The sequence below is a fragment of the Phaenicophaeus curvirostris genome, chromosome 8, assembly GCF_032191515.1.
Source record: "Phaenicophaeus curvirostris isolate KB17595 chromosome 8, BPBGC_Pcur_1.0, whole genome shotgun sequence".
NCBI lineage: Eukaryota > Metazoa > Chordata > Aves > Cuculiformes > Cuculidae > Phaenicophaeus > Phaenicophaeus curvirostris.
The window spans coordinates 23,718,805-23,779,861 of NC_091399.1; the positions used below are offsets into that span (position 1 = coordinate 23,718,805).

Sequence of the window (61,057 nt, forward strand, 5' to 3'; positions counted from 1 at the left end):
TAATTGGAGAACATGAAGCTAAATTCATCTTGATGCCAGGTACAATATTGAGCACCGGCTTTGTATCTTAGGTTTGCTGGTGTTGTTTGAAGCAGTAGAACCTTCTAACGTGTGCAATTGGTGTGCAGCTCCAACAGATGCTGAAGTTGACAAAATTGAGCTGGAGATTCAAGCAGGATCCAAAGCAGCTTCCAAAATAATTCACGTGGTAAACTCAGAGTCTGAGGAGGAGGGTGAATCCTCTCCATATGAGGACATTCAAGCTAAACTGAAGAAGATCCTGGGCATTGAAAATGTGTTCAAGGTAAGAGACTTTGAGCGTGGGAGGGGGGAATATTTTCCAATAAAGGAAACCAAAAGTTTGAAGTTCAGGGTGGGAAGCTGGCACAGGGAATCAAGGATGGAGACAATTTGAAAGGTGCCAGTACCAGGCCTGTCAGCCAGTGCCACATCTGGAGGGACTGATCCTACTGGGTGCATCCAGCTAGAGCTGCTCCTCCATGCTGGAGGAGATTTGAGCTGGGCAGAGTGGATCTAAGGGAGTTCTGTAGTTCCTGCAGGGAAGTTTTTGTTCTTTGAAAAGGTACCATGAACCGCTTCTCTGACAGCCAGAGAAGTCTTACTTTCTAAATACAGAACCAGGTGCATCCCCTCTTTTGCGCTTCTCTCTGCAATGATTTTGCAGGTTGCAAATAAAACGCGACACCAAAAGAAGCAGCCTTCTAGGAAAGGAACCACTAAGCTAGCAGAGCTTGGCACAGACCCTGACGCAAAAAAACCCTCCAGCTCATCTTCTGCCTCCTCTGCTTCCTCATCGTCTGCTGCTTCTCCTGATCCTAAAAAGGCTGCGGATGAAGATGAGAATGGTCAAGAAAAGCAAGCGAGAAACAAAGATGAGAGCAGCAGCAAGGACAGCAGCAGCAGCAAGAGCAGCAGCAAGGACAGCAGCAGTAGGAGCAGCAGGAGCAGCAGCAGCAGCAAGGACAGGAGCAGCAGCAAGAGCAGCAGCAGTAGGAGCAGTAGCAGCAAGAGCAGCAGCAGTAGGAGCAGCAGCAGCAGCAGTAGGAGCAGTAGCAGCAGCAGTAGGAGCAGCAGTAGGAGCAGTAGGAGCAAGAGCAGCAGCAGCAGTAGCAGCAGCAGTAGGAGCAGTAGCAGCAGCAGTAGGAGCAGTAGCAGCAGCAGTAGGAGCAGTAGCAGCAGCAGTAGGAGCAGTAGCAGCAGCAGTAGGAGCAGTAGCAGCAGCAGTAGGAGCAGTAGCAGCAGCAGTAGGAGCAGCAGTAGGAGCAGTAGCAGCAGCAGTAGGAGCAGTAGCAGCAGTAGTAGGAGCAGTAGCAGCAGCAGTAAATCATCGCATCACCATAGCCATGGGCATCACTCAAGCCACCTGAACGACAGCAGCAGCAGCGAGTCATCGAGCCACCACCATAGCCATGGGCATCATGCAAGACATCAGGAAGGTGACAGCAGCAGCAGCAGCGAATATTCCAAAATATGGGTAACTTTGTCTGTAAACTTGCTAATGGTTGTAAATCACATTCCTGATGGCAGATGGTTTTGCATCATGAATCGGAAAATTATGAGTCGACACAGTCAATTTTAGCAACACAAATTTGTGGCATTTATTCTGCAAGCACACCTGCCGTCGTTGGCTGCAATGTCTGCTTCAAAGCATCTCAAAAGTTTTGACAAGTTTTTTAAAACTTTTGTTATAGGCAGAGAACAAATTTTTTTGCCGATTTACTACTTTCTATCAATATACGTTGCATGCTTCTGTCTTAATTTTGCAGTAGGAACATTAAGGCTTTATATAAACTACCTCAAGTCTTGTATTCTGTGATTGTGACCAAGCATACAGAACTATGCATGAATGATAATGAGTAAAATCCTCACTTAATTCCCAGTGCTTAGATCTCAATGCAACTGCAGCATATCTGTTCTTGTGAGGCTTTTAATCTTCTTGGTTTTATCGTTTTCAAAGGATGAACGTGAGGTTTATCGGTATCGCTTTAGATCAGCTCATAGACAAGAGGTGAGTTTTCCTTTTCTCAGTGAATTAAGTACGGAATCTGTCATGACCCAAATGGAAACCTTGAAGGCATCTTGTTATCTCTGTTGGGACAAACTACAGCCCCAGTAACATTTAGAGCACCAAGTCAACCATGGTCGTTCTGTAAAGACAGACATCTATGCTCTCCTTTGTGTTGTGTTCCTTATTTGCCTCTCCTGAGGGGTCATATTTATTTGGGTAAATAAGATGTTTTCAGAGCTAGGTCATGTGGGACAAGATGAAATGGCCCCAAGTTGCGCCAGGGGAGGTTTAGATTGGATATTAGGAAAAAAATTCTTTATGAAAAGAGTGGTGAAGCACTAGACCAGGCTTCCCAGAGAAATGGTGGAGTCTCCATCCCTGGAGGGATTTAAAAGATGTGTAGATGTGGCACTTTTGGACATGGTTTAGTAGGCAGGGTGGTGTTGGGCTGATGGTTGAACTGGATGATCTTAGAGGACTTTTCCAATCTTAATGATTCTATCATTCTATGTACTAAGTAGGACACGGTGTATTTCAAGTCCTTGAGCTGCTCAGGGTTGGAAGGCGAGGTTACCAACACCGAGTGCCATGACAGAGAGTATTCTGCAGCATTGCCTTGTGCAATTTCTTCAAGCCTGCTTTTAAGTTACTGTCCTGAGCATGATGTGTTTTCTTCTTGCAGTTCCCGAAAAGGAGACCACCAGCTGAACAACTTATTGGCGCACCCTTCTCTACCAGATCCAGTCATGCCTCCTCTCAAGCTGCTTCCCGGGTTAGTTGCATCATGATGTTGAAGACAACACCCTGGATTATATTTTGTGTTAGGATGGTGTGCAAACAGTAAACCTGCCCCTGCCACAGAGCTCATAGCTGAAGGCAGAAGTAAAAGCCAGCAGAGCAACCAGACACACAAACAGGAGGACACGAGCTGGGGGATGTTCTTGGTGTGAGGAGGAGTGATGAGTAGAACTGACAGCTGATGTCAAATTGAGCCACTTTCTTTCATTCACAGGCAAATCCATGGGTATTGGCAATGAAGCCCAACGCATAAAGTCACTATTGTCTCCTAATGATGTGAATATTTCCATGGTATCAGCCATAGCTCAGGAAATGGCACAATTTTTCACTTACATAAAATACAGTAATAAAATCCATCTGGGCACGCAGAGGTGCACATGTGGTGCATATGCTGGCATATATTTACAGTTCGGTTTCTTATTTTCCATTTATCCGTTAAGATCCTGCATCTAAAATGTTCCGTGGTAACTCTTTCATAACAATATTCTTTGCACACTTTCCCCCTTTCTTCTTAGCCTAAGTTTTTGGGAGATGTTAAACCACCAGTACTGGCTGCTTTCCTTCATGGCATTCGTAACGACAAGAAGATAGGAGGCCTCCAGCTGGTGGTATACGCTGATATTGACTCCATCAAGCCTCGGGTGCAAGTATTTGTATCAAACCTCACAGATTCAAGCAAGTGGAAGCTCTGTGCTGATGCTTCGGTCCTCAACGCTCACAAGGCAGCGGTAAGGCTCACAAATCATAGAACCATAGAATGGTTTGAGTTGGAAGGGACATTAAAGATCATCTAATTCCAACCTCCTGCCATGGGCAGGGACACCTCACATTGGATCGGGGCTCCAAGCCCCATCCAACCTGGCCTTGAACCCTCATTGTGAAGAAATTCCTCCTTATGTCTAATCTAAAGCTGCCCCTCTCCAGTAGTTAATGGTTAAATAGTTAAATCCAGCTGTACGCATCACAGCAAAACCACGCATGTTTAAAGATGCTCCGTTTCTCTCTCCCTTACAGGCTTACCTGAAATGGGGCCGCAATTGCCAGGACTACAAGATTTCGACTGAGCTGGTAACCGGGCGGTTTGCTGCCCACCCCGCTGCACAAGTGAAAGTGGAGTGGCCCAAAGTCCCTTCAAGCATCAGATCGACGGTGGACTGGTGAGGGTTTAGTCTTTAGGGATGCTCATTCATGATATCGATAAGCTGACTAAGATCAGCATCCACCCACGAGGTTGTGGTGGTTAAGTACCAGCTGTTATTGCACGCGCTGATCTGTTTGAGCGCTGCCTTTGGACACAAAAGCTAAGTGGGAGATCGTAGCCATCCTATCGTTATGTGCTATAGGTCTTTATACTGGACATGGAATTATAGAATCATAGAATAACCAGGTTGGAAGAGACCCACCGGATCATTGAGTCCAACCATTCCTATCAAACACTAAACCATGCCCCTTATTCACTGAATGCTTGATCAGCAAAGCAGAGAGTGGTCATGGAGACTTAACCAGAGACCCTGAGGACTCTGTATGCTACTTGCACACCGATGTGAAGAAGTGTGGTTGGTGCTGCTTTTTGCTTCCCTTCACTGTATCTTTCTGATTTGTATTTCTGAAGGTTTTACAAGTTTGTCCCTGGGGCCGCGTTTATGCTGGGCTTCTCTGAAAAACCAGACAAGAATCCTTCTCAACAAGCCAAGGTGATAGTGGCTCTAACGTCTCCAAGGACGTGTGATGTTGTTATCAAGCTTCCTGATGTAAGTATGAAATATTATCACTCTCCTATTTTTTTTGTAGTATAAAAGCGAGGTTATTTTAGTTACAGTGCATCGATTCTGAGAAAGAAAAATTAATTAAGCATCAATTTGGGTGCAAATGATGAAAAAAAAGTTCTGTCTCTTTTCAATCTTTTTATATTGCATCCAAGAATATTCACAGAATGATTTTTGTTCATGGAAGTAGAGTGTGATGTGAGTACTCAGAATGGTGTGAGTTTGATCTGTAGCAGCACCATAAGTGTTCACCTAACAACACGTGAAGGGGAGTAATTAGTTCTCCCAAGTAATATCTGAATGATGGCCCACACCAGGAAAGAAAGCTGTAAGAAGAAGCAAAAAGCTCGTGGACACTGAGTCAGATGAGTTGTGTTCGTATAAAGTCTTTATCAACCAGAGAAGAATAAATTGAAATCAAATTACAAACAGAAGAAAAAGCTAATCTTGGCTGTTTGCTTGGAATACCTGCCACAACGGCATTGTGATCGTGCTTTTGAATTCTTTTCAGATGATTCTCTATGAAAAAGCCATGAGGCTTCCCGTGTCCCTCCCTGTAGGTCCGAGGATACCGGCTTCCGAGCTGCAGCCTCCCATCTGGAACGTCTTTGCCGAAGCCCCCTCTGCTGTGCTTGAGAATCTGAAAGGTCAGAGTCTAATTGGGTTCAGCAGCACGACATCCTCAGGCTCCCAAATTACTGGAGCACCTTCTGAGTTTTTGTGGGATTATCTGTCTCCAGTTAATTAGGAAATGTGCTGTAATAATGTGAGGATGCTTCACTGGGACACATCACTGTGTGTAGTACAGAAATCATCCTCATTTCAGGGATCAAGATACCAATTATCTGAATTGATAATGTTAAAACATTCTGGCAAATATTTTTTGCTATAGAGGAGAATGTTTTCCATGCCTTTTTTAGAAATTATGGGTGCTTAGTAGCCCAAATCCCCCCCAATCCATAAAAAAATATCAAATAGAGGGGAAAAAAAAAAAGCTAAAATAGCATAACACTAAAAATAAAATATGCCATTTAATAATGTTCTTCTATGGAAAAGCAAATGCTCACTGGCTTCTTATTTAACCAGCTTCCTGCTCAGTTTCCCATGACAAGATCACAACCTTTAATGAAGTTAAGTTTAACTACACGATGCCGGCAAACTGCTACCACATCTTGGCTCAGGACTGCAGCTCTGACCTTAAGTTCCTGGTGATGATGCGCCGTGCTGATGATGCTACGGACGTGAAAGCAATCAACATCAAGCTTGGCAGTCAGTAAGTAACCCCTGATGGGATGCCCTCCCTGATCAAGAGCCCCTCCCCAGCTTTCCTGGAGCCCCTTTCAGTCCTGGAAGCTGCTTCAACATCACCCTAGAGTCTTCTCCAGGCTGAGCAACCCCAACTCTCTCAGCCTGCCCTCACAGCAGAGGTGCTCCAGCGCTTGGATCATCTCCATGGCCTCCTCTGGACTAACAGATCCACGTCCTTGCTGTGCTGAGGACTCCAGAACTGAACACAGTGCTCCATGAGGGCTCCATGAGTCCCCACTAGCATGAGAGTCTATATTATCCACATTTAAGGGGAGAGGAGCTTAGATCTGAGCTTCACCACAGTGCTCAGCAGCTCATGGGATATCAGCATTTCCCTTATTCCCATGCATATTGAACAGGATGCTGATGATGTTGTCCTGCATCTTAGGTGTAATTTAAGCAGTTGCAATGAGCTTATCCTGTGGCCAGTGATATTTAGTGAGCCAGAAAATACTTTTGTCACCGTCTGTGTGTGAATGTGATGTGAACAGGGTATGACCACTCTTCTCCTTAACAGTGAAATCGATATGTACCCTGCAAGCAGAGAGGTGAAACTGCTCGTGGATGGCGTTGAAAGCCCCACGAAGAACGTTTCGTACATGTCTGATGGTAAGTGATGCAGCATCTGTTGTTGCCTTTTCATGTCTGTTTTTGGAGAAAGAAAGAAAGAACAGACATACATGTATTTTATTCACTTGCACAGGAACATTTAGAAAGACTGATTGGAGCGTGAAGCTCTTGTGGTGGCCAGACTAAGCAAATATAATTAACATGAAGATCCCCCTGGCGTTCCAGATTTGAGCAATGCTTCAGTTCTACCATAAGAACCGGGCGGAAACACCCACCCCTTTGTTTATGGTTGGACTCGATGATCCAGTGGGTCTCTTCCAACCTGGTTATTCTATGAATTCTAGAAAAGATCTTGCTCGATGACAACTTTCTGAAGTAGAGCTTTCCTAAAACTCACCACACTTCCATATCGCTGTTTTACCCAATTTGATTTCTAGGTATAAATTTGGCTGGCATTCTGAAATCTTCTAGGTGACAGTCACGGTGTTCTTTGTATTTCCTTACTCCCTTATAGTGTAGTCAGGGGCTAGCAGAGCTGCACAATTATACAGGCATTATGGAAGGCTCTGTAATAATTTCTGGAGGTAAATACGAAAGTTAATAACCCAAAGAAAAATAACCCAGAGAAAAATAACTAAGTCCGTGATCGCTAAAATTGTTTTTGACCTTTTTACAAACAGCTATTTTCTCTCTATACACATTTCTATGTTGTTTTGCTGTATGTTTTGTTTCTCGCATAGAACAATTAATGAAATTCAAGTAAAAAGAGCATTTTAGAGATATGACAGTTGCTTTTTTCATTCTTTAAGAAGACAGATTGTGTGTTTTGCTTTTGCTTTGTTTTGTTTTGTTTTCTTCTAGGTGCTGCTCTGTGGATGCACAGTGAAAAGCAAGGGCTTGTACTTGCTGCCCCAGACTACGGCATCGACAAATTGTACTTTGATGGATACAAATTCAAGGTATCATTCTTCCTCTTCTTAGGCTTGGGAATAGAGACAATAGCAGGGTTGGGAACTGGACGTGGAGTGTGGGACGCTGAGCCAGCAGGGACACCTCCCACTGCATCAGGGGCTCCAAGCCCCATCCAGCCCGGCCTTGAACCCCTCCAGGGATGGGGCAGCCATGAGTTCTCTGGGCAACCATCCTTGCAGGAAAACATTTCTTTGTAAGATCTCATCTACATCTTCCCTCTTTCAGCTTTAAAACTTCCATCTGACAAAAGCTTCTACGTATTCATAGTGTAAACTATTAATAACCGAACATCCTTGACAGCCACAGTAGGTTTTAAAGGCTGTGAGAGTTAAAGATGCTGCAGTACTACAGGAGCTTGGAATCCTTGTAAATATTTGTGCATTAACTTACACTAGATGGGACTTGCATAGCAAAAATCTGTTCCACGTGTATCACTTTTTATAACTTGAAATGGTTTTGGCTTTTTTTTTCCCCTCAAAGATTAAAGTCGCTTTATGGATGGCAGGGAAAACGTGTGGAATATGTGGAAAATATGATGCAGAATGTGAACAGGAATATCGGATGCCCAATGGATACCTGGCTAAAGATTCAAGGAGCTTTGGGCATTCTTGGCTTTTGGAAGAAAAGCCTTGTAGAGGAGGTATGCAAACTCTAATAATCTAATATATTGTTGCTGCGGTTGTTTAGAAAATGTAGAAAGTGTTCAGGAAATTTTAAATCCATAAGCATTTTGGGGGGAAAAATAGCATTTAGAAAGGATTTATTAATAAAGAAATTACAAGTTAAACAAGCAAGCCAAAGCGAACAAGTCAATTGGAAGTAAATAGCCATGCTGAAACAAAATCTTTGTTTGAAGTGGTTTAGAAGATCAGAAAAAAGAAAGGGACTAAATTCACACAGATGCGCTGATTTAAGCACAACAAGACCTCAATTTCCATCAAAGAAGCAGATGGAGACTATATTTATTACCCTGGTTGACCACCTGGTTTCTGAACCAGTGCAACCTGTCAAGCAAAGCATTCGAGCCCACGTGAAGTTCCAGGGGCTTAATTATATGGTTGAAATACAAAACCTACATTGTGTTTTGGTAGATTAGGATCTTACAGCGTGCTCGGTGCTGTCAGCTGAGTTATGATGCAACAGCACGGTGCTGAGGGGAGAAGAGGAACATTGTCTTTGGAAAGGCTTGTCCCGGTGGGAAGGATTTCTTTGTTCCCTGGAGATGGGTTCTACATGTTTACCCACGTCTTAGTAAAAGATGTGGACATCAAACTTGCTGTAGGTGGTTATGGAGTCCACTTGCACATATACAATAATATTCGCATGGGTGGTAGTCATCACATATTGTGTTTTCATTTAACGTGGTGGAAATGGCTGTAATTTTAGTAAATAAAGCTTAGCTAGGAATAAATTGTGGTCCATTTAGCTTCACACACACTTACAACTGCTTGTCCTGGGAATTTAAAATGAGATTGATATTGCTGGCCGAAGCAATGACTTTTGGTCTCTCTCTGCAGCAATTTTGAGTCATATAACAGAGTAATAGTGTAATTTTTCAGTGCTTATTATTATTTGTTCAGAAATCTCCTTTTTCTCCCCCCTGCTGAATATTAAAGCTTCCAAATATGGGTTTTCAGCTCTTGTGTGAGCCAGTTTACTTTGCAAACATTTATTACAAAGTCTATCAGGCTATGTTTCTATGCTAATCTAGAAAGAAACAGGTTGGATTTGGAATTAATTTCCCATAGCTCCACACCTAACTAGCTGATTTGAGAAGTTTATCAGTCAAGGATGCTGGTTTCCTTATGATCAAGATATAGTTTTCCTAGAGGAAAGCTGTTTGCAGATTGGCAGATGAGTCAGTCTGGAGAGACCTGGAGGTTTTGTCCATGAGGACCTAAAGCATCACCGATGGTTGTTTTGCAGCTTGCAAACTGCGGCGCTCGTTCGTGAAGCTTGAGAAGACAGTGCAGCTTGCGGGTGTAGAGTCCAAGTGCTACTCTACAGAGCCCGTGCTGCGCTGCATGAAAGGATGCTCCCCCACCAAGACTACTCCAGTCACTGTTGGTTTCCACTGCCTCCCAGCTGGTAAGCAAACACAAATCCTACTGAACGGGAGCTGCACAAAAATCAAAATAGATTGCGCCCTGACTCAGTTATTCCACTTGTAATGGATGAATAATCCAACATTCAGGTAGGAATGGACCGACTGTGGTATTGAGTGAAGACCTTTCCCTGTTTTCATTAATACGTCAATATTTCTTTAGCAAGAGAGGTGTTTTTCTGTTGTCATTTTACTATGATTTTCATTCACCCAAATTTAAAATCTAGGCTGAACTCCCCTTCATGGCGCTTTGAGCTGGCAGGGTGACAGCACAGTCAACACTGTGGTTCAGCTGAAAACCTGATTATTGCAGCCCATGAGGATTCAGCCCCGTGTAATGAGGGGCAGCACCCTAAAACAGGGATCCCTGCCTTGTGTGGTTTTATCTATCACTGCCGTTGGGTGTGAGCCTCTTTCCCCGAGCTGATTTAAGCAGTAGAAGAGCAGGTATGGATGGGATTCCCACATGTGCAGTGGTATAGGAGGATGTCTTTTCCATAGGTGTATTCTAGATTGTAAGAGATTAGATAAAACAGATAGAATGGAAAGTGTCCCACCCAATGACAGGGGTTTGGTACGGGGCTGGCTTTAAGCTCCCTTCCAACCCAACCCATTCTGTGATACAGATGATAAATTCATGTCTGTTTTCCAAGTTGGTCTTTCCTTAAAGACCACAATATCCTTTCCTAAATCCATTATTAATAAAAGTCTTCATGGAAGTAGTAGCTTTCAATGTACAACTGGCTTATTAAGAGGCTTTTCTGGAACATCTCTGTGTGACTTGGACAAACGTAACTACACAAGCCAGTGAGGGGAAGCCAAGCCTGTAATTAACACCTGGAGCTTGGTAAACGCTGTACTCTGCAAAACTGCTCCTGAAACCTACTGTTTACTTTTCATTTCTGGTTCCCCATCAGATTCAGCTACCAGCCTGACGGACAAACAGACAAAGTTCGACCAGAAGTCAGAGGACATGCAGGACACTGTTGATGCACACATAGCATGTTCCTGTGAGAACGAAGACTGCAGCACGTGAAGCTGCACGTTGCAGGAGAAAACAGAAACACATTAATGTTTTTATTGTGTGGTGTAAGAAAACTCATCTTAAGGAATAATAGAGATGCTAAATTAAGTGTTTAAGGACGTGTGGAAGCTTCCCAAGTAATTTAAAGTATTAAACTTTATTATTGTAGAAACTGTTATGATTGTCCATAAATATCTGATTTCTTAATAAATCCATGCATGGAGTAATTGACGAAGCCTTCCTTATTTCTCTGGTCATGGAAAAAGGAGATCTGTGTTGCTACTCACCCCAATTTCACAGACTTCTCGAGTCTGTGAGGCTTCTGTGCCCCAGACACATGTCTATGTCGGGCCTCATCAGGGACACACAAGTCCCGTGAGGAGCAGCTGAGGAAGCTGGGGTTGTTTAGCCTAGAGGAGGCTGAGGAGAGACCTTATCGCTGTCTACAACTCTCTGAAATGAGGTTGTAGAGGGGTAGGTGTTGGTGTCTTCATCCAAGTGGCAGGATGAGAGGGAATGGCCTCAAGCTGCACCAGGGGAGGTTCAGATTGGACATTAAGAAAATCTTCTTCACTGAAAGGCTTCTCAAGCACTGGAACAGCTGCTCAGGGAGGTGGTGGAGTCTCCATCCCTGGAGGTATTTAAAAGATGGGTAGATGAAGTGCTTAGGGATATGATTTAGTAGTGGACAGGTATGGTTGGACTTGATGATCTCAAAGGTCTTTTCCAATCTAGGGATTCTATGATTCTATGACATGGGTTGGGTAGCTATCAGCTCCTGCTTATTTCTCCCAGGGTTTTCTTCCCTGTTGCTGGGATCCTGTGCGCCCAGCACAGGAACCGATCACCTCTGTGGGATGCAGCACCTTGCACAGGAGCAATATAGCCAAGGTGCTCCATAATAACTAAGCGATGTACCAGTGCTGCCGTAGGGAATAGCGAGATCAAGGAGTGAGCCTGAATCTCTAGCAGGATAAAGCTGCTCTGAGGGAGTCGAGAACATGTTATGTTCCTGATGCACCTCATGCAGAAGCTAGTGTGAATCAGGGGTCTTTGGACAGGACACAGTGGAGTTACCCCGACACTCCATCCGCCAAAGGGTTGGAAGCAGAGCCCAACTTGGCACTCTGGGTGAGATGCTCCAGCCTCCATGCTCAGCATGAGCCACCAGCAGCTCTGTCTCCTGTGACCCGCTACAGGTCTGCGTGGGTGCGGTGAGGATGGGCTCATCTGCCATGAGTGCTGGAACCCAAAGGCTTCCAGCAGATCGAGAAGAAGATGTTTTCTGCTGGCCCCTAAGGCTGTGCTCGCAGGCTGAGTAGAATCATAGAATAACCAGGTTGGAAGAGACCCACCGGATCATCGAGTCCAACCGTTCCCATCAAACACTAAACCATGACCCTTAGCACCTCGTCCACCTGTGCCTTAAACCCCTCCAGGGAAGGTGACTCAACCCCCTCCCTGGGCAGCCTCTGCCAGTGCACAATGACCCTTTCTGTGAAGAATTTTTTCCTAATGTCCAGCCTGAACCTCCCCTGGTGGAGCTTGAGGCCATTCCCTCTCGTCCTGTCCCCTGTCCCTTGGGAGAAGAGGCCAAGAGAGAGTATTGCCTTAGGAGATGGTGTAGACATAACCATAATGTCAATGAGATTTTTCGCAGCCGAAGTCATTAGAAGCTTTGCACAAATTTCAATAGAAATGTTACTGTAGTTGAAGTTTATCTGCCTTCACTCCTCGGTGTTCTCCCACCGAGCCATTTTGTTCCCGGCTGAGCACAAATTCATTTCTGATGTTGAAGTTTGTTGATGCAAAGCAGAATGCGACCCTACTGAACTGTTAAAAACTGAGTAAATTCATTAAATTAGTTAAAAGAGAAGCAAGTTACTTGGCTCTTAAAATGAGTAAAAGCAACGAAGTAAAATAGCCCTTACCCACAACCCTTCAGGGTGGAGAGGCTGGTTTTTGAAAACACTTGAGAGCTTTCTGTAAAAATGATGTCGTTTTGCGTTCTCTAGCACTTTAGTCCCTTCAGTGGAAGCACGTATGCGAATTTTATTGCTTGGATGTGAGGATTTTAGTTTGGAAAGGTGATGTCCTTAGTACCAAAAGGAATATGTTTGAAAGGCAGGCACAACGAAGCAGTTACAAGCAGTCGTCGTGGCTCTTTGAGCTGGAAAGGAATGGGGAGCGCAGGGCAGGCAGGGCTTGGGGGCTACCTGGCAGCAGCAGCGAGCGGTGAGCTGCTGGGCTTGCTGCTCACCTGGGAGTCACACAGCACAGTGCTGGGAAGCACAGGCTTCTGTGTAACACCTGAGGCTGAATCCAGCAGAAGCTGGGGCGTTGCATGACCCGTGGAGCTCTGCTCCAGGCTCCGGCATGAGCCTCCAGCTCCGGAGGGGCCAGCCTGGGGGGCTTCTCTCTTCTCAGCTTGCTGAGGCTGGAGCGTAGCTTTTGGAAACTCTTGTCTTCCAGCCCCCAGGTGTGATGTTCAGGTGTGATGAGCTCAGCGCTGGCAGGAGACCCACAGGTGAGCATCACCCAAGCACGGTGGCAGCTGGAGCGCCCATGGCACTGCAGGGGGATGAGGGCTGTGGGCATCCACCTCGCAACGGGCTGGGGGGTGCTCAGCTAGTGTCTGCCCCTCTCCATTGAGGAGAGAGCTAAGCACAGCTCGAAGGAAATGCTGTCCGGGACAGGTCTTGGGCACAGGGAAGTTGTTCATCACCTTCACAGTCTTCTAAGGATTTATTTTTTCCCCTTCTCTTTTTCATTCAGGTTTTATCCTCTGGTGAAATATGAAGAGTGAAAGGTTTGTGAGCCTATGGGGACACAGGCTGGGAGTTGAAATCGTTCGTGATGTACTGGATAAATGATCTAGAAAACAAGAGGGTTCGGTTCTATAAAGAAACCCCTGAAAGCAAAGCCCTCACCCACCTAGAGGAGAAGCCCAGATGATCCCACCCTGTGGCAGCCGCCCAGCTGGGATGAGCGGGGGTGCCGCGCTTGCTGCCCAAAGCTGGGGTGAGGTGGCATGTGGCAGACACTTTGCGAGCCCCGGGCTGGGGTTTTGGGGAGATCCTGCCCTTGTAGCCAGGCCCAGCCCATACAGCTCCCTGGGAGGAACCTCATTTTGAGGAGTGTTACGGTTTGTGGTGTCACTGTTATAGTGTGGTATCTTAGCAATATCATAGAATGACAGAATGGTTTGGGTTGGAAGGGACCTCCAAGCCCATCCAGATCAACCCCTGCCCTGTGCAGGGACACCTCCCACTGGATCAGGGGCTCCAAGCCCCATCCAGCCTGGCCTTGAACCCCTCCAGGGATGGGGCAGCCACCCCTGCTCTGGACAACCCAGTCCAAGTTCTCCCCACCCTCACAGGAAAACACTTTTCCCTAAGATCCCATCTCAATCTCCCCTCTTTCAGATTAAAACCATTCCCTTCATCCTCTCCTTGCCCTCCCTGATCCAGAGCCCCTCCCCAGCTTTCCTGGAGCCCCTTTCAGCTCTGGAAGCTTCTCTAAGGTCTCCCTGGAGCCTTCTCTTCTCCAGGCTGAACAACCCCAACTCTCAGCCTGTCCTCATCCAGGAGGTTCTCCAGCCCTCAGATCATCTCTGTGGCCTCCTCTGGACTCGCTCCAACAGATCCATGTCCTTCCCGTGCTGAGAACTCTGGAACTGAATGTAGGACTCCAGGTGAGGTGTCACCAGAGTGAGTAAAGGGGCAGAATCCCCTCCCTGGCCCTGCTGGTCCCGCTGCTTTGGATGCACCCCAGGATTTTGAGACATTAAATACAAGCCTTGTTGTGTTTAATCAGCCATCACAGCAACACTCTTCTTCTTGCACAGCCACTGACCTCCAGCCCTCACTGCTTGCAGCTATATGTAGTTATGCCATAATATATTGGCTTTTGAGCATCAGTTACCAGTCACCAGTAGCTCTATACTCAAATCCTGTAGCTACGTTTACCATTTACCCAGTCTCCAAAGATGTGTCACAACCCACTGGTGAACGGCTTGGCTTTCCTATTGCGTTCCATCAGCTTTACAAGGGAAGGGGTTAAAACAAATCATAGAATCATAGAATCACCAGGTTGGAAGAGACCCACCAGATCATCGAGTCATGTTGAAATATTTGCTGTGCTTCAAAATTATTCCTTTTTTTTTTTTTAACCCTAAAGATGCAGTTTTTGATCCAGGAAAAAAAAAAATCCACAGTTTATCAGACTTTATAAATAATATTCAAGCTGCTAATTATAAAAACTCATCAGCTAAAGAGCATTATGAAAGCTAAACTGTCCTTAACACCCGTCAGCCTCGCTCGTTCCACCTCACAGGCGAAACCCTCACCAACAGCCACCTAGAAGTAATCGCATCCTTGAAAGGGATGGACATACTAGCCCCGTAAGAGAAGGTAAGTGAGGGAAGCACAAGCATCAGTGAGACTCATCGACGGCCTTTGTGACAATGCTGGTGGTACTGGGTGATGTCCCTGTCCCCAGAGAGCTGTGCTGTGGGTGACAGCCCATCCTGCTCATGGGATCGGTGGGTGTCACAGGGATGCTGCCCAGGGATTTTGCACAATCCTGCTGGGGCACTATCAGTTAGATAAGCTGTGCCATATGGTCAGGTCAGGATAACCTGGACAAAGTCAGCAAAGGCTGCAATAACACCAGGCGCTTCCAGTGAATAAGGATAATGAGTAGTTTTCCTTACAAAATAAATAGTTTGGCTTTAACTACATTTTAATGCTTTTAAACTCTTGCTTCCAAAGGTACTTTCAGCGCATTCAGTTGGTGAAATAAGAACAAAAGTGCTTGTGATGGTTTTGGCATCCGACACCTCGTCCCCGACCCCCTCTCCCTCAAAGCGGTTGAGTGGTTGATAAAAAGTTAATAACTCAACAAAATTCACCGTGCCTGTTAATAATTCTTCTATAAAAGCTGCGCATTTTCCCCTGCAGTCTTCAGTCGCTTTGGGCATGAAGGGACTCATCCTGGCCCTGGTGCTCGCCCTTGTGGGTAAGTCAAAGCTTTAGCAGCATTGATGAACTGTGATGGCCACTGCAGTCCTAAGAAAACTGCATCCCCTTGGGGCATTGCGGGGGTATTTACAGCTTCGTTTGCTGAAGCTCTTTCATAACTTCAGCTGTAAACTCTTAGCAGTCTGTGCCTAAGCTTAGCAGCAGGTGAAAAGCGAAGCAAGCAGCAGGTAGCGAGCAGGGATGGTATGGGCTTGGTGTCCCAGGAGCGTGGGGTGCACCTCAGAAGCCTAATACTGGTGTTTGCCAACCATTAGCACGGAGTAAATGAATAGTAAATGAAAGGATCCGCGGAGATGGGGGATTCTTATGCATCCTTCTCTTTCCTCCCACACAGGGGGCCAGAAGCAAGACCTCGGTAAGTGCGTTCCCACCGCCAGCCAGCAGCTCCCACACTGCCCTCCCCTATGACTGCGCCTTACTCACTGCTTGCACCTATTTTTCAACAGTAGCACCCTCACCCTTCTTTGCTGGGATGGTTCTTGTGAGTAACATCACAAGAGTCACAGCGAAGGAGGTGTTTCTGTTATATTTTTTTTAATAGAACCCATTTTTCATGCTGGCAAGACCTACCTGTATGGCTATGAGAGTTTCATCCTTCATGGGCTGCCTGGCAAAGGCCTGGCGATCGCAGGGGTGAAGCTGACCTGCAAGCTGGAGATCAGCCGCGTGTCTGAGAGCGACCACCTTCTCCAGGTAATCACCGTGGAGGTGGGAACCCACCCACCTGGCTGCATCATGGGGCTACACTCATTCATACTTCCAGGCTGGTAAAATAAACTAGAAGATGCATAGCTTACACAGAAGCTTAGTGTCCTTCCCGGTGCCAAAATCATAGAATCATAGAACAGTTTGGGCTGGAAGGGACCTTTAAGGGTCGTCTAGACCAACCTCCCTGCAACGAGCAACCCCATAAGCCCCGTGTCAGACCAAGGCAGCGATGGTTTCCCCAGCACAGGCTCTGAGCTTTGCACCCCAAGCCACTAAACTGTGCTGGGGGAGAGCAGCTGTGGCCAAACTGCTTTGGGTTATGGGTGGTGACCTGGAGACAGCTCCACAGGCTTCCTCACAGCCCACACCTCTGCGGGAGGGAGCCAGAGCTGCCCCAGCAGTACCTGAGCCCCCTTGACATCAGCTGTCTTAGGTTCATCTGCATGCGGAATAAATGTCCCTAAGACATTTCTACTATGGCAACACTAAGCTTAAGTATGAAAATGAGAATTGAAGCGTGAAATATCCATGGGTTTCAACCTGGCCCACAGCCTGAGAAAAGCTCAGTGCTGGTATTCAGTTATCATATGAGAAAGTCCCACCTGCCTCCATTATCTCCCACCTGATGTTCTTCACTTAGGCATTAAATTCAAATGGGAAGAATTCTGATGGTAATGCTTTGGGTTGGCATAATGATATCAGATCTGGAAGCACCGCTACTCATCCAAAAGAATAAATCAAACGGCTTAAAATACTGGCATGGAACAAAAGAGAGAAAGGAAAGGGGATCTAGGAGACACCATGTGGGGAGAAAGCTGTAAGAGGGCACTTAGTGTTTGTCTGAGGAGTTTACTCAAGCTGTAACCCTGTGCGTGTGCTACAGAAGCAGCGTGAAAGAATATCTGTTATAAAACCTTGCTGCAGCTGCAGGCTCTGTGGAACCTTGCTGGAGTTTCTACAACTTCAGCAATTGCAGACAACAGTCTTGGCTAGGATTTAATTTGAGACAAGAGGCAAACCACCCTTGCAGCATTTATTATAAACACCTAAAAGGAATCAAGCCATGAAACCCACAGTTTCCCCCTTTTTACTTCGCTGTCCAAGAGTGAGAGGTGCGCATGTACGTGTTTTAGATATGTTTGTGCACGCAAACATCTCCCACTAGGTAGCAGTCAAGGACTTGTGTGCAAGCTTTGCAGCTCAATAAGCTCCAAGTGATGGACAACCACTTCCAAAGACAGAGATGTCAGCTCCCACAGGACCATCTCCCACGGGATGTGCGGTCACCTCCGCTTCCCCATCAGCTGTGCCAAGGCTTTGGCACGCTGGGATCAGCAGCTGAAATTGTCCCCTTGTGTTTGGGCAGCAGCTCTAGCGGTGGCTTCACCGCCTTGTAGACTGAAGGAAGATCTCACTTGGACATCTGGGGAAAACAGGCAAGTATCTTTTCCATACAGATTGCTGGCAGCCGGTGTTTTGCTCACCCAGCTTCACCACACAGTGAAGTTCAGAATGCTGCTTGCACGATCTTATTTTTCTGGCAGAAATCCTTCTGGGAAACTGTGTTTTCAAGGACTCTTTCTAGGCCAGCACAAGACTCCGAGGAAGAATTGCTTCCTGCAGCATGGGACAAGTGGCTTGTGTCCAACCACGGACTAGAAGTGCCACATTTCTCTCTAACTGCGCTATTTCAAACCGCTGGTGACCAAGCTGAATGTTCTCCTCATGTTGTTCACAGATTCGGTCACCAAAGCTGGAAGAATACAACGGCTTCTGGCCCGCGGACCCCTTCACCCCGTCTCCGAGGCTCACCGAGACCATCACGGCATGTTTAAGCCAACCCTTTAAGTTTGAATACACGCAGGGAAGGGTTGGAAGTATTTTTGCCCCCGAGGACTGCCCCATCCTGTGCACTAACCTAGTGAGGGGGATTCTGAACATGATGCAGATGACCATCAAGAAGTCACAAAATGTGTATGAACTACAGGAGGTTTGTTTTTTCCATTCTGATTTTCCTTTCCTTCTCATTTTACCGTTCTATAGTGACTCCACCATACATACAATTCCCAGCCAGCTTTCTACCTATTGCTGTTTCAAGCGGAAACTTCAGCGTGTTTAAATCGATATTCACAGGCTGGGATCGAAGGCATCTGCCAAACCAGATACGTTATCCAGGATGACAGCAGGAATAGCCGTGCCACCGTCTCCAAAAGCAAGGACCTGACGGACTGCCAGGACAAAGCTGTGATGGACGTGGGAATGACGTACATCCGCCCCTGTCCCACCTGCCCCCTGGTACGAGCAGCACGAAGTCCTGCAGCCACCACTGCCGAGCATTCACGCATCACACCGATGCCAGCGGGGACGTTGACTCTGTGCTACCACCCATTTGTATTTCTGAGTAGGTCTCTTTGCACTTTCAGAAAGTCAGAAACATCAAGGGCACGGTGATGTTCACTTACAAGATGAAGTATGACAACAGCAGGACCCTGATGACGTCTGCCACATCCGAGCAGGTGTACCTGATCTCCCCCTTCAATGAACCCAACGGGGTAGCAGTCATGGAGGCGAGGTAGGCACTTAGCTGTGATTATCAGAGCCAGGAGGAGATGCTTAAAATGTATTTACTCTTGATTTGGGAGTTAACAAGAAGCATCTGTCTTGTGGGCTGCAAAGAGGCTGAGGCACCACACATCCCTCAGGATGCCCAGCCACATTCTGTGTCCTGCAAACTCTAAAATCTCTCACAAATCCTATGATATTCTGAGAAAATCCGTTGTGGTCTGTGCAATAGTCCTGCTGGGTACCCGTCTCCAACCGCCCTATGTGTCCTGTGTCCACACCACGCAGTTAAAGGCCACTGAAGCATCTTCCTCTCTCTCTTGAAGGCAAGAACTGTCTTTGGTCGGCATTAAAAGGGCTTCTGACACCGTGCCAAAAGCTCAGCTGCAAAACCAAGGGAGTCTGCGGTATCATTTCTCAGGAGAAGTACTCCAGATGCCAATTCCTCTAGTAAGGATTAAAAATCCAGACTTACAGGTATTAGAGGCTTACTTGTCATGCTTTTTCATTATTTATAAGGTTAACAGATGACCAGAAAATAATTTTATAATTACCAGGGCATGAAACGATGAGGCGGAACAGTTTTGAGTGGAAAGAGAGCAGATTTAGATTAGATATTAGGAAGAAATGTAAGCGTTAATGTAAAAGTTATTCCATTGTAAATGTAAATGCTATTGTATCGGAACACAAAACATTAGATGCTATTCACGGGGACAGGCTGAGAGAGTTGTGGTTGTCCAGCCTAGAGAAGAGAAGGCTCTGGGGAGACCTTAGAGCAGCTTCCAGAGCTGAAAGGGGCTCCAGGAAAGCTGGGGGGGGGGCTCTGGATTAGGGAGGGCAAGGAGAGGATGAAGGGAATGGTTTTAATCTGAAAGAGGGAAGATTGAGATGAGATCTTAGGGAGAAATGTTTTCCTGTGAGGGTGGGGAGAACTTGGACTGGGTTGCCCAGAGCAGGGGTGGCTGCCTCATCCCTGGAGGGGTTCAAGGCCAGGTTGGATGGGGCTTGGAGCCCCTGATCCAGAGGGAGGTGTCCCTACTTATGGTATGGGAGTGGGACTGGATGGGCTTGGAGGTCCCTTCCAACCCAAACCATTCCATGATTCTATGATTTTACACATGGATCCTTCCAACTGTCTGTTTTTTTTCCCCATAGATAACAGAAACACTGCGGCGATTAGGGCAGAAGGACGAGGAAGAAGCCACTAAAGAAGCTTCGGTCAGGTTCTTGGAAATGGTCCAGCTTTTTCGTGTAGTGACCCTCGATCGAATTGAGTCTTTGTGGGTGCAGTTTGCCAGCAAGCCTCCCTACAGGTACCTGCATTGCCTTCAGCCCAGGTTTCCAGGCAAAGCTGTGCTGGGAATGGGAATAATGAATCCTTGTCTCCCTGGCAGGCCCTGGTTCCTGAGTGCCATCTGCGCTGCTGGAGCTACCGACACATTCCGATTCCTGAAGCAAGAAATTCATGACGGGAAGCTGAACATCTGGGAAGCAGCAGTGGCTCTCCCTCTCGCCTTCCATTTCGTTACACCCAACAAGCAAACCCTGCAAGTTGCTTCAGTGAGTGCAGCTGGTTCTTCTTTCTGTTTTCCTCTCCTGTCTTTTAAAAGCTGAATTCACAGGATTGTAAGTGAAAGATGCAACACATTCAGGGGCCTACAAGAAAGCTGGGGAGGGACTGTTTACAAAGGCTTGGAGTGATAGGACAAGGGGCAATGGGGATAAACTGGAGAGGAGCAGATTTAGACTAAACATAAAGAAGAATTTCTTCGTTATGAGAGAGGAGAAGCACTGGAACAGGTTACCCAGAGGAGCTGTGGCTGCCCCATCCCTGGAGGGGTTCAAAACCAGGTTGGATGGGGCTTGGAGCAACCTGATCCAGTGGCAGGGGGTGGAACTGGATGATCTTTAAAGCCCCTTCCAACCCAAACCTTTCCACGATTCACTTCTAAATGTGTAAAATGTAAGGCCTTATCAAAAATGCAGAATGCTTAAAAAAAAGGCTTCCAAACACTTGTGACCAAAATTTGATAATGCCTTCGATTTTTGTGTTAAAGCCCACCAATCCGAGGAAAATTGTGATTGATTTCTTTTTGCTGAAATGATTTTTTTTAAATAGAAAAAACCCAAGAAAATAGCATCAGACATCCAAAATGTACATTCAGATATCCAAAATGTACATTCAGATATCCAAAAGTATATTCAGTATAAGTGGAGCAAGTGTATTTAATTTTATCATAGCTGAATGACTAGCATTTGATGTAACTTCTGAAAATATATAGGAAAAATCCAAACCAATTTTATTCTCTAATGTAGTTTTCACAAAATACCAGCTTTAATTACTCTAAACATTAATGACCGCTGCTTCTTTCTTCTGTAGACTTTTCTGACTTGTCCCCAAATCCAGAAAGCACCGATGCTTCGAACACTCGTCCACCTGGGCTATGGTAGCATGGTAAATAAATACTGCGAGCAGTCTTCACTTTGTCCAGCTGAACTTCTTCAGGTGGGTGACCTTCATTTCTTAAGAGGTGAAGAGATGTTCTAAATGCCTCTAATTTCACTCTGACAATGCAGGCAGTAAGGTAACCGGCTGCTTACGCTCCTCACTCTCAGCTGTGTTTGCCTGCAAATTGCAAAGACAGAAGGAAACGGCGAGGTGATGCTCTGAAACTTGCAAGAGATTCTTTGGTGCAGGCATCCACCCAGGAGCGTCTCCTGTGCTCAAGCATAATTTAAAATCAAGTCATAGAATCTTGGAATCATAGAATTGTTTGGTTGAAAAAGACCTTTGAGATCACCAAGTCCAACCTTACCTGTCCACAGCTAAACCAGATCCCCGAGCACCTCATCTACCCATCTTTTAAATCCCTCCAGGGATGGGGACTCAACCACTTCTCTTGGCAGCCTCTGCTAGTGTCTTTTATAACCCTTTCTGTAAAGATACTTTCCCTAATATCTGATCTGAACTTTCCCTGGCACAACTTGAGGTCATAGTAACAACACTGTATGAGAAGAAAACCAAGTTTGCTTCCATGACGTTCCACAGCTGATATCCTGACAAAGACAGTGAGATAGTTGCTGGGCGACATATCTGAACAGCTTTACTCGGGGGTTTGCACCAATAGATGTTTTGTTTGCCATGGCAATGCACATTTAATGCATTATGACAAGTTTGTTATCTGATAAGATTAACGCAGCCTGCTCTGCTTTCAGCCACTCCATGACCTTGCTGCTGAAGCCACTAGCAAAGGTGATGCCAAGGACATGGCTTTGGCCCTGAAAGCCATGGGCAACGCAGGACAGCGGGCCAGCATCAAACGCATCCTGAAGTTCTTGCCAACGTTTTCATCTGCTGCAGCTTCGTTACCGAGCAGGATCCACGCTGATGCTGTGCTGGCCTTGAGGAAAATTGCCAGAAAAGACCCTGTAAAAGTAAGTGAATGTATTATTCAGTGTCTTAGAGGGTATGGTTTGAATCAAAGAAGTGATGCAGGGATAATAAAGCCATCAGCTAATGTTCACAACTCTGGGCAGATTACTCAGTTACTAAGAAAGCCGTTGTTTTTCCTACACTGCAGATTCCTGACATCACCCCATCCTTGCTGATCTCTGGGGTTGCTTTAGTCATGGTAACACTGGGCCCGTTGCTGATGGCTGTTTCTTCCAGCCCTGCTCACTCTTCACCCAGCAGTATCTTCATTTTCAGTGGCAGGTTCCACATTCAAGTCTCTCTTCAGTGTTTTGTGTGTCATCCACTGCACATCACTTAGGAAACACTTCTCACTGAGAAGTTCTGAGGTTCTCCTATGTTCTATCTTCCCCCTATAGGTAAGGGAGATCTCCCTTCAGGTCTTTATGGATAACACTCTTGCTCCAAATGTCCGGATGGTGGCTTGTGTTGTCCTCTTCGAAACCAAGCCTGCTCTTCCAACCGTAACAGCTATGGCCAGCGTGGTGCTGACGGAGCCCAGCTTGCAAGTAGCCAGTTTCACATATTCCCACATGAAGGCTTTGGCACTCAGCAGGGTCCCACAGCTCTATCATCTGTGAGTAGCAGAAGTAGTACGTTTTTTAGGTTGCAAATGGTGATGTTTTCTACGACTTTGGTCACAGCTGACTCTCTTCACATGACTTTAACTCTGTTACTTAGATCTGCTGCTTGCAACGTTGCCATCAAACTACTGAGCCCCAGATTTGACAGACTGAGCTATCGCTACAGCAAGGTCATTCACGTCGGTGGTTACTCCTGTGAGTACCAGGTGCCCTTTTCAGAGCTTTGGCTTATGTAACCAAATGCCTCTATTATGTTCTGTGATGGTCTAGTGCTCACGTGGCGTGATCGTGTTGGTAACATAGTCTAGTGGTGGTCTTAACAGGCCTGGATTGAGAGTTGGACTCAATCTCAAAGGTCTTTTCCAACAGAAACCACTCTGTGATTCTGTAATCTTCATCCAAAATCCTATTACAGGCTGTGAGTTTAGTGTGTTCTTGAAGCAGAAAAAACACAAGAGCCTCCTAACATGCAACAACCTGCAAGGGTGTTCTATAGCTCTTTGGGTACCTGCTGGGAAAAGCAGTGCCTGCTCGTGGACTTAGGCCTCCTCCTTCATCACTGTAGTTGTGTTGACTCTGCCCTACAACAATTTTCTGCTCTCGAGGGTGCCAGCTTGAGGACCTGTGGGATTGCATCCTCGGAGAACCCCCTACAGCAGGTACCTCACATGCACCAGACACCTTGGAGACCCTAACCCAAATCTCTGCTGCTTTTTACTCCCGTGACAGCTAAATATCAGGCTGGTGCCATTTGGAGGGTTTATCTAATGAACAGCCCCAGCACTGTGTTTCCATCCGATATAATCACAAAAGTAAGAGGATATTATGCAAATACTGCAACAGATATTATTGAGGTAAGTGTTCCATAAAAATAGCCACCTAGATGCATGCCAGCTGCAAGCACAATTACTTGCTAAGGCATTTTAACCTTGATATAGTGATCTACTCCATCTCTGGCTGTGAAGGTGCATGTGGAAAAGAAAAAGCAGACAATTATTATGATTCTACTTAAGCTTCTTTTATTTGAGCCTCTTCACACACACGTTTGTCAGTGAACACATTCAGTACAGGCATGGAAATCTAGGAAAACAGGAAAGCTTATCGAGCACAGCATTTCATCTGCAGAGTTAGTTGCATGGCATCTAGGGAGAGTATTTTGCATAAGTACAGGGATGCTGTTGTATCTGAAATTAAATTTCAGCCCGGGCAGTGTGAAGCTCCATGTAACAGCATGCAGGCATTTCCTCAGCTTCTTGGGAAAGCTTTGCAGCCTGCACTGCCCTAAAATTATCCCTGCTGACTGATTCAAAGCTGGCTCAGCGTGTCTTTGGCAGCTGCAGCCGTACCCTGCAGTCATCTGCCAGGGAGACAGAGCCTTTTAAGAGCAATGCCTTTCTGAAGTGTGTCCTTAGAGAGGCATTGCTGAGTGTAAGACTAGGTACAAAGGTTTTCCTGGGCTCTCTTTCGGGCTGTGACATCTGACTCTGTTTCCTACAGGTGGCTTTCCGGTCACAAAGTCTAAGTGAGCTCATCAGGAAGCAGAACATTCCTTTTGCTGAGTACGACACATACAAGACACTGGAGGAACTCGGTAAAACAGTATGTCTCTACGCACCCTTCTGCTCTGCTTGCAGTACTCTTGCATCACCAACCCACCAAGTTGTCCCTTTGATGTTCCAGTAAGAAAGGAGTCAGTCATCCTGTTTAGTTGTGGAAAGATGCTCTTACATTGTATTTATGCTGTCAACAAATGCCATCTTTTCACTCAACAAGTGTCAGCCCTTAATACACAGTACAAAAGATTATGGTGATGCTGGTAGCAAAATTCATGTCTTTTAAGTGTCAGTAAGTGGCTGCTCTTCTGTTTTAAAATTATTATTGAATAAGATTTTTGTCCATGAGTCCTTGGGTGTTGCCTACTCCTTACGGCAGCAGAAATTATCCTCGCCTCATTGTTATATGGGGAAACTCCCCCTGAAGTCAGTTATGCAACATCAGAGGGGCCCCATTGATGCAGACCGACAAGATGTCTTAGTTTTTTGGCTAAGGAACCATGGGTAGCATCCTTCAGACTGCTGAATTGCTGTATTTTAAGCGACATTATCCACTTCTTTCATTTCTCCACATCTCTCCTTAACACCACAGCTTTTGGGATGGAAAGAACTACCTACTCAAGACCCTCTGGTGTCCACTTACATCAAAGTATTGGGCCAAGAGATCGCCTTTGCTGACATTGACAAAGAAGCCATCCAGCAGACCATGACGGTACTCACAAGACTATTGTCTTTTTTCGTCTGCGATGTTGAATAATTTTCCTTCCCAGTCTCTTCTTACCGACTTTCCTAACCCATTTCTCTGCTGTCAGAGTATAAGTGGATCATCATACTGGGAGCTGGTAGTGAAAAAAGTGGTGGAAGAGGTTCAGCGAGGCATTTCAGGCCGATGGACCCTGCCGGCAATGGCAGGCGAGCTGCGTCACGTTGTCCCCACAGTGGTCGGCGTGCCGCTGGAGCTCAGTCTGTACAGCGTCGCCCTGGCCCAGGCTGCAGCCGACGGTGAGCTTGGGACGCCAAACTGAGCAGTTTCCCCACTATAACTGTAGAATCATAGAATCATAGAATAATCAGGTTGGAAGAGACCCACCGGATCATCAAGTCCAACCATTCCTATCAAACACTAAACCATGTCCCTCAGCACCTCGTCCACCCGTCCCTTAAACCCCTCCAGGGAAGGGGACTCAACCCCCTCCCTGGGCAGCCTGTTTCAGTGCCCAATGACCCTTTCTGTGAAAAATTTTTTTGTTATCTGCAGTGTTTATTGTTTCTCTGCTCATATAATTTCTGTCTTTTGCAGTGGACATACGGATATCACCACCATTATCTGAGAACTTCAGACCTTCACAGTTGTTGGAAAGCAACATTGAAGTTCATGCTGACATCAAACCAAGGTAAAACCGACATATTTTCACGTACACCCACGCAAGTATTGCTGCTTATGTCTAAAATGGATACAGGTCCGCATGTTGGTGTACAGGAGCCTTACTTGTCCCAGGTTTGAGAGGCTGAGCTAGTCCAGAGCAGGGAAGTTATGAGAAAGCAATTATCTGCTGCTTTACTAGTGTAATTAACTGATGCTTTATCTGATGCAATTAACTGACGCTTTATGACCCTGCAAACGTAGCAATGTGCGCTGTATCCCACAGGGTGCCCTGCCGTTCTGCTGTTGCTAAAACTGCTCACATCTGTACCTGCTCAGTGACTAAAGATGCTGAGCTGTAATGATATATTTGCTTACGTACGGATGGGTTCTTACAAGTTCAACATAGAATCGCCTCTTGGCACAAAACAGAGGGATTTCAGGGGGAGACGGCACCCTGAATCCTATGTTCAGTTTTGAGCTCCTCGCTACCAGGAGGACACTGAGGTGCTGGGCAGTGGAGCTGGTGAAGTGGCTGGAGAACAAGCCTTATGAGAAGTGGCTGAGGGAGTTGGGGTTCTTTAGCCTGGAGAAAAAAGGAGGCTGAGGGGGAGACCTTATCATTGTCTACAGCTGCCTGAAAGGAGGTTGTAGTGAGGTGGGTGCTGGTCTCTTCTCCCTTGTAACAAGAGATAGGATGAGAGGAAATGGCCTCAAGTTGTATCAGGGGAGGTTTACACTGGATATCAGAAAAAATTTCTTCACCAAAAGGGTTCTCGGGCAGTGGAACAGCTGCTCAGGGAGGTGGTGGAGTCCTAGTCCCTGGAGGTGTTTAAAATACAGGAAGATGATGTGCAAGGAATATGGTTTAGTAGTGGATAAGTACGGTTGGACTCGATGATCTCAAAGGTCTTTTCCAACCAAATGATTCTATGGATCCACAAAACTAAAAGCACCAATAATGATAATAGTGATAATGATAATAACTGTGATAATAATAATAAACTGGGCACAATCTGAAAGAATCTGGTGTTAGCTTGCCCTCAGGCAATGTACCAGGGAAAAAGCAGAGAAATGGTCTCTGTTAGCTTTGTTCATCTGATAATTCCCTTTTCCAGTGGCACTTCAGCTCTTTTTATGTCCTGTTATGACACATCCCTTCATCCATCCCTTCACAAGAACCATAACACTGTGAAAATGCAATTTGGCACTTCAAAGTCAAATATGTGACTATTAATCTGTGATTCTGCACGCTTTTATTCCCATTCTTTCAGGGCATATTTTCATACAATCGCAACAATGGGGATTAATACCCAATACTTTCAGAGTGGTCTTGAATTTCACGCAGAGTTCACTGCCAACTCCACAATGAAATTTGACGTCAGGATAAATATGAAAGAGAAAAATTTGAAGCTTGAAACCCCTCCCTGCTATCAAGAGGCTGAGCTCGCAGCTGTGAGGTATGCAAGAGCTTGTTGCGTTTCGGTTCTCAGGTGTTACTGACTGTAAGCTCCCTGTTATAAATATTGAACGTACAACTCCTTGTTTGCCTCTGTTGTACCCTGGCAGCCACAGAAAGCTTAGGATTTAGAGGGAATGGATTCCATCCAAAGGGGTCTTGACAGGCTGGAAAGGTGAGGCTGTGCGAACCTCATGGGGTTCAACAAAGCCAAGGGCAACAGCTGGGTCAGGGCAATCCTAAGCAGAAATAAGGGCTGGAAGGAGAATGGATTCAGAACAGGATAAGAGGACAGGCTGAGAGAGTTGGGGTTGTTCAGCCTGGAGAAGAGAAAGCTCTTGGGAAACCTTAGAGCAACTTCCAGGACTGAACGGGGCTGCAGGAAAGCTGAGGAGGGGCTCTTGATCAGGGAGCACAGGGATAGCACGAGGGGGAACGGTTTTAGGCCAAAAGAGGAAAGATTGAGAGATCTTAGCAAGCAATGATTTGCTGTGAGGATGGGGAGGCCCTTGACCGGGTTTCCCAGAGAAGCCATGGCTGCTCCATCCCTGGAGGTGTTCAAAGTTGGAAGGGGAATTGAGCAACCTGATCCCATGGGAGGTGTCCCTGCCCATGGCAAGTTGTGGAACTGGACGGGCTCACAGGTTTCTTCCAACTCAGCCCATTCCATGATTCTTTTTTGCACCAGCAAAAACTTTTGAAAAAAATAAAAATAAATTTAAAAAAACTCTACCAGTACTGGTGAGCTCTGTGTCTCTGAAGAACTTGAGAAGGGCTTGAGTCAGCTGATGAGATCATTACTGTCTTAGTGGCTTAATGCTCATTAACATATAGAAAAGTACAGAATTGCCCACATCTCTCCAGTATTAAAGACACTGGGGGTAAGAAAAATCCAACATTACTTGTGTGCCATTTATCACCTCCACAGGAGTGAAGTTTATGCTGTTTCAAGGAACATGGAAGAAGTAAATTCTGAAAAGAAATCCCATATTGTCCCCAAAGCAGAAGTACCAAATATCGCTGACCAGCCGTTTCGACCTTCTGAAGGAACTTCAGGAGCTGAAAGCTGGAAGGTAAGGAGGCCTCTTACCACACGGACAGCGGGCAGGTAGAGAACCGACCGCTTCTCAGTGGGGTTGAACACCCCTAAGGCAGCAGCTGGGCTCTCAGCAGGTCACAAAGAAACCGAGAGATTCAACAGGAGCCTGATGTATCCCAAACCAAACCTAAGTCCCAGTGGATTCAAGACACTTCCTTTCATGGTCTGCTCACTCTTATCATCTCATGCAGATTGTGTTGCTGTGACAGCACGCCTTCCCATCCGTTATAGTCAGAAGGAAGATGGGTGAAATTCATACCCTTTGAACGATATCCCTTTTTTTTTCTGAGCCAGAGCAATATGGAGAAGATGGCTCTTGGGCAGAATATACATTTTCTTCCCAAATCCTGAGGGCATCCCTGCAGTGGATTGCAGAAACCCATTCTCTTACGTGCTCTTCAGCTTCAGAGACTGGCATGGGAAGGATGCATTAAATTGCAACAGGAGGGGTAGTAGCAGAGTAATAGCCCTGCAGGTTCTCATTAGGAAATCTGTTTGTTAAACGTTGCCTGGGAAAGGCTGGGCAGGAGATCTGTCCCCTTGCAGAGGAATTTGAAGGGGATTCGACTGCTTCCAGCACTTGGGTCTCTAATTTTAATCAGTGCTTCCTTGCTTAGGCAAGACTGTCATTGTTCTCTTCATTAGTAGGAAAGATTTTGGGAGCTGTGACAATTTTTCTTCGTGAAAAGGGTCTTTATTTGCCATATTTTTCTTTCATGCAGCAAAGAAATATTCCAAGTGTGATATCTAAAGGATACCAGCAAGGTTCAGAAGAGGCACCACACCACAGCGTAGGAGGAAGATCTCACGCACAAAACATCTGTAGAAAAGTTGAGAGTTTGGGATGCTCTGCTTGTCTCAGCCTAAAGTCACGAAATTCTGCTTCCTTAAGAAATACCTACCTGCATAAATTAGTTGGAGAACTTGAGGCCAAAATAGTTTTGAAGCCAGGTACAGTCCTGACAACAAGCTTTTCTGTCAATCTCTGTGCACACTGTTCATGCGGCACAACCCTGGAATGTAAGTATCTTGACTTCAGTTCATACAGATGCTGATATTGAAAAAATCCAGCTGGAGATTCAGGCAGGATCGAAAGCAGCTTCCAAAATAATTGACGTAGCAAGCTCAGGGTCTATGGAAGAGGATAAGACATCTCCATTTGAGGATATTAAAGCTAAATTGAAGAAGATTCTAGGCATTGAAAATGTGTTCAAGGTAAGAGACTGAGCAGGGGAGAGGGGAATATTTTGCCAGATGTGAAGCCAAGGGTTTCCAGTTGGAAAACTGGCACAGAAAAGTAAGGATGGGGCTGGGAGGAATGGGTCGAGGTGAGTTCTGGCTCAGCTTCTCCAGCGTGCGGAGCTGGGAAGTTGTATTTCCTTGAAAGCCTGTGGTGAGCAGCTTGTGTGACACCCACAGCAATGTTAGAGAACAAGCTATCAATTCATAACCCTTTGAACTGTTTTTGGAGGTTGCAAATAAAACACGCAGGAGACGGGTTCACAGAACAGAAGAGGCTGCAGCTAAAGACCCCTGGGCGTGGCTCAGTGCATCCCTCTTCTCCAGTTCGTCCTTTTCTTCCGCTGCTTCCTCTGCTGATGAGAAAGAGCCTGGAAATGAAGACAAGAAACATGAAATAAAGAAATCTAGGACGAAACGTGGCAGCAGCAGCAGGAGCGTTAGCTCTGCTAGAAGTAAAAGCTGCAGTAGCAGTGGAGAAGACCACTCTGGGGACAGGCACTGCAGTGGGGACAGTGAATATTCCAACCAACAGGTAATTCCCCCAAGCTTAACTCTTCTTATGTGTCTTGTTGTGAATGTTTTTATACATCAGGAAAACAGAGCAAGGACTAAAGAAAGAGAAAACAGACTGCAGAGGGTAGTTGCTTGCTGTAGGATGGGCCTCGGGGGTGCTGGTGGATGAGGAGAGCAGTACAAGCTGGCAGTGTGTCCTTGCAGCCCAGAAAACCAATCGTGTCCTGGGCTGCATCCAAAGCAGTGGGACCAGCAGGGCGAGGGAGGGGATTCTGCCCCTCTGCTTGGCTCTGTGAGACCCACCTGGAGTCCTGTGTCCAGCCCTGGAGTCCTGAGCACAGGAAGGACATGGATCAGTTAGAGCAAGTCCAGAGGAGGCCACGGAGATGACCTGAGGACTGGAGCACCTCCCATATGAGGACAGGCTGAGAGAGTTGGGGTTGTTCAGCCTGGAGAAGAGAAGGCTGTGGGAAAACCTTAGAGCAGTTTCCAGTACTGAAAGAGGCTCCAGGAAAGCTGGGCAGGGGGTTTTGATGAGGGAGTGCAGGGATAGGATGAGAGGAACGGTTTTAAACTGCAAGAGGGGAGATTGAGATGAAACCTTAGGAAGAAATGTTTTCCTGAAGCGGTGGCTGCCCCATCCCTGGAGGGGTCCAAGCCCAAGTTGGATGTGGCTTTGAGCACCCTGATCCAGTGGGAGGTGTCCCTGCCCATGGCAGGGGTGGAACTGGATGGGCTTTAAGGTCTCTTCCAAACCAAACCATACTGTGATTCTATGATAACCACCTAGCTGAGACTTTTCACCGTTCTCATCACTCTGGATCTGTGCCATGTTTCGGTTCAGAAGTTGTGTGTTTCAGAAGATTTCAGTTTAAAATATTTTAAAGAAATAATTTTGCTTGTCTTATTTTCCATAGTCAATACTGAACTTCTTAATACATTTGTCAAAAGTTAGTTCTTTGTCTTCTCTTAGATCTTCTTACATATTATCTGTTTTCACAGGCAGTTCTACCTGTTTACCGTGTTTTGTTCAAGCCCACAGATGAACAGGTACATTTACTGCAAACACTGCGAGCAGGGCTTACAACTGCTCTCTGATTTTGCTGCACTGAGAGCTTAGCTCTCTGAGAATAAAGATATGAAAAATTCATTCTGCAACAACTCCCAGTGGGAAACAACTTGCTTCAAGGCCATTCTATTTTTACAGGACCCAGGAAGGGAAGCCCTGAACAGCAGCATCAGCTCCTCCTCTTCTTCAGCCAGTGATGGAGGCGTCTCTAGAGCCGTATCCCAGGTGAGTGTGTTAATGTGCCAGAAATAAAATGTGCCCAGAAAGCCAAATGTGTCCTGGGCTGCATCCAAAACACACTGGGGCCAAGCTTCCCCTGGTACAACTTGAGGCCATTTCCCCTCATCCCATTTCTTGTTACTTGGGAGCAGAGACAAACACTCACCTTGCTACAACTTCATTTCAGAGAGTAGAGAGTGACAAGGTCTCCCCTTAACTTCCTTTTGTTATAATGAAACTACTTTACAAAAAGATTCCTGACACTATTGGTTCACTGACATAGGTTGAGACGGGTTTTCCTTGAAAAACTTTATCAAAACTATATACAAACTGAATAGGTGGAGCGATGATCTATGATGCTGTACCCATACATTACATAAAAAGACTTTTTGAATGAAACTTTTTCCTTCTTAGCTCTGTGGTTTTAAAGTGGTAGTTTTCATGCTTTATTTACACCTTTGGTCTCTGTTTCCTCTCTACTGACTTAAGCCTAAATTCCTGGGAGATGACAAGCCACCAGTGCTGGCTGTGATCCTTCGTGCCCTCTACAGAAACGAGCAGCCAACGGGATTACAGCTCGTGCTGTACACCGATACACAACCCACGAGATCAAGCATGCAGGTGTTTGTTTCAAGCATCACAGGACCAAGCAGATGGAAACTCTGTGCTGATGCTTCCCTAATAAAATCCCATAAAGTATCGGTAAGTTTAACATCATGATGAGACCTCACCTGGAGTATTGTGTCCAGTTCTGGAATCCTCAACGTAAGAAGGATTTTGAACTGTTGAAGCAGGTCCAGAGGAGGCTACCAAGATGATCAGAGGGCTGGAGCACCTCCCATACAAAGACAGGCTGAGAGAGTTGGGGCTGTTCAGTCTGGAGAAGAGAAGGCTCTGGGGAGACCTTAAAGCAACCTTCCAATATCTGAAGGGGGCTACAAGAAAACTGGGGAGGGACTGTTTACAGAGGCTTGTGATAGTGATAGGAAAAGGGGAATGGCTTTAAATCGGAGAGGGACAGATTTAGACTACACATTGGGAGGAAATTCTTCATTATGAGGGTGGGGAGGCCCTGGGACAGGTTGCCCAGGGAAGTTGTGGCTGCCCCATCCCTGGAGGTGCTCAAGGCCAGGTTGGATGGGGCTTGGGGTGGGAGGTGTCCCTGCCCATGGCAGGGGGGTTGGAACTGGATGGGCTTTAAGGTCCCTTCCAACCTAAACTATTCTATAACCAGTAAATAAAATATGATGATCTAACTATGTTTTATATGAAATATACATATGTTTCCCTCTACCAGGGTTCTCTTAAATGGGGTAAAGATTGCCAGGACTACAAGGTTGCTACTCGAATCACAACAGGGCAATTTGCTGCGTATCCAGCTACACAGATGAAGCTGGAGTGGCCAAGAGTACCTTCAACAGTTCGAAGAACTGCAAGATGGTGAGACTTTGAGTTCTTGAAAAATACCCGTGTAAACGCTCGAGATAATTACAGATATAATACTGCAATTTCTGAGCTGTAAAATTTCCCTTAATCAGTAGGATATTATAAAATCAGATTACACGTGTCTGTCTGTTATGTGTATTCATTCCCTCAAAGCGAATTTTAGAATTATAGAATCATGAACATTGGTGAAGACCTTTAAGATTATTAAGTCCAACTGTCAGCCCAACACCACTATGCCTGCAGGAAAACCACTTGCTACCAAGGGGATGATGGGATTCACCTAAACTGTTGTAGACTTTTAAAGTGCCTGAATTTGGAAATTGGCCTCCTGATGCTTCTTCATTGATGATAACTCAAGAGGAAAAGCCTAATCTTGGCTCTCTGAAGGTGTCTGTCTACTACTGACTGTACAGAGCGAGTAGGTATTTCTTAACGTAGGCACCTCACTTCTGGCTTCTGAAGAAGGTGACACAAATACTTCCCATAAGTTTTGTTGCACACTAAAGAGCAAACGTTGTGTGATGGTTAGCATAAGAAAATTGTCCTGCTGGATTCAGTTCACATACGTATTTACCACTCTACATTTAATATCTATCATATGAATTCATTCATTTTATTCACACGTGCACCTACCCACCATAACACAGACACCCACCTCAAAGCCTAATCTTTTTTCTGAGTGCTACCACAATACTGACACATGCAACAATTCTGTTATCTAAATGTGCATGAGACACAAGCTTTCACATTAAAAGCACGCAGGGCATTTGTTAATAAATGTCTACTGAAGAGCGTAATTGTTTATATCCTTCCAAAACCAGCTAATTTTAATCCTTTACTTTTCCAGGTTCTACTCATTTCTTCCAGGTGCTGCATATCTGCTTGGGTATTCCCAAAGGCAACAGCAAGGTCCCTCTCACCAGGCAACCTTGGTTATTGCTCTGACATCTCCAAGAACCTGTGATGTGGTCCTCAAGCTACCTGAGGTAACTCTTTCTGCTATCTTGCTCACAGCCCAGAAAACCAACTCTATCCTGGGCTGGATCAAAAGAAGCGTGGCCAGCAGGGCAAGTGATTCTGTGATTTTATGATTCGTTTATCTTGGGGCATTCACGCAGTTGGTTCTGTGATTAAAATATCTTGCAACATATTTCTCACACAGCAGACAAACACATCAAATGAGAAACAGGTTGCAAAACCACCACTATGATTGATAGCACATGAACAATAACTTATTGAAAAGATCTCTCCTCCCCAAATCTTCAGGCACATGACAGATTTTCTTGTGTCTTGGCAGGGGGGTTGAAAATAGATGATCTTTAAGGTCCCTTCCAACTCAAACCATTCCATGGTACAATAATAAACCCAGGCTGTAGGGAAGCATGATGGCTAAGTAGCAGCCCTTAATGTATAGGCAAGGAGAAGCTGTGCATCTTGAGTAAGCAAATGATTGGGACTCTGAGCAGATATTATGTATACGTCCCCATAAAGCTGTACGTCGATGTATATCAAACTTCATCTGTAGCACTGCTACTCCGTAGGATGCAGATGTGTCAAACTGCTCTGATCTTTCATGCTGTAGACAGAGGACCCGGTTTCCTTTTGGGTATGATCTAAATCTAGATTCTAATTGAGTTCGCAATCAGTACAGACCTCTTTGAACATGACAGGAAAATGCTATCTCATCTCTACACTGTATTCCGTGTCTACATTCATGTTTGTCTTCTGAATGCTTTTCAGCTCACAGTTTACGACAGAGCCATCAGGCTTCCCCTGCCGTTCCCTTCGAGTACAGATACTCCCATTTCAACACTGCCATCCCCTGACCAGAACTTCTTGTCCCAAGCAGCATTTTCAGTCCTTGAAAACCTCAAAGGTCAGCAATTAACTGTCTGCATGAGCACTGATTGACTTGGCAGATTTTGTAAACGTGATTTATACTTTTGACATGACTTGAAATGATTTTACAGTCACTTAAAAGAAGCAGTTGGTCTTCAGAAATAAATGTATCTGAAATTCCATGAGGCTGCAAAGATGTAAAGAAAAAGATATTTATATTAATAAGATTAAATATTCAGCTTTATGTCAAATATTGATCCCAAATGCACCCATTTCAGCTTCACCACAGGGATTACTGTGAAGAACAATACATCACAAACTTCATGAGAGGGACATCTAAGCGACCTCAGATTTGGGGTGCTTTGCTTGATGAGTACTCTTATGTAGAAGCTAAAACAGCTTCAAAATTATCTACCCCTTAATTTGACCTCCTGGACTTGATTTTGAAGGGATTATTGTTTCATTAATGCTGTATTAAGTGCTAATCACATTACACTTATGGCAAATTTTAAATGGAAAAGCTTTCTGTAATCCTGGGATAAGGAGTCGCATTGTGGTTGAAACCGGTGGGCTAACATCATAGGTATGCATAACTCTTTGGCAAACACCAAAACTAGTCTATATTAATTAAAATTGCTGTCAAAGAATTTCTAATCAGAGCTGGCATGATTTCCAACAAGGTATCATTACAGTAAAAGAAAAAAAAGAGACATTTATATTTTTCCCTCCTCATCTTCTCAACCCCATTGAGTTGAAGGTGTCCCTACTCACCTTCATGGTTCCTTCCAATCCAAACCATTCCATGATTCTGTGATTGTTTCTAATCCTGGTTATGACTCAATAACAGCAGTGGCCTTTTAACGAATTCCCTCTAGAGTTAATGGTATGTGAATTGTAACAGCATTTGAGAAAATTCTTTTCACAGAATCACAGAATCACAGAATAACCAGGTTGGAAGAGACCCACCGGATCACCGAGTCCAACCTTTCCTAGCAAACACTAAACCATATCCCTCAGCACCTCGTCCACCCGTGCCTTAAACACCTCCAGGGAAGGTGACTCAACCACCTCCCTGGGCAGCCTGTTCCAGTGCCCAATGACCCTTTCTGTAAAGAACTTTTTCCTAACGTCCAGCCTAAACCTCCCCTGTCGGAGCTTGAGGCCATTCCCTCTTGTCCTGTCCCCTGTCACTTGGGAGAAGAGGCCAGCACCCTCCTCTCTACAACGTCCTTTCAGGTAGTTGTAGAGAGCAATGAGGTCACCCCTCAGCCTCCTCTTCTCCAGGCTAAACACCCCCAGCTCTCTCAGCCGCTCCTCATAAGGCCTGTTCTCCAGCCCGTTCACCAGCTTTGTTGCTCTTCTCTGGACTCTCTCCAGAGCCTCAACATCCTTCTTGTGCTGAGGGGCCCAGAACTGAACACAGTATTCGAGGAGCGGTCTCACCAGTGCCGAGTACAGAGGGAGGATAACCTCCCTGGACCTGCTGGTCACGCCGTTTCTGATACAAGCCAAGATGCCATTGGCCTTCTTGGCCACCTGGGCACACTGCTGGCTCATATTCAGTCGGCTGTCAACCAACACCCCCAGGTCCCTCTCCTCCAGGCAGCTTTCTAGACAGACTTCTCCCAGTCTGTAGCACTGCCCAGGGTTGTTGTGCCCCAAGTGCAGGACCCGGCATTTGGCCTTGTTAAACCTCATGCCATTGGACTCTGCCCAACGGTCCAGCCTGTTCAGATCCCTTTGCAGAGCCTCCCGACCCTCCAGCAGATTGACACTTCCACCCAGCTTAGTGTCGTCCGCAAACTTGCTAAGGGTGCATTCGATGCCTTCATCCAGGTCATTGATGAAGACATTGAACAGGGCTGGACCCAGCACTGAGCCCTGGGGAACCCCACTTGTCACTGGCCTCCAGCTGGATTTCACACCATTTACCACCACTCTCTGGGCCCGGCCATCCAACCAGTTTTCCACCCAGGAGAGTGTGTGCCTGTCCAGCCCAGAGGCTGACAGTTTCTCAAGCAGAACGCTGTGAGAAACTGTGTCAAAGGCTTTGCTGAAGTCCAGGAAGACCACATCCACAGCCTTTCCCTCATCCAGTAGCCAAATAGTAGTTGTTTTGACGACAACAAAGCTGTGAAAGCCAAAAGGCCACAAAGAGAGAGTTGCATGAGCTGTGAGCAGAACTTATCTCACACGACGATTGACTCATGAGTGGGTTGTGCTGCTCTCTGGGGACTGGCAAAGTTTTGCTTTCCTATTACTATAAATCCAATATTTCATCTGAAGGAATCATTTTGCTTTTACGTGGGAAGGGAGAAAACTAGAAAATTGTCTCTTTTAAAGAAATTACAAGTCTTAAAATAGAATACCTCATAAGAAGTATAAAAGGCTTGATTTTGACTGATTTTTTTTTCCCAGCTCGTTGTTCAGTTTTCCAAAACACCATCACAACCTTCAACAGAGTTGAATTTAACTATTCAATGCCTGCAAATTGCTACCATGTCTTGGTGCAGGACTGCAGTCCAGAACTGAAATTCCTGGTGACGATGAAAAGACTCAAAGAATCTGCTGACCTTACAGCAATAAATGTCAAACTCGCCAGCCAGTAAGTAATTGCAACCTTAATGATAAATAGATATCGAGATGAATATGCTATAAATGTGAAGAGAAAATTGAATTGTTGGGATGGGTCCAGAGGAGGCTACAAAGATGATCCAAGGCTGGAGCACCTCTGCTGTGAGGACAGTCTGAGAGTAGGGGTTGTTCAGCCTGGAGAAGAGAAGGCTCTGGGGAGACTTTAGAGCAGCTTCCAGTACCTGAAGGGAGGCTACAGGAAAGTCAAGGAGGTGTCCCTGCCCATGGCAGGGAGGGTGGAACTGGATGGGCTTTAAGATCCCTTCCAATCCAAACCATTCTATGATCGTTAGGGCAGACTGGTGCTAGCATAAGACTCAGGCAAATCTTACTGATGTCAATGGAAAGATTTCTAGGAGTGTCACTGGGATTGGGGACTTCATCTTTCAAAAATGCTTTTGAAATACAGCCGAGGTTCCTAGGAACCTGAAGTCTTTACTGCTCAAAATTCTTCATTAATTTGTTAGCATGTAACCGTCTCATTTCGGTTCTTAGTAATTAGCTAGACATATAAACTGTAAATCCAAAAGGGACTTTTGTAATCATTTAGCCTGGTCTCGCACACTAAGCTAATAATTAGAACTAATTAGCATCCACAATCATGTCAGCATGAGAAGTGGACATAGCTAAAGAGGGAATTACTTATCCCAGATTAGAGGCACTCCTTTAGGTCATGCCTTAGTGCATAATGTTCTAATCTATTTGAAATTAACTTAAGACACGCTTGGTTTCACCTTGGAGCAATCACCTCTGCCATCACAGGTCCTTCTTTAAAAGTGTAGTGTGATACTCCAAGCTGTACGGGACTATGCATACCAAAATCATTGCGGGGAGTATTCTTCAAAGGGCACAAACAGGCTTTGATCTGTAAGGTTTCATTATATATAACTATTTCTTTCTGAAAATTGTGCCATAATGTTGGAGAAACAGAAAGAAACTGGTATTCCCTGCACCTGTTTTGTGGAAGAACAGAAGGATGCTTGTTTTAGAGACTGTATCTTTAGAGATAAAGACATTCTTCGTCCCTGCATCACTCCTGTCTTTTTCATACAATGGATGGGCTTTTGATGTGCTTGAGCTTCGTATTTCTTCATTACAGCAAACGCTGCTCTGAAGAAAATACTACAATACACAGACTATTCAGGCCATGAGAGAACCACAGTAGGGAATCCAATCTTCCTTTGAAACATAAAGTATCTTCAGTTTATAAGAACGTAACAGCAAGGGTCCTGTAGCCTGGAATCTTCCTGCCTGAACCATGGCCACAACCAGATACTCAGAAAGGAGTGAAGCCAGGGAGAAGTGTTGTGTGAGCACTCCTTCTGGCACGCTTTCCTGGGCTCTCTCAATCCTCCTCTCAAAGGGCAGCAGGTGATTCATGCCAGAATGATACGAGCATGGAACGGGTTCAGAGGAGGCTACAAAGATGATCAGAGGGCTGGAGCATCTCCCATACAAAGATAGGCTGAGAGGGCTGGGGTTGTTCAGCCTGGAGGAGAGAAGGCTCTGAGGAGACCTTCTAGTGACCTTCCAGTATCTGAAGGAGCCTACAAGAAAGCTGGGGGTTGACTTTTTATAAAGGCTTGGAGTGATAGGACAGGGCAGAATGGGTATAAACTGGAGAGGGGTAGATTTAGACCAGACATAAACAGGAATTTCTTCACCGTGAGAGTAGTGAGGCCCTGGGACAGGTTTCCCAGGGAAGCTGTGGCTGCCCCATCCCTGGAGGTGTTCAAGGCCAGGCTGGATGAGGCCTTGGGCAGCCTGATCCAGTGGGAGGTGTCCCTGCCCTTGGCAGGGGGCTTGGAACTAGATGATCTTTAAGGTCCTTTCCAACCCAAACCACTCTATGATCCTGCAGTGTTGGTTCTACCAGGACTAGAAATTGAGAGCTGAGCAGGGTGAAGGAGAAGCGTTTCTTTATGTTCATTTCCTTTACTTAAAGTGAGGTTGACATGTATGTTTCGAATGGACGCATCCAGCTGAAGATTAATGGTGTTCAAGCCCCAACAGATGTTCCATACACATCTAATTCTGGTAAGCACTTCAGCTTTATGTTTTGTTTAATCTTTTCTGATCTTTTGAACAAAAGAGGATGTGATCCTGCAAACACTTCTCTAGATAAAGATCGCCCTAATTTGAGAAACAATTAGGTGATTTTAACATACCTTTATGCTGCCTTCCTGAGTTGGACTTAATGATCCTTGTGGATCCCTTCCAACTCAGGTCAGTCTATGATTCTACGATTCCAGCTTTCACAGGAGGTGGCAAGAAAGATGAGCAATGAAAGAGACGCTGATCCTGTATATCTTTACACAAACCAAATGATGCCGGGCTGTGGTACCCTGTGCTGATCACAGAGTCCTAAAGAACAAGTATCTCTATGTCCTCTGGCCACAGCCACCCTTGTCACAATGCTTTGGCTTGTTCGAGAGCAGTATGGTCTATCTCGCTCCCCCAGTCTCTTTCAAGATAGATTAGAACTGCATCAAGTCCTCAGGAATTGAACAAGTGGTTCAGGTTGGACCCCAGAACAACTCCTTTTAAAAGAAATCCCTTTTTACTTCTTCATTGCAGATGCAAGCATGGTGATCAGCAGCGAAAAGGAAGGCCTGTTGCTAAAAGCCCCGGATTATGGCTTAGAAAAACTCTATTACGATGGGCATAAGCTTGAGGTATTTTTTTGAATAATTTTCAGTGCTTTTACTTTCTGAAGAAAAAGATCTAAGTGCATCTCTCTGCTATTTCCACAAAGATTCAGGTTGCTTTCTGGATGGCTGGAAAAACATGTGGTATTTGTGGAAAATACGATGCTGAGAAGGAACGGGAATATCAAACACCCAGTGGATATTTAGCTAAAGATGCAGTGAGTTTTGGTCAGTCCTGGATCATCTCAGAAGATCCCTGTGCTGGAGGTACTAAGATTCTGGCATATATTCATGTTATTGTCTTTGACTAATTAATTAGTCACATGATTTATGTTAATTGTAGCACAATCATCTTATTTTTTTTTATTACTTTTCACTAATTTTGATATGATCGGCCGCAGAGTTTAAAAAAATCTGGTTTTCCTATGTTTGGCAGTTCACTGCCAGTTCTGGTTTTGTTGCATCTTTATATCAGCTACCTGAAGTTTGTGCATTCCAGATAAAATTATAAACGTGAAGCTCCCTAAGATGATCCTTGTATGAAAAGTAGGTAGTTTGGCTGTTGAGAAAAGATATTTTATGTCGTTCTTAATAGTTTCATTCCTTATTTCCATTCTGCTCTTTCCAGGCATTTCCTGGGCAGCCTGTTCCATTGCTTCACCATTCTTTCAGAAAAGAATATTTTCCCAATATCCAATGTAAACTTTTTAATTCTACAGATAAACAACTCTTTGAACTTAATAGAAATTCTGCTGGTGCTTTAAAAGAGTTCATGTTTTACAGCTTGTAAGCTGCAGCGCAAATTTGTCAAAACTGAGAAGCCAGTTGCATTTGAGAAGGTGGCAACAAAATGCTTCTCTGTGGAGCCAGTTCTACGCTGCGTAGAAGGCTGTTCAGCAACCACGACTGTTCCCGTCTCGGTGGGCTTCCACTGCGTACCAGCTGGTGAGTCTGCAGCCTGGGTTCTTGTGTAAAACACAAACAGAACGTCCAACTGTCATTCCATGAAGAACCAGAAGGCTGACCCTACCAACACAAGTACCTTGTATAACGCCCCCCCCAACATGACCTCTTTTTCCTCTTTTCTTGTTTACAGACTCCACTCTTAACCTTGAAGGACAGATTAGGCTAGATCAGAAGTCTGAGGACATCGTAAGCACGGTTTCTGCTCACGTGGCATGTTCCTGTCAACAACAGTCGTGCCCGGCGTGACCCCTCACTTCATGGGATCCACTCAACTCCAGGTGTCCACCAGCTCGGACAGCCTGTGACCCTAGGGACACAGCTGGTTTGGACAGTGAGGATAAAACCCTGTTCCCTGCAGGAGATCTGTTTTTTCTTCAGTTATTCTGAGATGTTGAAAATAATTCTGGACGCCCTTTGCTGGGTTTGATCTTTTAATAAACTGTCGCTCTGTCAACGCGGTCAGTCAAGGTAACTTCTCTCTGAACAAGCTGATCTGCGCGAGGGCAGGGATGCTCTGCAGAGGGATCGGGACAGGCTGGATCCATGGGACGAGGTCATTTGTATGAGACTCAACGAGGCCAAGCGTTGGGGTTTGCATGTTGGTGACAACAACCCGATGCAGCTTTAGGCTTGGGGTGGTGGAAAAGGACCTGGGGGTGCTGGTTGACAGCAGCTGAGCTTGAGGTGGCCAAGAAGGCCAATTGCATCTTGGTTTGTGTCGGAACGATGTGACAAGCAGCAGCAGGGAAGGGTTTGCCCTTTGCTGCTTGGTGCTTGTGAGGCTGCACCTCGAACCTTGGTTCGAGGTGCAGCCTCACAAGCACCAAGCAGCAAAGGCTTCAGCTTTGGGCTCCTCGCTAGAAGAAGGACATTGAGGGGCTGGAGCGTGTGCGGAGAAGGGGAACAGAGCTGGGGCGCTGGGAGCGGCTGAGGGAGCTGGGGCTGCTTGGGCTGGGGACGAAGAGGCTGAGGGGAGACCTCATGGCTCTCTGCAGCTCCTGAGAGGAGATTGTGGGGAGGTGGGCGCTGGGACGGGAGGAAACGGCCTCAAAGTGCCCTGGGGGCGGTTTAGGTCGGGTTTAGGCTCACTGTCTGTGCTGAGAGCCTGGTGAAGGCCTGGCAGAGGCTGCCCAGGGTGAGCTGAGGGAACCCTCCATCTTGGAAGGCCTCAACCATCGCGCGGCTGCGGGTCCCTCCAGCCGTGTCCCCACCCCCGGGGCGGGAGCTCTCGCCACGTGGCCCTGACCGCTCGCCAAGTAGCGCTGACCGCTCGCCCCCCGGGCAGTCGCCGCTCGCCATGGCCCCGTGGCTGCTGCTGCTCGCCCTCCTGCCGCTGCTGGGCGGCTGCAGCGCCGACTGCCCCTGCCAGGACCCGCGGCTCTGCCGGCCCCAGCACCGCGCCCACCACCACGAGCACCAGGTGACAGCACGGCCCCGGCACCCCCACACAGCCCCGGGACCCCCGCACACAGCCCCGGGACCCCCCCACAGCCCCGGGACCCAGCCCGGCACCTCTGGGACCCCCATTCCAACCCAGCCCAGTGGCTCTAGACTGCCCCCAGCCCAGCCCAGCAGCTCTGGGACCCTCATTCCAACCCAGCCCAGCAGCTCCAGCTCCCCCAGCCCAGTGGCCCCAGTCCAGCATCTGCGGGACCCCCATTCCAGCCCACTCCAGCCCCGTGGCTCTGGGATCCCCATTCCAACTCAGCCCAGCCCAGCAGCTCCATCTCCCCCAGCCCCATTCCAGCCCACTCTAGCCCAGTGGCTCGGGGGTCCCCATTCCACCCCAGTACAGCGGCTGCAGGACCCCCGTTCCAGCCCAGCAGCTCTGGGACCCCCATTCCACCCCAGTACAGCGGCTGCAGGACCCCCGTTCCAGCCCAGCAGCTCTGGGACCCCCATTCCATCCCAGCCCAGTGGCTCCAGTCCAGCATCCGCGGGACCCCGATTCAAGCCCACTCCAGCCCAGTGGCTCTGGGACCTCTATTCCAGCCCAGCCCAGCAGCTCTGGGACTTCTATTCCAGCTCAGCCCAGCTGCTCCAGCTCCCTTAGCCCAGTGGTTCCATGAAAGCTGGAGAGGGGCTATTCATAAAAGCTTGTGGTAGGACAAGGGGGAACGGATATAAGCTGGAGAAGGGCAGATTTAGATTAGATGTTAGGAAGAATTTCTTCACCATGAGAGTGGTGAGACACTGGAACAGGTGTGGATACCCCACCCCTGGAGGGGCTCAAGGCCAGGTTGGATGGGGCTTGGGTAACCTGATCTAGTGGGATGTCCTTGCCCAAGGCAGGGGGATTGGAACTAGATGATCTTTGAGGTCCCTTCCAACCCTAACTATTCTATGATTCTATTCTATAACCCCTATTCCAGCCCAGCCTGATGGTTCGAGCCTCTCATTCCAGCCTAGCAGCTCCGGATCCCCCATTCAAGCACAGCACAGCGGCTCTGGGACCCCCAGCCCAGCCAAGGGGAGCGCTCAGTCAGCACACCCTGCTCTGCTGCCTTCCTCGCTTTATGGTCCAACAGATTAATAATAGGTGCATGTGATGGTCAATGGGTGTCAGCGCTGTGGAGATCCCCGGGGAGGCTGCAGTGAAGCCTCTGTACCCCACAATCCTTCCCACCCCCAGGAAGGAGCAGCAGGGTTCTCTGCTTCCCACAGGTCGTGCGGATAAGCACTCTTCCTCCTGAGAAGTGTTTGGAGCTAACGAAGGTGCTCTTCATCCCTTCTCCAGGTCTTTGTGTTCGATGTGGGGACGGACGGCTGGAAATACTACGACTGGTCAAAGATTACAACTGTGGCAATTTTTGGGAAGTACAATCCCGAGCTCATGTGCCACGCGCACTCCAAAGGCGCCAGGGTAGTGCTGAAAGGTCAGTGACCTTGTGGAAATGTGGAATTTGATGTGATACAGGGATAAGGACATAATGCACAGCATTTCACACTTCTTGTACGCACAGTGTTAAAAATCAGTAAGAGGATCAGTTACTGAAAGGGGCTCTAGGAAGCCAGGGGAGGAGCTGTTGATTAGGGAGTGCTGGGATAGGACAAGGGGGAATGGTTTGAAGCTGGAAGAGCGGAGGTTGAGAGGAGATCTTAGGAAGAAATGTTTTCCTGTGAGGGTGATGAGAGCCTGGCCCAGGTTGCCAGTGGTGGCCACCCCATCCCTGGAGGGGTTCAAGGCCAGGTTGGATGGGGCTTGGAGCCCCTGATCCAGTGGGAGGTGTCCCTGCCCATGTTTCTAGTGCCCTGGCAGCATTTTGGAACTGGATGGGCTTTAAGGTCCCTTCCAACCCAAATGATTCCATGATTTGATGATTGTATGTTATACACAGTACCCAGAAGACAGAGTAAGGGAAAGGACTGCAAGTATTTTTTGTATGTTTCACTTAAATTGATCCCTCTCTATTAGGAAGTGGTTGAGTTTTAAAATACATTCCCAAGTATGTGTAAGTACAAATGCTGATTAGAAAGGCACACTCTAATCAGGTTTTGGCTCTGCTGAGGCAAAAACATAATCCAAGACCAGAACATGGAAAGCAACAAAGGTTAAATGTAAAAGCATGTTTATCAAAACAGTAAGACACAATCCTGGAAACACTGGAAATAAATTGACTTCAAGAAAGTAAGTTTACAGGGGCTAAAAAACTATTGAACAGAAGCAAGGAGATTAAAATGATAGGAAAGAAACCCAAAAGGAACTTAATTTCATAGACTACTGTTTCAGAGAAGCTTGTTAAGCTCATCTGGTGTAGGTTCTCAAAATTACGGTTGGTGAAAAAAGTTAACCCCTTTGTATTTTACCAGTGAGCTCCAGGGGGGGAGCTGTTATTTTGTGGTTGTGTTGGCTGGTTTAATAAAGACAAACCTTTTCTCTTTGCTCTTACTGTGGTGCAGATATGTGTTAACTCTTGAAGGGCTCTTGTCTAGGTGATGTGCCTCTCACGGAAGTTGTTGATCCTGCTAAAAGAGCAGCGTGGATCTCCCAGCAGGTGGACCTTGCAAAAAGGCAACATATGGATGGAATTAACATAGATATAGAGCAAGCAGTTAATGAAAACTCCCCTGAGTATTACGCATTAACAGATCTCGTTCAAGAAACTACAGAGGCTTTTCACAGAGAAATTCCAGGATCACAGGTAATCATAATGGTCTTTATCCAACTATTACATTTAAATTTATAAATGCAAGGAGTAATGAGAATTATGTTTAGCAAATGGATATGAATGAAATTATACAGATCTAAAGCATGATAGTCTCATGAATGGCTAATTATGAATGTTAATTATGATACGCAGCCATAAGAATCGCTCTTTTTGAGCCGTATGAGTTTAAATACAAGAAGAGTTTCACTGAGAGTTGTACATGCAGTGTTAATGCGGTATGTGAGCTGACAATTATTAGTATGGCTAATTAACCTATGAAGGTAGGGCAAATGCAACCTGCTGGTGCAAAAACTTCGCAACATTTTGGTAACCTGTCACTAAAGTTTTAAACATGTGAGTGATAGGACAAGGGGGATTTCATTTTCAATTGGAAGGGGTAAAATTTAGATAAGACATTAGGAAGAAATTCTTCATGCTGAGGGTGGGGAGGCCCTGGCCCAGGTTGCCCAGAGCAGAGGTGGCTGCCCCATCCCTGGAGGGGTTCAAGGCCAGGCTGGATGGGGCTTGGAGCCCCTGATCCAGTGGGAGGTGTCCCTGCCCATGGCACGGGGGATGGAACTGGATGGACTTTATTGTCCCTTCCAACCCAAACCATTCTATGATTTGCAACACACTTCGTGTTTTTCACCAGATGGTTTTCATGTGTTTTAATTTCTTCAGTGTTTTGAATTCACTAATAGGGCACTCACTGTTCATAATCTAGTGTTTATCAGTTGAGCAGTTCTCCTGTAGTTCACTACCATCACTGTGTGTTAAACGCTCCAATCTAACACTGCAACATCTGGGAAATACTGTCTTCAGAAGTTGCAGCTGTTGTTAAAAGACAAAACCAGAGTGCCCAAGTGCTGTACACGATACTTGTGCATTTTTCCTTCAGGTAACATTTGATGTGGCTTGGTCTCCTGCCTGCATAGATAACAGGTGCTACAACTACACTGGGCTTGCAGAGGTCTGTGATTTCTTATTTGTGATGTCGTATGACGAACAGAGCCAGATGTGGACTGACTGTATTGCAAAAGCCAATGCTCCTTACCTGAAGACTTTAGCTGGTGAGGACAAAATGCCTCCCCAGGAGGCAGAACATTTCCATTTGCTCACGGGAATAAGTAGACAAGGTTGCTGTTTCTTAAGACAATTTTTTTGGTTGTATTAAGGCTTTTGAGTGTGCTCAACTATGTGTTGTCCTAATGAGTATCTCAGATTCTTCTGACACTATGGATAGACCTTTAGCAGTTTTGCGTTGCTAATTGGAAGGGAATTGTCTTCACGATTGTGAAGAACACTTTTAGACTGACACACAGCAGCCAAAGCAGTGGTGTCTGCCTGGGCTTGCAAAGAACCTGAAATGTTTGCCTTGTCCTTGTGAACTGCTGCTATGGGCAGCTGGTTTTCAGTGTGAGCAACTGGAGCGGTTCCTAGGATCTGAGTGGGGCAAGTGTAGGATGGGTGGGAGGTGAAGAAGACCTTGCATCTTAGCCTCTGGGTATCATGCAGTGCATTGGCTCTGGCTCTAGAGCTAAGAATAAAAAGCATGGGAAAATGCAGTAATGCATCTTAATTTTTATGTGCCTCAAAACTAGGTTATGAAGAGTACATTGCTATGGGCATTGATCCAAAGAAGCTTGTGATGGGCGTCCCCTGGTATGGCTATGACTATGTCTGCGAGACCCTTTCTGAGGTAAGATGAAGATTGGTCATTTCCAAGCATACTGTTATTTTTTTTTCTTTGGGAAGAGCTAGCTAGGTTTTGGTGATCCTGTTTTTGGATTAGGAAATACTGTGTGGTCTGATGGATAAGAACATAGAATCACTAGGTTGGGAAAGACCTTTGAGATCACCAAGCCCAACTGTACCTTGGGCTTAAAGACATGGCTGATAACTGATGAGCTGTGAGTTACAGTGCAAGGCATTTTATCTCTCCCTGGACAACCCAAAACCTCAAGGTACTCAAGTACCATGTTTGACTAAGGAACTATAGATGAGGGTGGTGAGGCACTGGAACATGTTGCAGAGGGAAGTTCTGGCTACCCCATCCCTGGAGGTGTTCAAGGCCAGGTTGGATGGGGCCTTGAGCAGCCTGATGCAGTGGGAGGTGTCCCTGTCCATGGCAGGGCTCAGGAATTAGATGATCTTTAAGGTCTCTTCCAACTCAAACAATTCTGTGATTCTACTATCTCAAACAAATGTTGTAAAAAAGACCATGAAACAACATGAAAACATGAAAAATGTAAGAGTGAATCAGAAGTGGAAAAGATAAGAGACCTGTACAAGTTGAGTGATGTCCATACAGTTGAATGATGTCCATGCAACCTTGTTTTACTACAGAGTAAACACAATTTAATTGTTTTAATTCACTTCTGTCTACAAGTAGTCTGGCACAGATATTGAAGATTTTTGATTTTTGAGCCCAGTGCCTTTTGTGGCTTTGTTCTTGGCTGTGCTGCTATTTTTCAGTTCAATAAATCAATGTAACACAAAACTTGGGCCTTTTGCTTTATTTTTCAGGATCATATTTGTTCCGTTCGCAAAGTACCTTTCCATGGGGCTCCCTGCAGTGACGCTGCAGGGCGTCAGGTTCCCTACAAAGAAATCATGAAGCAGGTGAACAGTTCTCTTACAGGGTTGCTCTGGGATGAAGTACAGGAGGCTCCGTTTTATGAATACGAGGTAAGAGTCTCTTTATAAGACACCACATTCATGAACCATAGTTCTTAAAGTTTTTGGTGCTAAATTCTACCATTGGTATTTTCTACTTTTTTTTTTTTTTTCTGAATGGCTGGATCTCCAGATCTTGAATTTCCAGTCTGAAAAGGGGGTGCAGAAGATGACAGGAGTAATAAAGATCTTCATTGCTTTACAGTTTCATGAGAAATTGTATCATGTCAAAAAGAATGTTTTGGCACAGAGAAACCCCATAGCTCCCTCCTTCAATGTTACAGTTACTTGTATGAGCTGATGACTGATTTATGCTAAAAGGGATTCTGGGATGCACTCAAGTTTTTCTAACCCACCGACTTCTGTGCATGTTCTCTTCTGCACTTCATTTCTACATAGACAAAGTGAAAAAGTCCATGAATGTTGCTTACATGATCACTACAGCGTGTGCATGCACTTCATCTTGTTTCTTTAGATATAATTTTAAGTTTCATAGAATAACAGAATCATGGAATGATTTGGATAGTTAATCTGAGATTTTAAAATAGAAATTAGCTAAGTCTTTTAATCTAACTTCAGTTAAAATGTGTCACTGTTTTATAACTTAGATTCTAGAAGTTTTTAATTGTACTTCCAACTGTATTCAACAGAAAACGTAGTCAAAACTCAATGAACTTTAATGTGTTGTGTTTATATAGACACTGACCCTAGTGTTCAATGTTTTCCTAGGATTCCCAAGGTCGCTTGCACCAGGTATGGTTTGATGACCCTCGCAGCATCTCTCTAAAAGCAGAGTATGTGAAGAGGCTAGGTTTGAGGGGCATTGGCATGTGGAACGGGGATTGTCTGAACTATTCCAGGGAACCTGTAGCAGAACAACAAACTGAAGCCATGTGGCAAGCCCTGACACCATAAGAACCACTTCAACCCTTGATTTATAATAGAATGATGATTTACTATGGCTTGATTTGTAATAGAATGATGAAAATTGGGAACTTTTTACTATGGCTTATACAATCGTAGATTTTGACTTTACACCATGATTACAAAAAGTTCGCAAAGTCGCCAAATTCATCTTTTTACTTTGCACACAAAGCCATAATTTCATTCTTCAGAAAATTCCAGTGTTGCTTTAGCAGCACTTTTTTAAAAGACTGCTTATCTTTCTCATTTTTGTCATCTACCATAAGTTAAATCTTCAACCCAGTGTGTATCTGGTAACAAGTAAGACCAAGAGGTGGGTCTGCAGGTGCAGTCTCATAATGATCCTTTGCTGAGGCTGCCTGGTGCAGCAAGTGTTCATCCCCGGGTAGCGTGGTGCAGTCTCAGCTCTCTGACTTCCCACCTCAACCAATATTTTAGCCAAGTCACTCTTGAATCAGATTAAACCCAGTATACTGGGGAGATGGCCTGGTGCTTAAACACAGCTTGGTGAAACTTGTACTTGGTTACTCTTGTAGAGATTAAAAGATTTAATACAGCGAAGAAATTACGTAACATGAAATAGTTGCCATTAAGATTTTTATCAGACTTGTTGTTAGAAAGGAATATTCAATAAAGTCCAGTTTCACCATGGTTATTTATCCTGTAAACTCCTTAGTTTCAAAAGCTCCAAATCCTGGACCTTACCTTGAATAGGCAACGTTAACATGGAGAGGACTCGGATGATGTTTTCTTCCATTTCAAACTTTAATTCCTGAAAACTAGAATTCAGAATTTTATTCAAGGAACTGCACAGGTATTTTTCCACACACTTCAAGGTTCATTCAGCAGCCTGTTGTTTGTTTTTATGTGGCGCTGCCTTTGAGATAATACGAGGTTTAATTTTCTTTGATATTTTCATAAAACAATTTGCTCAAAGAAATTGTGGAACTTTATATAATTGCATACACTTTTAAAATATCTGAAGTGATGGAAAGAGTGACTGGTGTTTACAGGATGCTTTTTTGTTAACTAAAACACTGTCTTTGCTTGGGTTGGTAAACAATGTTGTCTGTTTATGCTTTACTTGTTCTACAACTTACAGCCCACAGTGCTGCTTCTCAGAGCTGTTTCACAATCGGATTAAAGTGCAACCGTGCCCTGTTTAAGTGCCTCTGTTAATTAAACAATTTATTTAATTAGATATATGTAGTCAGTTGTGTGTTGGGGTTGCTTGTTTTGGTATTTTTACCTTTCTGAATAGTTACTGAGGAAAACCCACAGAATAGCAAGAAGACTTCATACAAGTGCCTGACTGCTTAGCACAACAGGTGATGGAAAGCAGAAGGTAAACCTCCTGCTCTCACATAAAGAAACAAGTCCCTTGGAAAATCAGAGGGCTCTTCACCAGAACTCTGGTCTGTAAGCCTGAGGAGAAACCGATACATTTATTTCACATCTAGAGACTTAAGAATTTGTATTACTGTTTATATGCATGTGCTAAAATACTCCAAGAGAGACATTTGTAAAACTGAAGTATCTTCTGGAGCAGATGAACTGACCAACAAAATCCTAACTGCAGGGCAGATGACTTTCTAATAATCTCTTTCCTGTAGCAGTCAAGAATCCTGAGTTGATTCAGATTTTCCAATAGCTGATTGCCTGCTCTTGTGTTTTATATAAGACACAATTCTGAAATACAAATGTACGACTCAAGCGTGAATTGAGCAAAAGTGGTTGGAGTTTTAATAATTAATTTAATGTTTTAGCACCAAAATCTTTGTTAAATCCTATCCTTAAGACAATAACTTGGATAATGGGTGGTTTGACTCAAGACATTTGGAGAGTTGCATAATTTTCTTATTGTGTTCTTGATTTCCCATGATTGTTTCACGTCCAGTAATAAATACAGCCTTGTCAGCTTTTTAGCTGACATTAATTCCTAGCCTGTTATTGTTCTGTTTAAGTTAATAACATCTGGTACTGCAAGAAGGGAAACAAGAGAGCTAGGAGAAGATTACTATCAGGAAGAGGTTTCTGATTACTCTTTCAGAGAATCATTATCTAAACACATGCATGAGCTTGAACTTCAAGAAAAACAGAGTATGCAATGCTGTGAGCTGGACAAGGATATTCATTAGTGATTATCCAAGACAAAGTTCTCCTCTTCCACTAACAAGGGAAGAAGTTTCATGCCCATGTGGCTTTCCTAATAAAAGAGGGAACAAAGCCAGCTAAAGCTGAAATAAGGAGAGATTACCTGAGATATTGTTCATAATAATATGGTGATACAGTGCCTACAGCTAGGCACACCTATAATGACAAAACCATAGAATCATGGAATGGTTTGGGTTGAAAGGGACCTCAAAGCCCACCCAGTTCCAACCCCCTGCCACGGGCAGGGACACCTCCCACTGGATGAGGTTGCTCACAGACCCATACAACCCTGAACACCTCTAGGGATGGAGCAGCCACCACTGCTCTGGGCAACCTGGGCCAGGGCCTCCCAAACCTCACAGGAAAATATTTCTTCCTCAAATGTCATCTCGGATCTCCCCTCTTTCAGCTTAAAATCATCCCCCCTCATTCTATCCCTGCATACCCTGATCAAGAGCCATTTCCCAGCTTTCCTGGAGCCGCTTTCAGTCCTGGAAGCTGCTCTGAGGTCCCTCTGGAAAGGTCTCTCTTCTCCAGGCTGAGCAACCCCAACTCTCTCAGCCTGTCCTCATAGCAGAGGTGCTCCAGCCCTCAGATCATCTTCGTGGCCTCCTTTGGACTCACTCCAACAGATCCAAATCCAACTTTCCTGCTTCCTTCCAGGCCTCAGTGTGTGCTGGGCTGTCTCTGGTCTGTGAGCAGTCTGCTCTCGGAGAGGGCAGCTGCCTTCAGCTGGGTGCAGAGGTTCTTCCACTCTCTTCCTTTCGGAAGTTTAGATACAGATCAGTTCTCCTGACTAACAGCACACTGGTTTGCAATTATCTTTTATGGCTACACAAAAAGGTGTACTTCATTTTTTTTTCCTCTCCTGGGCTTAGCATCACTGTTGTCACAGCACATTCAGTGATGAGATTGCTACACTCGTGATATTTAGTGCAGATAAACTCTGTGTTATACAGCTTGTACTTCAGCAGTAGATGTGGGTGGTCGCCCTTTTTTTTCACATAAACTGTAAAATCCTACTCAAATTCAATCTTGTCTTTCAAAAGCGCTTCTTCAAAACCAGTATGTTCTAATTTTGATGTTACTATTACAGTGAAAAAGAAGAGCAAACAAACACAGTTTTCATTTACGTTTAATTTTCATTTAAAGACACTTGTAAGAGGGTACAGCTCTTAGTACTGCTTACATTGTTACTGTTGTGAAACAGAAGAGTAAGGGGTAAAAAAACAATTCAACAAATATTTGATCATGGAGATCTAATTCAATGAGGTTACCATGACCCTAAACAACAAATAAACCAGTTAGTTGGTTTATTTTCCTTTACACTTTGCTATAAAGTTAAACAACAAACAACAGTAAATAGCCCAAATTAAAATTATATCTTTAATCTGTTGCTAAAAACCTTCACTTTTATCTACTAGTATCTTTAATTCTCTATTAAAGTAAAACACTTTATTAATAATTCCTGATATTCTAAATGAAGCTGGAAAAAATCTCCATTTATCTCAGAAGTGTGGAAGAAAATATACCATCTTATTATTACACAGTTAAAAACATCTCAGTTCTTTGAAGACATCCGCACATTTTCAGATTCAGATTGTGTCAAGTTCTTTACGTTTCTCTTCAGATTTTTCCAACTAATTTTTGCATATTACTTACTATTTATTCTACTCTTCCACGTGGGCAATTTTAGTAGTAACTCAACTACAAATGAAATAAAGAAGAGCACCAAATTTCCAGCTTGCAAATAATCATAGAACCATAGACTAGCTTTAGATTGGAAGATACCTTAAAGATCATCTAGTTCTGACCCCCCTACAGTCACACATTTCCATAGAGATGACAACGTTTCGTGGGGCCGATCCAGGACTGTAGAACATGTCCCTTTGAGCACTAAGGGCTAGAGGCGACTTCATTGCTGCCCACTTTAAGTAGCAGGTGCATTCCTTTGATTTTGTTGTCTCCCAACACAAATTTCCAGTTGGGTGTGTGCATGCATCCATGCAAATGTATTTTAAATAAAACCAAACACTCTGAACTTTTCCACCACAGCTTGAGAAAGCTGACGCAAATCTGAATTGCAACAATTAATGTTCTACTGGAAACCATGCAAATATTAATGATCTCTGTACAAAAAACGCTACAGAATAAAAAGCATCTCCGCAGAATAAAACCAAGTGTGCAAGAGGAACACTAAAGCGCACAACATAACCAATTCTAATCGTTCCTGTACTGCCACATAAAGTGAAACAGTGAACAAAGTCAGGCCTAATACTGTCACCCATGCTGATTAAGTGTTTGATTTTGGCCCAGGCAGCTATCACTTCTCAACAACACACAGACAGCACGTGCCATTCACAGTAAACAGGATAAACCAGAATATGCCATCCCTTCAACTCGGACAGGTCTTCAACATTCACCTGCCAGGATTTGTTTGCCCTTTCAAACAGGCCATTTCACACCCTAGGTATGTAAAAACACTCCCCGCTTCATCTCATAAACACAGTACTCGAGTGGGCTACAACGCTTCCCTTGCATTACTTCAAACACCCTCCTCAAGATAATAAACCTGCCTTGGAGCACTGGCATGCAGCAGAGGAAAGCAAAGTCTGCAGAGTGGACACATCTATAAGCTCTGTCCCTGTACATTTAGATCATGTTTATTTCTTCCCCAGTCACTTTTTACCCGCACTTAAAGCGGTGATTAGCCTCAATGTCATTTATTTCATATGCATAAGGAAATATGTGAAAGATGGATTAATAATTCAATACACATCCTTCCAAGGTCTTACATGAGAACAGAGATGATCTACAATCCAAATACCTCTCCATCCAAAGCAGCGTGGCCAGCAGGGCCAGGGAGGGGATTCTGCCCCTCTGCTCTGCTATGGTGAGACCCCACCTGGAGCCCCGTGTCCAGCTTTCGGGCTCTCAGCACAGGAAAGAAGTGGAGCTGTTGGACTGAGCCCAGGGAAGGCCACAAAAGTGATCAACCACTGGAACACCTCCCCTATGAAAAGAGCCTGAGAGAGTTGGGGTTGTTCAGCTTGGAGAAAAGAAAAGTCCAAGGAGACCTTATTGTGGCCTTGCAATACCTAAAGGGGACTGACAAGAAAGATGGAGGGATTGCTGCAGGTCCTATTTTTGGCAGGACCTGCAGCAATAGGACAAGGTGTAACAGCTTTAAACTAAAATAGGAGAGGTTTAGACTGGATGTTAGGAAGAAATTTTTACACTGAGGGTGGTGAAACACTGGCCCAGGTTGCCCTGAAAGGTGGTGGATGCACCATTCCTGGAAACATTTAAAGCCAGCTTGGATGGGGCTCCGAGCAACGTGATAGAGTTGAAGATGTCCCTGCTCCTGCAGAGGGGTTGCAACTGGATGACTTGTAAAGGTCCCTTCTAATCCAAACCATTCTATGATTCTATTATCTTTCATTATTATTTCTTCCAGCTGCTCTCTCTGACTCTTGAATGGTCTTCTGAAACCAAATACACGCAAGATCTTTCAGAAGCAATTCTAACACTGCACATCCTTCACTGATAACACCCATCCAAACCAGCAAGAAATCTAAACCTAACGCATTTATGAAGAACAGGGAAAACATCAAGAAACTACAGCATATCAGGCAGAGAATTATGTAGATATACAGAAATTTATCTGAAAATTACATGCACGCAGCTGCTAGGAACATATAATAACGTATTCCTTACCGGCTGCTACTGGCTGGGCAGAAGGTGAGTCACTTCCAAGCCACTTGCTTCAAGGTTGTTCCTTTAAAAGTAATGCAAATGAGAATTGATTGCAGCCACTTCATCTAGAAGTAACACAAGTATGGCTTCAGGAATAAATAAAAGATCACAGAGGCTGAGAAGTCAAGGTCATGGGAACAAGAACTCAGGCCATAGACAATTATACATGCAAAATCTTCCTCTAATTTCATTCATTAATTGAAGCGGCCTGTACTTAGACCTAGGAATCCTTTGTTAAGCTGAATCAGACAGCACCAGGATTGTCAAGCCGGCTGGACAGTGCTATCACCAATGTCACAACAGCATCAGTACCAGCGAGGCTGCTGTTTTCTCTCCTGAACTGTAATAAGAAAAGGTTTTAAAAATATTGCTTTGTTGTTAAAGACAGTGATGCACTGGCCAGGGGCTAATGCTAATGCACTGCAGCATAGCAGGGCACCCACAGAATAATTAATTAGCAAATACCTCATTACCAATTAGCAAATAATCAGACTGATAGAAACCCACTGAAATCAATGAGAATCTTAATTTGATGCCTCAGATTTGAGCCTTAGTGAAATAAACTCACAGTAGAGAGCAGCAGGCAGCGACACATCTCCCATCCTGTGAAACGAATCGAAGCTACCCCTCCAGGCTCTGCTGAAGACTAGAACTGCCACACAACAGACACACAGAGTTATTTCCTCTGGTTTGGAGCAACAAAAGAAGCTGTGAGGATGAATGTTTGGCCAGCCCCCTCGAATCCTGGGGTCAGTTCTGGGCCCCTCACCACAAGAAGGATGTTGAGGCTCTGGAGCGAGTCCAGAGAAGAGCAACGAAGCTGGTGAGGGGGCTGGAGAACAGGCCTTATGAGGAACGGCTGAGAGAGCTGGGGGTGTTTAGCCTGGAGAATCATAGAATCATAGAATAACCAGGTTGGAAGAGACCCACCGGATCATTGAGTCCAACCATTCCTATCAATCACTAAACCATATCCCTTAGCACCTCGTCCACCCGTCCCTTAAACCCCTCCAGGGAAGGTGACTCAACCCCCTCCCTGGGCAGCCTCTGCCAGGGCCCAATGACCCTTTCTGTGAAGAATTTTTTCCTAATGTCCAGCCTAAACCTCCCCGGGTGCAGCTTGAGGCCATTCCCTCTCGTCCTGTCCCCTGTCACTTGGGAGAAGAGCCCAGCTCCCTCCTCTCCACAACCTCCTCTCAGGGAGTTGGAGAGAGCAATGAGGTCTCCCCTCAGCCTCCTCTTCTCCAGGCTGAACACCCCCAGCTCTCTCAGCCGCCCCTCATAAGGCCTCCTCATAAGAGAAGGGGAGGCTGAGGGGAGACCTCATTGCTCTCTCCAACTCCCTGAGAGGAGGTTGTGGAGAGGAGGGAGCTGGGCTCTTCTCCCAAGGCACAGGGGACAGGACAAGAGGGTATGGCCTCAAGCTCCGCCAGGGGAAGTTTAGGCTGAACATCAGGGCGAAATTTTTCACAGAAAGGGTCACCGGGCACTGGCAGAGGCTGCCCAGGGAGGGGGTTGAGTCCCCAGCCCCGGAGGGGTTTAAAAGCCGGGTGGACGAGGCGCTCAGGAACGCAGCTTAGTGGTTGGTAGAAACGGTTGGACTCGATGATCCTGTGGGTGTTTCCCAACCCGGTGACTCCGCGCCGGGGCCAGTGCCGGAGCCGCCCCCGGTGCCCGCCCCGCCCGCGCCCCGCGCCGCCATGTCGGGCTCGTCCAGCGTGGCCGCCATGAAGAAGGTGGTGCAGCAGCTGCGCCTGGAGGCCGCGGTCACCCGCGTGAAGGTGACGGCGGCACCGGGACGGGGAGGGGAGCGGGGGGGGCTCCATCTCACCGGGACGGCGAGGGGCGAGGGAGGGGGGTCTGCCCTGTGCTGCGGCTGCAAAATGAGATCGTGGAACGGGTTGAGGGGGGCGGAGGGGGAAGGGACCTCACAGCCCACCCAGTCCCACCCCTGCCCTGGGCAGGGACACCTCCCACTGGATCAGGGGCTCCCAGCCCCATCCAACCTGGCCTTGAACCCCTCCAGGGATGGGGCAGCCACAACTTCCCTGGGCAACTTCTCCCCACCCTCACAGGAAAATATTCCTTCTTAATATCTCATCTAAATCCTCCCCCTTACAATTTAAAGCCACCCCGCACCTCATCCCATCCCTGCTCTTCCTAATCAAGACCCCTCCCCAGCTTTCCTGGAGCCCCTTTCAGCACTTGAAGCTGCTCCAGGGTCTCCCCGGAGCCTTCTCCAGGCTGAACAACCCCGACTCTCAGCCTGTCCTCACCCAGGAGGTGCTCCAGCCCTCGGATCATCTCCATGGCCTCCTCTGGCCTCGCTCCTTGTCCTTCCTGTGAAAGGGGCTCCAGGAAAGCTGGGGAGGGGCTTTTGCTCAGGGAGGGCAGGGACGGGACGAGGGGAATGATTTTCAGCTGAAAGAGGGGAGTCTGAGATGATATCTGAGGAAGAAATGTTTTCCTGTGAGGGTGGGGAGGCCCTGGCCCAGGCTGCCCAGAGCAGTGGTGGCTGCCCCATCCCTGGAGGGGTTCAAGGCCAGGTTGGATGGGGCTTGGAGCCCCTGATCCAGTGGGAGGTGTCCTTGCCCATGGCTTTAAGGTCCCTTCCAACCCAAACCGCTCTGTGATTCAGTCGCAGGGCTTCTGTGCAGCTGCATCCTCTCCTGCCACTCCCCGTGCCCACTTGCTTCCTGCAGCCGCTCCGGGTGAAGCTCAGGGTGAAGTGAGGCGACACACCCTGCTCTCTGCTTTCCTTACTCTGAGAAAAGGCTTCTCCTATCAGACTGCGGTGACAAGGGTGGATGGAGACAGGGTTTGCCACGGGTGCCATGGCTGGCCCAGCCCTGGCACTAAAATGGAGCATGGGCTGCAGGACAGCCTAAGTGCACTGAGCTGGTGCTTTTGGGGTGAGACCCTGATCCCTGTGGGCTCAGGGAGATTAAAACTGCAAATACAGGATGCCAGTGAGGATGCTACTTCCTGAAACTGCCATTGTTTAGCAACCTGACCGAGTTGAAGATGTTCCTGCTCGCTGCACAGGGGTTGGAACTGGACGACCTTTATGGTCCCTCCCAACCCAAACCTTTCTGTGATTTTTTTTTTTATATTCCTTCAGAGTTACAGAAAAGCAGGGCATTTTTTCAGAGTTCTGTGTTTAGGTAGGTGCAGCCTACCAGACCGCCATACACTGTCCCATCACGAGGATGGCTTCCCGAGGGAAGAAGGAATGCCAGTGCAGTCAAGCAGAGCATTTTAAACTACACACTGCATCTTTTAACGATTTATGCTACAACAAAGGTCTTCATCTATTTAACAGTGCTAGAAACAAGGATCTTCATCTATTCAACAAAGCCATCTCCAAGGTGTTGCTCATCTTTCACCTGTCAGGCTTAGAAGTTTAACATGAAACTTTTGAATTAATTCTAATATTGCACAACTACTCGTCTTTAAGAAATGGAAAACTTACAGTGAAATTGTTGTGTAAAACCTACGTAAGCTGTATTGCAAAACCATGTAGCAGTGTTTATACTTCTTAATTTAGTTACCTGCTCAGTTGAGAGTGCTCGGTGAATTCTCACGCTAGCTTTTATCACGTGCAGGTTTCTCAGGCTGCAGCGGACCTGAAGCAGTTCTGCCTGCAGAACGCGCAACATGATCCCTTACTGACAGGAGTGTCGTCAAGTACAAACCCCTTCAGACCCCAGAAAGTCTGTTCATTTTTGTAATGATGTGAACTACTTCGGTATCTTTCAACGGTGAGTTGGTTTATTATGTTTCATACTGTTCTGTTGTTAAAAATAGCTGGCTTTAAATGAGATGGTCTGCGTTAAAAGTATTCAGAAAGGACATCTGACTTCCAGAGCTGGTGCTGGTCTGGATCCCTGCTTTGGGCCCCTCCTCCCCTGTTCTGCTGGCAGCTCCGTACTGGACAGCTGTTATTCCCGAGTACAATGAGTAGCATTTAGCTGCTGCAGAGCTTCCACCAGTTTCTGTTCTGCACGCAAAGCAGTAGTGGAGCCAGCTACTACCAAGCTGCTATTTGGGCTAACGGGGTTGTACAGTAATTCTACTGTATCTTCCTTCTGCGTGAGGATATTATTTCCTGTTTCTCACACAGGATTGGTTGCCAGACAGCATACGCGGTGAATCCTGATAGTGGCAGATAAAGCAGACTTTACTTCTTAAACTTGTAATGAGTACTTCTAGAGATAGGTCAGTGGTGGTCTCCAAGAAAGCGCTGTCCCCAATAGGAAATGCCCTCTAAATCAAAGAAAAATGGTCCAGGCATTGTATCAAGGCCCATACTCCACTTAAATAACTACAAACAATTGAATACTCATTTGGATTTTCATTCCAAGATATTTTTATAGGTTCATTAGCACTACTGCTGTCACAATGACGACAACTAATCTGGGATTCTTTGAAAATTCTGCTTATTTTAGAGTAACTTACTTAGATTTTAGACTAACCCGTTCAGAAAGGTGAGGTTTAGATCCACAGTTTCCAAAAAGTCTGTGTATAAACAAGGTGGTTTATGCTAGTAAAGACCAGAGTAGTAACAGTGGAGCTGTTGATGCTTGACTAACAACTGAAAACAAAAGCACTTTCCCTGTTGTTTTGAGCAGTCAGTTACAGCAGTGTAACTGAAATGTGCTTCTGAAGTGATTTCTATTGTGAATTTTATCACTTATTTTCATTTGAAAGACGATATTCTTGGACACTGACTTGTGTTCACACTCCTGTAGCTTCAGCTTTAAGCACTAATTCAAGAAATCAGATGACCTGTAAGCATTATAGACTCATAACCTATAAAAAACCAAATAAACTGTACTTTAATCAGCAACACATGCAGTTCCCCAAAGACTTTTGCCAAGTCTAGTAGTTCTGGGGTGTGGATGTCCAGAAATAATGTTTTCTCTGTCTTGCACACGTGTGCATACACAGAACATAAAAGGCTTTATGTTTTCTTTCTCAATTACAGCCCTTCTCTTCCCTCTTCGAGTTTGGAACAGAGCACTTGCTTCTGCTACTACAGGCAAAAGTCGTTAGAGCAGCAGTTTTATTTACACTAGCAACATGGAAAATTCCTTCCTCTCACTGAATCCCTTCCTCAAAAATAGGCGATTTCTTAGTTGCAATTCTGGTGTTTTCACGATGAGCCAATGGAGCTGCTGCTTGCAGAGCCAGCACCACCTCAGCGGGGTGAAGAGGAAATGTGACATTAGTTACACAGACTTCCCCTGCTTCTCAAAGCCACAGGAGGCACCTGGCCTTTCTACAGGCAACTGGCTGCAACCTTCTCTGTCCTGCCACTTTAGTTCTTTTCTAACAGCTTTAATTATCTTCTTCTACACTTTGGGATGGGTTTAAAGTTTATTTTATACCAGTTCTATAAAACAGCTCCTGAAAAAGAGAGCATGGTTTTTTCCTAAATAGCCATCCCCAGCCAACTCTGGAGGTACCTTAGACATAGAGTTGCTTCATTTAGCATTGATGATACTTTTCTAACTACGTTTTGTTCTTGTTTTTCCAGATCTTTTAGCTTCTCCTCCTAGCCGCAGATGTGTGTGTGGGCAAAGTGCCTCAAGGAGTGGCCTGGTTTAAAGTCTGTACAAAAGCTTAGCTCTAACGTGCCAAATCTAACAACTGTAAAACTGCTACTCCTTTCAAACTTCTTACCACCTACCTCTCCAAATGAACTGTATGCTAGTTCCAATACTTCTGTTTCATACAAGGATCAGTTTTATACGCCAAGCAAGAAAAATAAAAGTGTCTTGACTTAATCTGGTTTGGTTTACTGGAGCAAGTTGATTGACTTCGGGGTATGTTGACACCCAACCAGTTACTGCATCACTGCTGCAGAGCATGTACAGGGGTCTTAAGTATTCCATGCTACGGCAAGTTTGCTTGGGGTCGCCTTACAGAACAGGGCTTCATCATTGCTGTACTCAGAAGCATAATAGGAATAGAACAAAAAAACCCCATTTTTTGGCTATTAGTTTAGAATTCAATTATACAGCTGTCTCCTATCAGACATTAAAAAAAAAAAGACAGTAACTTCATTATTCTTTATCTTGAAGAGTAATTCTGTCTTAGTAGATGACTTGCTATGACCCATCAGAAGTGTTTTTTCACATTTACCTAAAGATTATAGCTGCACATGAAAGGAAAGTAATTCAAGGAAAACTTAGCTTTTTAGCTGCCACTGAATGTGCAAACTTCAGGCAGAACAGCAGTTTATTCTGCAGGTAACACCAACCCGAGTACAGCGATGAGGCTGAGGAAGCATTTTGAAGATTTTAATTATTAACCCTGCCCAGAGACCTCACGTCTTCAACCACACAACATTTTTAGATTAAATAGCCTTAAGGACTTCCCAAAAGCCAGCCTTACAAATTCCTTCC

General features: G+C 45.6%; 4 protein-coding genes across 4 annotated transcripts in view; all 4 read left to right on the forward strand.

Moving 5' to 3' along the window:
- Positions 1 to 10,682, forward strand: part of LOC138723212 (vitellogenin-2-like) — a 22,218-nt gene extending 11,536 nt beyond the window's left edge. Inside the window, exons 21-36 of the mRNA XM_069862137.1 lie at positions 1 to 39; positions 129 to 304; positions 686 to 975; positions 1,114 to 1,495; positions 1,979 to 2,029; positions 2,712 to 2,801; positions 3,343 to 3,555; positions 3,842 to 3,984; positions 4,440 to 4,578; positions 5,105 to 5,240; positions 5,680 to 5,866; positions 6,419 to 6,510; positions 7,333 to 7,430; positions 7,924 to 8,083; positions 9,370 to 9,531; positions 10,465 to 10,682. The exon at positions 1 to 39 is cut by the window's left edge and continues 184 nt beyond it. Coding sequence (XP_069718238.1) covers positions 1 to 39; positions 129 to 304; positions 686 to 975; positions 1,114 to 1,495; positions 1,979 to 2,029; positions 2,712 to 2,801; positions 3,343 to 3,555; positions 3,842 to 3,984; positions 4,440 to 4,578; positions 5,105 to 5,240; positions 5,680 to 5,866; positions 6,419 to 6,510; positions 7,333 to 7,430; positions 7,924 to 8,083; positions 9,370 to 9,531; positions 10,465 to 10,583 — 2,477 coding nt within the window. The 3' untranslated portion in view covers positions 10,584 to 10,682. The remainder of the gene's footprint in view (positions 40 to 128; positions 305 to 685; positions 976 to 1,113; positions 1,496 to 1,978; positions 2,030 to 2,711; positions 2,802 to 3,342; positions 3,556 to 3,841; positions 3,985 to 4,439; positions 4,579 to 5,104; positions 5,241 to 5,679; positions 5,867 to 6,418; positions 6,511 to 7,332; positions 7,431 to 7,923; positions 8,084 to 9,369; positions 9,532 to 10,464) is intronic.
- Positions 10,683 to 15,550: 4,868 nt separating this feature from the next.
- LOC138723213 (vitellogenin-2-like) lies at positions 15,551 to 41,235 on the forward strand. Its single transcript, XM_069862138.1, has 35 exons — positions 15,551 to 15,590; positions 15,948 to 15,968; positions 16,155 to 16,306; positions 18,060 to 18,311; positions 18,455 to 18,616; positions 18,745 to 18,893; positions 19,210 to 19,360; positions 20,039 to 20,196; positions 20,278 to 20,443; positions 21,264 to 21,389; positions 22,100 to 22,318; positions 22,715 to 22,932; positions 23,037 to 23,134; positions 23,669 to 23,793; positions 24,437 to 24,538; positions 25,085 to 25,204; positions 25,305 to 25,494; positions 25,793 to 25,886; positions 27,130 to 27,315; positions 28,243 to 28,387; positions 29,136 to 29,364; positions 29,453 to 29,628; positions 29,885 to 30,187; positions 31,171 to 31,218; positions 31,376 to 31,462; positions 31,946 to 32,158; positions 32,754 to 32,896; positions 33,750 to 33,888; positions 34,643 to 34,778; positions 37,160 to 37,346; positions 39,321 to 39,431; positions 39,960 to 40,050; positions 40,131 to 40,290; positions 40,807 to 40,968; positions 41,120 to 41,235. The coding sequence occupies exons 1-35, from the start codon at positions 15,551 to 15,553 to the stop codon at positions 41,233 to 41,235; spliced, it is 5,175 nt and encodes a 1,724-aa protein (XP_069718239.1).
- Positions 41,236 to 41,377: 142 nt separating this feature from the next.
- CTBS (chitobiase) lies at positions 41,378 to 49,938 on the forward strand. The gene is made up of 9 exons (XM_069863087.1): positions 41,378 to 41,410; positions 42,155 to 42,409; positions 43,727 to 43,865; positions 44,923 to 45,131; positions 46,036 to 46,207; positions 46,739 to 46,836; positions 47,664 to 47,825; positions 48,543 to 48,751; positions 48,785 to 49,938. Exons 1-8 carry the CDS (start codon positions 41,378 to 41,380, stop codon positions 48,726 to 48,728), a joined length of 1,254 nt encoding a protein of 417 aa, XP_069719188.1. The 3' UTR covers positions 48,729 to 48,751; positions 48,785 to 49,938.
- A 6,379-nt stretch (positions 49,939 to 56,317) lies between these two features.
- GNG5 (G protein subunit gamma 5) lies at positions 56,318 to 60,436 on the forward strand. Its single transcript, XM_069862849.1, has 3 exons — positions 56,318 to 56,428; positions 58,253 to 58,408; positions 60,187 to 60,436. Exons 1-2 carry the CDS (start codon positions 56,348 to 56,350, stop codon positions 58,376 to 58,378), a joined length of 207 nt encoding a protein of 68 aa, XP_069718950.1. The 5' UTR covers positions 56,318 to 56,347; the 3' UTR covers positions 58,379 to 58,408; positions 60,187 to 60,436.
- Positions 60,437 to 61,057: the final 621 nt, after the last annotated feature.

Coding starts and splice junctions, on each gene's coding strand:
- LOC138723213 (XM_069862138.1), top strand. CDS start 15,551: ATGAAGGGACTCATCCTGGCCCTGGTGCTCGCCCTTGTGG. Junction 31,219..31,375: donor TCAAGCCCACAGATGAACAG/GTACATTTACTG, acceptor CTATTTTTACAG/GACCCAGGAAGGGAAGCCCT. Junction 32,897..33,749: donor GTTCGAAGAACTGCAAGATG/GTGAGACTTTGA, acceptor TTACTTTTCCAG/GTTCTACTCATTTCTTCCAG.
- CTBS (XM_069863087.1), top strand. CDS start 41,378: ATGTTGAAAATAATTCTGGACGCCCTTTGCTGG. Junction 46,837..47,663: donor TCTGCGAGACCCTTTCTGAG/GTAAGATGAAGA, acceptor TTTATTTTTCAG/GATCATATTTGTTCCGTTCG. Junction 47,826..48,542: donor CTCCGTTTTATGAATACGAG/GTAAGAGTCTCT, acceptor ATGTTTTCCTAG/GATTCCCAAGGTCGCTTGCA.
- GNG5 (XM_069862849.1), top strand. CDS start 56,348: ATGTCGGGCTCGTCCAGCGTGGCCGCCATGAAGAAGGTGGTGCAGCAG. Junction 56,429..58,252: donor CCGCGGTCACCCGCGTGAAG/GTGACGGCGGCA, acceptor TATCACGTGCAG/GTTTCTCAGGCTGCAGCGGA.